The sequence below is a fragment of the Lytechinus pictus genome, unplaced genomic scaffold (assembly GCF_037042905.1).
Source record: "Lytechinus pictus isolate F3 Inbred unplaced genomic scaffold, Lp3.0 scaffold_20, whole genome shotgun sequence".
Taxonomy (NCBI): Eukaryota; Metazoa; Echinodermata; class Echinoidea; order Temnopleuroida; family Toxopneustidae; genus Lytechinus; species Lytechinus pictus.
In genome coordinates, this window is record NW_026974141.1 from 11,913,008 (window position 1) to 11,964,452 (window position 51,445).

Sequence of the window (51,445 nt, forward strand, 5' to 3'; positions counted from 1 at the left end):
CGCATATGGGATGTCATAGTGATGTAAGGCAAGGACTACTCTTCCATGTACTCCAATACATATTATGGCTAAAATGTCATTTTCCCCAAAAGTTTTATTTCAAATGATATTTTTCTTTCATGAGGACATAAAACAATATACTACCTGGGTTATATTTAGATTACTGCCCCAGGGGAATGGGTACCTAGGAGAAAACCACAAATCCCTGATAATAAAGTACATGGCCTATGGGAAAGTTGTCCTTGCCCCTTGTCATAATTTACTTACCTAGTTGCCAATTTGAAATCTACATAGTATTAGTGATCTCAATTTTTAAGCAGCCATAACTTTCTTATAGCTTGTCCGATTTCTTTCAAACTTTCACCATTCTGTTTAATCTATTTTTCTCCTTCCCAACACAACATTTAATGGCCAAGGCTGGATTCCCCTTTAACGTTCAGACTCACAATGGCTAGTTCCGCTGATGTTGAAAGGGAATTAGTATAGGTTAACTCATTTAGAGTATTTATGGTAATAAGTGGTCATTTGCATAGATGAAGTGAATCCCTTGTGCCCGAATACTTCTAATAACCTTGTTTTAAACATATATTGTTATATCAGTTAAATTTAGATCATTCAACATCACACAAAAGCTTAATATATACTAATTTGCATAATTTATGCAATTAAATTATGCACTAAAAATATCACAAACAAATGAAAAGTTTAAGGCAATATATACAAAGAACTAGTTTTCTCATGCACAGTTTCTTTTCCTTTCTACATAATTAAAGCGGTTTCTCTATATAATGTTCAAAGCATTTTGCAGTTTTATGCATAAATTACGGTAATTAGGGATTATTTGCATATTTCAAAAAAATCGTTTGTCCAATGTCTTTCCCAAACCCTAAGACACATTCCTACCATTATTACCACATTTATTGAGTTTTATTCAATCTATATTATCCAGAATCATTTGAAAAAGAGGCACTTTTTATTGAAAATGTGTATAATCTATGCAAATTAGGTAATGAAATGTATGGTTACCGCATTCTTTTTTTTCATTAGTTTTCTTAAGCTACTTCCACAAACGCTTTGCATCGATGTTGACATTTCTATGAAGTAGCTGTTTTTAGTAAATTACTCATTTTAGCCTAATTTATGCTAATTAGGGTTAATTTCCATAGATACAGAGTGTCTCTTTGGATAAAAATTTTCCAATGGGTTCAAGGGATATACTGTCCAAGAGGCACATTTGTACAAAAACATGCAGCTCTCTTTCTTAGGTGATCCCTCCACTGTTTTGGAGATTCTCAGAAACGAGTATATCAATTCCAGTCCGATAAACTGGGCGTTGTGGCGTGCGCCTGTAATCCAAGCTATGCGGGGAAGTTACAAATTGATGCAGAGGTTCGAGCCCTGGTCACGTCTTTCGGATGGTGACGTTAAAGGTCGGTCCCAGACGTAAATAATCATATCTGATTGATACACGTCTGACAAAACTCAAATACACACACACAGTTAGGGATTCAACATCAGGTTGGAGCGGTGGTCATGAATTTTATGTAGAAAAAAGAGAGATTTGAGGAGCAGACTATTATTCACTTCGGAAGGGAGACCAGGTTGATGGGTTAATAGGGTAGCACAGGAAAATTGGTGTGGATCAACAACTGTATACAAGTCCATGTAATATGGGTGGTCGTTCACCCCTTTTTTTGTAGTTAACAAGTTTACTATTAACTGAAACCACGGTCTAACTCTGTGCTAAAATTATGGGAAGCCAAAAGTTAAAAAATTATGTTTATATTGTATATTTCTTATGTTTACAATTTTGTTTCCTTTTGCTTTCATAAGGAAGAAAAGTGCCTCAGTTATCATTCACAGACAATTATGAACAATTTGGGTGTCATATGACTGAGTTAATTAATTGAATGTGTACTGTAGTGTTAGGGATTTGTGCTCCAATTGGCTCTTCATAGTTAAACCACAACTTTAGTTCAGAATTAATATGGGCCGCGGCGCGGCCCGGGCGCGGGCCGGGCATGCAGAGACTGAAGCTTTTGGTCTGAAATCAGAATGGTATACTGCCAGGCGTATGGCTGCCGAAATCGGTCAGAAAAGGGCAACAAATGCAGCTTTTACCGAATTCCCGATCCGCAGAAGAGGCCAGAAATCACTAAAAAATGGGTGGCTGCACTAAAGGTAGAGAAATTCAACAAGCCTTCCTCCAAATTCACGAGGAGTGATGTTGTTTGTAGCGAGCATTTTACCGACGACTGCTTTGAAAAGATCGTGATAGAGTTGCCTGGGAAAGTCCCCCCAAAACGACTGAAATTTGATGCTGTCCCTTCAATTTTCCTCCATCGTGGCCCCGAGCCGAAAGCCCGGGAAAGTACGGAGAAGAGATTGGCAAGGATGGAAGCTCAAAAAGTAAGTATAATGATTTTTTCCCGTTTTGTCGCTTACATGTACCGTAAGGGCACTAGTATTCAACCCGTTTGGAGAGTTTCCTCAAATATATAGAAATATAGAATTTACCTGAATTTCAGACCCGTCTTATTTTCAAGAGCAAATGCTGGTTATTCTTTTTCTGTTATTTTTTTCTTCAACCAGTTGACTGTGTGCGCGGGCGATCGAATTATACGGCGACGGATTTTGGTACTAGTATTCAACCCGTCGGCACTAGTATTCAACCTAGCGATGAAAGATGGCCCTGTCTCTCAATCTGCCCTTGTCCCATCCGACTATGGACTAGACCATTTGAGATGAGACCAAACAGGGAATTAATCAAAGCCAGAGACTTACATAGATCTAGATCTAATTTAGCAATCTAAACCCTTTTGAGATTTGCTATCAATCCTCACTAGGTTGAATACTAGTACCATTCAGTGCAAAAGGCCATCGCCGCATAATTTGATCCTCCGCGCATACAGTCGACAGATTGACAAAGAAAATATCGACAACAGATTACCCTGGAAATAACAAAGGTATGAAATTAAGATAAATTCCCTATTTCTAAATATTTTGGGGAATATGTCCAAATCTTTGAATTATGCCGGGTTGAATACTAGTACCCATACGGTATGTAAATAATGTATCTTTGCACTGTCATGACTGTGTCTGTGGCACAACGTCAACGATCGACTCGCTCCCATGCCATGGCCATGTAATCATGACATGGCATGGCCGGGAGGGCCGAGGGAAAGCCTCGGCATCCTCGCCGATACAGCTGCACGGTGCACCTGTCCCGAGCTGAGGTCTCTGTTATGTTGGGTGTTCCGCTGAACTCCGTTGGCTCCACTCACCAAATACAGAGACCGAAGCGAAGTTCTACTCTAGTTTAAGTTTATTTTTCCCCGTTTTGGTGCATTTCAGGCCAAAACGGAATGATAATCTTTATTTTGGTACAGTTCTTTTTACATATTTTTATGAAATAAAGACAAAAATCGATGTGCCCTGTGACCTGTCGGGGGGATTTGGCATTGTTAACCCCCTGGCTGCACAATACTAATAGTGAGCCGTCTGTGTACATGTACTAGGAGAAATTTAAAGAAAACTCCTCGAAACAGGCAGCCGTCGGTTTCGAGGAGTTTTTTAAACCTTTTTTTAATTGTCTTACAGGGTGCTACATAACTTTTTTGAAGCACTTGCCCAGTTGGGCAAGTAAATTTTCAAATAGTTGGAAAATACTTGCCCGATTATAGATTTCACTTGCCCGAAAAAATCCTTCAAAACAAGTTATACTATAGCCTTATAGTTTTACATAGGCCTACCATACCATTGATGGCTTTAAAAATAAATTTTTCAACATGACTACTGATGTACCTTGTAGTTGTATTTCTCTTTTTTTAATGATTTTTATCTTGAACATCATGACAAAATAAATGGTAAATATGCTCTTTAATTAATTTCCTAATCTCATATATTTTCCATATATTTTGGATGGGACTAGGACACACAATAAAAAAGGGGAAAACACTGAAAATAACCAGAGAAAAAAAATGAAGAGAGGGGGAGAGAATGACAGAAAAAAAAGTAAGAAGAAAGACAGATAGGACGAAGAAATAAAGGAAGGAAGAAAGAAACAAAAATATAAAAAAATAAATAAAGAGAGAGAGAGGATGGCTGCGGGAAGAGAAAGATGGAAAGAAAGAAGGGAAAGGAGGATGGAAAGAAAAAAGAAAGAAAGAAAAAAAATAGAAAAAAATGAGAGGAAGAGAAAGAAAGGAATAAATAAAAGGAAAACAAGAAAGAAAAAAGGTAAACAGAAAGGTAGGAAAAGGGAAAGAAAGAAAACGGGAGAAAGGAAAGAAGGAAGAAAGAAAAGGTATAAGGATAGATGGAAGGAAGGAAAAAAAAGAAAAGAAAGATACAACGAAAGACAGAAAGAAATGAAGGAAGGAATGAAGGAAAGAGAAGAAGGAAGGCAGAAAGAAAAAATAAGGAAGAAAAGGAAGGATGGATGAAGAAAAAGAAAATCAGAAAGAAGGAAGGAAAGAAAAAAAAATAGAAAAAAAACTGAGGGGAAGAGAAAGGAAGGAACGAATAAAAAAAGAAAAAGAAAGAAGAAAGGTAAAAAGAAAGAAAGGATTGATGGAAGGAAGGAAAAGAGAAAGAAAGAAAATGAGAGAAAAGAAAGAAGGAAGATAGGAAGAAAGAAAAGGTATAAGGATAGATGGAAGGAAGGAAAAAAAAGAAAAAAAGAAAAGAAAGATACAACGAAAGACAGAAAGAAATGAAGGAAGGAAGGCAGAAAGAAAAAATAAGGAAGAAAAGAAAGGATGGATGGAAAAAAGAAAGATCAAAAGAATGAAAGACAGAAAGAAGGAAAGAAAGGAAGGAGAAAGAAAGAATGAAAGACAAAAAGAAAGGAAGGAATGAAGGAAAGAAAGAATTAAAGGGATGAAGAAAAGGTAAATAAGGGATGGACGGAAGGAAGACAGTATGAAAGAAGGGAAAAAGAAGGAAGGATTAAAGAAAGAGGTAAACAAAGGTTGGATGGAAGGAAAGAAAAGAATGACATCTGTAGTAACAGAAAAATGAACAAAAGAAGGAAGGAAATTTAAAGAAATAAAGTTAGATTCAAAAGAAGGAAAGATAGGCAGAAAGAAAGAAAATAGAGAGGAAGAAAGCTCAAACTATCCAGTCATAAATAAAGAAGAAAACTTATCAATTTCCTTGGTAAAAAAAAATAGTTACGAAAGAAACCACGTTTATCAACATACACACAAATGCATATGTGGGACTGTCAAACAATGTATTTCAGTGTGTGCGATACAGACGATCATTCGAAACCCGATCTTTTTTAAGCATAACAGAAGTGAAAATTTCTCCTTTTACTGCTTACAAATGACAGAGCTACCCCAATTTATAGGAAATATGGACATTACAAGAATTTTCATTTGGTGAGAAATGTGAATTTTGACAGTTCTGTGGGAGATTTCTTCCAGAGCAAACTTCGTTCGTGCAGTACCGTACACTGTAAATACTTAAAGGAGAATGAAACTCTTGGAGCAAGTTAGCTTTTGTGAAAGCAAAAAAATCAAAGAATAAGATTAAAAAAACTTTGAGTAAAATAGGACTAGCAATAAAAGAGTTATGAGCATTTGAATGTTGAGATCACTAATGCTATGGAGATCCTCCCATTGGCAATGCGACCAAGATCTGTGATGTCACACACGTACAACTCTCCCATTTGGACACTGAAAATATACCCCAAAACATCTCTTTTTTGCTCATTCTAATCATATGACAAACGATTCATCAATGATATAATGTTGTGAAACCTCTTTACTTGTCATCTCATAAAGAGAACACCTCACCTTGCGATAGACTCTATAAAAGTGAGAATATAAGTGAAATAAGTACTAAAGTAATGAGGGAGTTGTACGTGTGTGATATCACAGATCTTGGTCGCATTGCCGATGGGAGGATCTACATGGCACTAGTGATCTCAATATTCAAATGCTCATAACTTTCTTATTATTCATTCAATCTTCCTCAAACTTTCAACAATATGTTTCTTTGATTTTTCTCTTTGATATGGATTCAGCTGGTTTCAAGGGTTTCATTCTCCTTTAACTACATGCATCAGCTGCGTGGACTACTGAGTACTAGGCGCTAGCTAGCTACATGTATATGTAGGTATGCTAGACTGCCATTGATTCTGTGTGTGTGTGTACGTCTCTGAGCTAGGTGTTTATTGCAGAAAACGGCGCAGATTTTGCAATTCGAATTATAAACTTTTTTGAAAGAAGAAATTAATAATATTGCTTTTTTTTGTCTCTTTTTCTTTTCTATATTTTGATGGTGAAATATGGGGAATCTTTCTAAAATATCATTTCCATAGGAGAATTTTGCTTGCCAGATTCGGGCAAGCAGTTTTTGTCTTTGCTTCAAAACACTTGCCCGATTCTAACTTTTACTTGCCCCGGGCAATCGGGCAAGCGCTTATGTCGCACCCTGTCTTAGTCAAAGATGGGCCAGGGCAGGGGCCCGTTTCTCAACATCTGGACAAGTTAGTCATATCTTTATCCACCAACCACGGAGTTAGTTCCTGAACTGTTTCACGAAAGGCTTCCTAACTAGTAGAATACCTTGATATCGATACTATTGGTAAAATAGCAGACGAGATGTTAGACCAAAAGCGTTAGTCTCTGCTCAGCGGCGTAACAGGGGTCGGTGGCCAGGGGGGGCAAGAGCCAAAAATTTCCCGGTCATATCATTGAACAGGCAATGGCGTCATAAGGCAAAAATTTTGAGGGGGCGATATGGCGTATCGGGAAAATGTATATATATATAAGCGAGCGAGCAAAATTTTTTTTACATCTTTATTGCAAAAAATCCAATTTTGTGATAGATTTTGACATAATGTTAAAAAGATGATATCATATATTCACCCTCCTCTCTTTCCTTTTTTCTCTCTTTTTTTGTACGCCACGGTGAACAGGATTTTTGTTATGAACTTATGATTGTGAGCATCAGGGCGAAGCTCTATATGTTTGAGGGGGCCGAGTATGGCGCTTTTGGCAAGAAGTAGCTTGATATAGGTCCCGAGCGAGCGAAGCGAGCGAGATAAAAAATCACCTTTTCATGAGAATCTAACATGAAGATAGATTTTAACGTGATATTCAGAAAAATATAATACACTTTCCTTTCTTTCCTCATTTTGTTTGTTTGTTTGTGGAACCACCCCCGCTACGCCAGTGCTTCAACGTAAAGCTTAATGCAGGAAAGGTCCATATAGGGGCCCGTTATAGACCCCATTGGAGGTTACAGATGAAGAGCCCCTACTGCACGGGGTCTTGACTCTTGGACAGAGCCTTTGGAGATTTAGCAAGTTTATGATAGACTTTCATACGACATTATGCTATATACCATCCATTTTTCTTCCCGCTCGTTATCTCAATCCTCGGCAGCCCGATAGTGTACCCGTTATCTTGTCCCTGTTCTTTATTTTCCAATTTAGATTTTGGCTAATTCCATTCTGCCTTTATTTCCCACTTTTGTTTGCCTTTTTGTCATCTTTAATTTATTTCCCTGTCTTACTAATCATGCTAATGTATTTGTATATCGGGGCGAATTGTTCTTTGTCACTTGTTCTTTTTCCTTCCTTTTCCCGTTATCTTTCCGTTTTCCCTTTTTTATGTTTTTTCTTAGTTTTCTTTTCCCTTTTCCTTTCCCTTTCCCGTTTTTTCTTTCCTTTCCCTTTCCCTTTCTTCCCCCCTTTTTTTCTTTTTCCCGTTTTTTTTTTAATTTTCCCGGTGAGCTCCGCCAGGGGGGGCAGCTTGCCCCCCCTGCCCCCCCCCCCCGCCTGTTACGCCACTGTCTCTGCTACATTATTCCGCTGAACTCCGTTGGCTCCACTCACCAAATACAGAGACCGAAGTTCTAGCGCGATCTGTACAGGGGACTCAATTCAATGGCCATATGTTTATGTACTTAAGTCCGGATAAAACGGGGGAGTGAAGTTGTGCGAAAGCCGAAGTAAGTCGCTGTTTTTCCCCCTTTAAGTTTATTTTTCCCCCCTTTGGTGCATTTCAGGCCAAAACGGAATAATAATCTTTATTTTGGTTCAATTCTTTTTCAATATTTTTATGAAATAAAGACAAAAATCGATGTGCCCCGTCGGGGAGATTTTGCATTGTTCACCCCCTAATGGTGGCTGCACGACAGCGAGCCGTCTGTGTACGAGGAGAAATTAAAAAATAAAAAATGTAGAAAAACTCCTCGAAACAGACGGCTGCCAGCTGTCTAACGAGATGTAGCCTTCGCTGGTAGTGACCAAGAGCATAATTTTCAAAAAGAAAAATTATGACAAAATTAAAAATATTGTGATGAATTGGGAAATAGATCTTTTCAAAATAATATCAAAGGTAAATTATAATATCAGGGGCCACGGAATGGTTTTCAAAGTGGGGGGGGGGGGCTGACCATGCAAAAAATCACAATCATATTGTCATTTCTACGTTTTTGTACACGGTTTAGGAAAAAAGTGGGGGGCTGAAGTCCCCCAGCCCCCCCCCCCCCCCTGCTTCCCTGGCCCCTGATAATGTACAATACATACTTAGACCATGAAGACTGGAACCTTCAATTGCTAAGAAAATTAAATTATGAATAATTCATTTCATGTCCTGCAAAAATCAGATGTGGACCACTCATTCAATGAACAAGGTTATGATATAACCTTGTTCTCAGTTATATCTCCATGTGTGGCAAAATAAGGATGGCAATGTTTGGCTTATTTTCTCTTTTTATTTGGGACAAATGCTTGATTTTTTACACTGACAGTTTCCATTACACCTATTTGTCATACAACTTGGCCCTTAAGTAAATTTGATTCTTTAAATTATTTTTTTCTTAATTAAACATAGAGATAAAAAACTGAAAATTTTCTTGCCATATTATTTTCCACCAATAGAGGGCATACACAAAAATATGCCAAAAATTCAAGTTTTTGAGCGCTCTAGTGAATACAAAAATTATTCCCAAGTTACTAATGAAAAATAAATTGCAACTGTACGGAAATTAGTTATTTTGGTCACAAAAGTGATATTTTAATAATTTTTTTAAGTGTGTGCTGTGTACAGCATTGGCATGCCATAGTCCAACCTGTAGATTCCCCACAGGCAGGGTGGTTGCAGTGAACAAGTGACGTACATTGAGATGGTTATGGCAAGTTCCCCTAAGTCTGCGCAGTCTCCCTTGTCTGCGCACACGCGTATCTGCGCGATTCTAGTAAAAGATACACAATGAACACATGGGCAATTCCATAGGTTGGTGGACATGAGCTCAATGTGTCTTTGTACATATAGCCCATCTGAACCGTAACGTGAGTAACCACTTTATCTGCACCCCTAGTAAAAACCATGTGTTCTTTATTTTTTGAATTATATACAAATTTTTCTCCCTAATAAGTAATCTACTTCTTTGAAATGGATATAATCAACTTTCATAAAAGCCTTGTATGAGGACACATTTCACTTTTCATTTTAAGCATGTCCAAATCATGTAACATGAGTAACTGACACATTTCAAAGATTTGCCAGGAGCATAATGAAATTTCCCAAGTTTTGTTTTTATACAAAGGATAGTCAGACTGCGTACTATGTAGTGATAAAGAGATGTTTAGTTCCTATCAATAATAATGGAGTTACAGCTCCAAGTATGAGTCAAGGTGTCTCCAATTGTAACGTGGGTAACCGCGGAATAGCCCACATGCAATACATAGATATTCTTTTAAAAATCTGACTCAAAATGGTGGAAAAATAATGAATTTCGGGCATTTCATGTGACGGCCTCAAAACGCAGACTTTCTCATCAAAATACCTTAATCGCGTGCAAAGTGAATGGGTGCGCAGACATGGGGTACCATTTTTTTTTAAATTTTAAAATGACTGCCCGAGGTTTTTTTCAAGAAAATCCTATATTTCTTTCATATTTGTATGAGATATTTAGTACACTTACTCATAATAGTATAAGGAACATTATTAACTGAAAGACTTTTTGAAATAAAAAGAAATTCATGTTAAATCTTAAATCAAATTGTTAGGAGCGCAGACTTGGGGACCACCATCATACCCCAGCGATATCAAATTTTGATAGTTTACGAAAGTACATGTAAACCTTAACGGTTTTCCTCGTAAAATGAAGGTAATCATACAATCTTTTATCCTAATTCCAAACATCATAAAAATATATTTTAACATAAACTTTTTAAATCTTTGATACCAAAACATACGATTTGACAAATTCTATGCATAAATTAGAGATAGATCTAGAATTTATCTAAATGTTAATAGGGGTCTGAAAACGACAAATACGAGTCCAGTTATGAATGGCCTGACGTGGTCGAATCTTTATCGATTAAATTATTTTACTATTTCAAAATGAATTGTTTTGTGGCGTTTTACCAACAGTTTTTTTTTTGTATAGTTTCTTTGTATTACAATTATCATTGAATTTGAATGCATTTTTGTGATGTAATTTCAACCTCTTTGATTGATTACGTAAGATTATATATCTAGCATGTCTAGGCCTATTGAAGGCCCCTAATGCAATATTAACCCAAGGTTATCAAACTGGGGGGGTCAATTTGAGCCCCCCTCGAGAAATTTGGTCACTATGCTGTCGCGCGAAATTTTTGACTACACTGCTTGCTGAATTTTTACTTTCAAGTCTTGCGCATCATTTGAGACCAAATTTGCGATGCCTGTGTGCGCGGTTTTCGAAATTACGCAACATTTTGTACGTGCATGTCGGACCCAAACTTGCTCAAAAACGTGATTCCATGTACAAGGTCAATGCAAATTGTGTTTTTCAACCAAAAGTCATAAATGTATGATTATTTTTTACTCTTGTTGGTTCAAATAGATTTATTATATGCTATTAATGATCGCAAAAGAGTCCCGACAAAGTTCATTGGAAAAAACAAAGGTTCGAAAAAACAAAGAAATACAAATAAAAAAACAAAAAATACATAATAAATTATATTTTTTGCAATTTTTGGTGGATATTGTTATAAATGTGAAAATTGATATTCTCACCAAAAATTAGCATTCTACTAGCTTAATAAATAGGCGAAAACATAAAAAAAAAAATTGAGGGCAAATTTCATATGCTTATTTGCATACGGTAATTAATTAATGAAAAAAATGTAAACAATTATTTTTTGTCTTGTAAATTTGATGCAGAAGTACATGAAATTGCTGATAGTACGCTTAATTGCATGTAAAATCAAACGCACCCAAATATGTGGAATTCTACTACACAGTCTGCTTGCGTGAGTGGCTGTATAATAGAAAACATAAAGTTCAACACATCCATACTTCAAATATTTTGAACTTGAAAAAATAAAGCAAATAGGCTAAAACCATGTAATATTACGGTTTTAAGTAGTTTTAGTATAATTCTTAATTGACCATGCAGTGTTCCAACTTACCCCGTATTGGGGTAAGTTGGAACGTTTGCGATGGTCTTGTTCAAGGTGGATTTCTTCAGTAACCATAATAGAGTTAAAAATTTTATGGGGCACATTTGAAGCCCTTAGATATATGCTTCAAGCTGATATATTGATTGTTTCTCGAATAAAATTTATTTGGATTTTACAGCCATTTTTGTCATAAATGTTCCAACTAACCTCGGTCTCCCCAACCACTCGCACTAACGGGCCTAGATTTATACTAACGAAAACTAAGATTGTAGCAGTAAAAATGTTGAGATTTTTATTTATATTATTGTTACAACTGATGTTGTTTTTGTTGTATCACCTCCATGTCCATGTTGTAATAAAATAAGTATATGATCATATTTTAGCATGGTTTTATTTTTCCAGTACTTAGTATAAAGTGCCAAATTTTAGATTGCATATAATTCTTAATGTTATTGGATTTCATATTTAATATCAATACAGGCATTCTAAGCATACTGTCTTGCCGAAGAATTACATTATTACAAATTCTTTACAGTATTCAGATACATAATTTATTTGGCATATTTTTTTTTTTATCATTATGTTATTGTATTTTTTTGAGAGAGGGGGAGGCCATTAACTGAAATGAGGATTTTGATACACACATAAAACCCCTAGATGTTTATGTTCACTGTAGTTGATGCGAGAGCTACAAATATGTGTTAGGGTGACTCTTTTAATGGTCTGCCCCACAGTCCATGTCCGCCCCGTTTCGATTTTATGATACTCTTTACTCAGGAATCCTTTAACAGATCAACTAACGTCATACTTGGATCACGTACATGTGCAGTGTGTGCATAGGGGTGGCAATGCTGTTTTTCTTTGGGGGGGGGGGGTATTTATGTCAGAAGTCAAAAGTCACATGGGTCACTCACTATGCACCAGAAAACATGGAAGTGACAATCTGATTTCATCTGGCTCATATTTGAAAAGTTAAGAAGTCAGTTCTGTAATCTGTTTCTGATTTGACAATGGCACAGGCGTGAATTTTTACTTTTGGTAGTCGAGAATCCATCCAGTTTATATATGTCAAAAATTGTTTGAGAAATCCTGCTTGACCCACTGGCTAAAGACAAAGGGAAAAATAAAATTACCCGTATGTGTACAATTAATACAGAATATGTGAAGCAGAAAAATGGCGACTTGACCCTAAAAGGACTGGGCTTTCTGAGATAGAGGGCCGGAGGGAGGGCCATGATGCGCCCCCCCCCCCCTTATATCTCGGTTGTTGTCCGTGTGATCATGCCGAATGAATTCCATCTCCTAATTACTTTGTACGCAAAGTATAAAAAAAAACATTTTTTGCATGACATTGTCTCCTAAAAAGTGCGAATTCGGTCTCAAAAGTTGCAAAAGACTTCAAAGTCAGGGAATTTTTCAGCGCTATCATTGTGCACTCCGAAAATATTGTGCAAAGCATTGAGGTACATGTAGGCCATCAAGTTTTTTGAGGTAAGATACCTTACTACAATTTTTTTTTCTTTTTTTTTTTTTCTTTTTTTATGTAGGGTCTTTCTTTTCTATTTCTATTAAATCCAATAAGTGGTTTCTTTTTTGCAGTATACAAGGGATCAGCCTAGACAGGCCAAAGGCTTATTGCTGATCCCCCACATCCACTGCTACTTAATGTTATTCACTCCTATCTGTCCACTTTTTTTACAATTGATTTATCGTGCATTTTTTTTTCTTTGTTTCTATTGTGTATATTTGTATGAATATGTTTTTATATTGTATTTGTCATTTGAATGTTTTTATGAGAGATGTGAAATAAATGAAATTGAAATTGAAAAATTGGAAATTGAAATTGATATCATTTAGGGTAACCTGGATGTATCATAATACCAATTATCTATCATGTTATGTTTCAGTATATCCAAACAGTCTTGGCAGCACCAACCAGTGGAAATGATGACCAAACTTTTCAGAGTAACATCCAATCTACACGTACATGCACCTCTGCTTTTGCATCTCCTGCACCGGTAAGAATATTACTCGCACATTTTATTGGGAAAAAATTTTCAGTATAAACTGTACTTATTACTGTTGCAGAAAATTGCATCATTTTTAGTGAACATATTTACACTATTTACAAGAAAAAATACCTTAATTGTTCACAAAATCTTTGTACAGAATTATTTGTTTTCAGGCAGTATTTACCATACGGTACCAAATTAATTATAATCTTCCAGTAGCATTAGTTTTAACAATTTCCTAAATATCTTTCGACTGGGGGTGTTTCTAATATTACTTGGCAGATGATTCCATAGAGTAGGACCAGAAAATGAAATTGATTGTTTTCCCAAATTGGTATTAGTTTTGTCAAGATTAACATTTCGCTTTTCTCTATTTCTCGCATTGTAAGGATGGTCTATGAATGAAAAATGATAAATAAAACTATGTGGCAACCGATTATTAATTAAATCGTGCATAAATACTCCTATCAAATATTGGTATTGTTTGAAAATATCGAGAATATTTAGATCATACCTAGATAGAATGTGAGATGAGACCGAGTGAGTGATTTTTATTAGCCTTTTTCAAATAGTTTTCGCTCAAATCAGTACATAAATTTGGTAAATGGATAGAATATAACGTAAGATTTTATCAGGCGAAAGATTGGATTCTAAGCTTTACAATGGTAGTCACATGCCTTTCGTATATTTGTTATTGCATTGTGAAGCTTCTATAGTTTTCTGTTTCATTTTTCTGGGACGCACTCTGTCTCTGACCTCTGTCCAAGCTTGTAAGGTCAATGAATAGACTGTACATGTACTACATATCTTGTTAGACCGAAAGCTTGCAGTCTATTTCATCATGCCTTTCTTGCTTCACTAGGTAAATTAAATTTTAAGAAACTCTGAACAGATTGTAGCTGCCAGTATCATAAACAATGCAAGGCTCTTAGACTCAATCTCTGGCAATTTTTAATAAATGTTGGAACATATGTGAATTCGGTCTTTATCTATGTTGAAAAAATAAATTATTTAGGCAAGTGAATCTATGTCTATTGAGTTATGCTCAGATTGATAATGAGAGTGAGACCAGTGCATGAAGTCTTAGCTGCAAATCAAATGTAATCTTTAAAAAAAAACTTTGTCTTTTTGTTCCAGTCTCTTTCTTGGAACAGGAAAATATATGTGCCTTCAGTTTGCAAGCAAGCCACCATGTCTCTGCCAGAGATGGATCAGTATCTTTCAGATGTTCAGGTCTATTTCACAGCCAAGGAATGGGCAACGTTCAGCAGTTATGAGAGAATTTGTATCAAGAACATCAAAGAAAACTATGAGATGGTGAACAAAGTTGGTATGTATAGTCGACACTCATTATTTAATAATATTATTTAATAATATTCCATTAAATTTCTGTTTTTCATTTTTATTCTTGCAATAACCTATTAAAGAAATATTTCTTTTTATGTTTTAGGAAAAGAAGTTATTGCCATGATATGGGTATACAACCCAAACAGAAATTAACAAGAAATATCAGAAGAGATTGTTAGTTTGAACAAAATGGTATGATTTCATAATTGTCTACTTATGTAGGCCTACAGCCAGCCTACAGGGGCCACAAAATAATGATTTAGCTCAGAAGGCTATTTTTGTTTTATAAGGACCTATAAGTTTTGTTTTCAATGTTTGATTGCAGCCCGGAGGGTAAAGGTGCTTAGGAGAAAACCATTAACTTCTCGATTGATTACAAGGCAATTTTATGAAAAATATCTCAGAAAGGCATCCTACATGATCAGATTGTGAACTCCAGATTATGAGTGAGATACAGATGAATATTATTAAGAATTGAAAGAATAGCCAAGAGCATTATACTTGGTGAGACGTATGATTTTATGATCGGCTCGGTGATCATGTTTAAAAACGTTTGTAGATGATCTTTAAATAAATAATTCTCAGGCTCACATGGAAATCCTTGTTTCTTCATTGAAAGATGATAAGACCGTGTAGCTCAATCACAAAGGCAACCTGTTTCTTTTATCCATAAGTCTTCTAGATTGCTGTCAAATCTCTGATTATTATTAACCCATGGTTTGTTTGTTTTTCTCGTTGTTTTTTTTAATAGGATTACAGGTCAATCCACCTATGTTTATGCAACGTCAGCAAGAAATAAAACTAGAGATCAAAGAGGAAAATGATAGCGAGGATGAGGAAATGATGTTAGGTACGTTTGTGAATAAAGCTTTCATTTGGGGGTACCGGAGGGTGTTATGGCCCGCTCATTGGGTGATTTCAAGTCCGGTGTTGGCCTGGGTGTTGGTGTTGGCCTGGGCATTGGTGTAGGTGTTGAAATTTGGATTGCTTCCCCTTGCTCCAAAACTTATTCATAGTTTGTAAAACTGATCCAAATCACATTATTGACATCTCAACAACTAGTGATTGACTTTTCGGGACCATCTTCAAATATGTTTGGCGTTATAATCGTGTAAAAATTGACCTAACACCAACACCAAAAGGTCAACACTGAACTTTAATTTACCCATTGCTCCTTCAAGCATTTCTCTTATCCACACTCACCTTTTTTGGTTATTATTTCTTTCAAGTGCTGCACAAAAATTTTTATGCATTTCATACGTTTTGCAAGAATACATGTAGATGAGAAGAAAATGTTGACTTCTTTTTTTTTTCTTTTCATATACCGGGTATTTATTAAAATCCAGAACCTTCCCATGTACCTGTCAATGATGAAAAGCCAGATGACATAAAGGAGAACAACTTACATGAAGAGAGTCCAAATCATGTAAGTACCTGTCAAATAATAAATTATAGCGTACTATATTGAAATCAAAACAATTTAATTTTTCCCATTAGACTCGGTTGATTCCCAGCTTCCCAGAACTGACTTTGGTTCTGACCTAAGGCTTCGGTTCCAAGATGAATCGACTCCAGTGTCACTTAACTCGCTAGTGAATTACCAGATTACACACCATGCTCGATATGTCCATACAGTGAAAGGACCTAATGTAATAATTTGTAATAATAATATAGGATTTGAATAGCGCACGAACTAGGCGGACAAAGAGTTAAAGGGGCCCTGATAATGTTTGAATCATCTATGGACTGGAACAGAACAATGCAAAGTCCTCATGAATTGACTTTTAAATGATATATTGGAGATCAATAGAGTCATCAAAGTCCAATAAATAAAATGAAATCATTGGGAAAATCTAGATAGTATAATCGTCCAACTGTATGTTATCACAACTTGCTTTTTGACTGCAGACTAAGAATAGGATGAATCTGATCATGTGTCAAAGTAACATGGTATATCATGTCATCACTTAGATGTGACAGTTTGTCCGTTTTTCTCTTTATTTAGTTCACTATTAAAGTGGAGACTGAGTATGATGATGATGGGAATCTGCTTAATGCTCATGATATCGGAGGAGAGGGAATCATCGGACTATTTGAATGGAAGGACTATCATGAAGCTATCCAGACACAAACCAATCCAGCATCAGGTGATGAGAGGTCAGGGGATCTCAGGACTCAGTCATGTGATCAGAGGACAGAACAAACTTTGATAGAAGTAGCTGCAGGGGGTGACCAGACTTCCAAGCAATCAGGTGATCTCAGAACCCAGTCAGGTGATCTCAACTCTCAGTCATGTGATCAGAAGACAGAACAAACTTTGATAGAAGTAGCTGCAGGGGGTGACCAGACTTTCAAGCAATCAGGTGATCTCAGAACCCAGTCAGGTGATCTCAACTCTCAGTCATGTGATCAGAAGACAGAACAAACTTTGACAGGGGGTGACCAGACTCCCAAGCAATCAGGTGATCTCAGAACCCAGTCAGGTGATCTCAACTCTCAGTCATGTGATCAGAAGAAAGCACAAACTTTGATAGAAGTGGCTCCAGGGGGCGACCAGACTCCAAAGCAATCCCGCCCACCGTATTCAAAAGTGGAGGGAAGAGATGATGGACAGAATGGAACACTCTCAGGTAAAACAAAAAACCCAATGGCCCGTATTCTAAAGTCGGGTTTAACTTAGACCATGGTCTAACTCTGTGCTAAAATTATGGGAAGCCAAAAGTGTCAAAATTTGTATTAAGTTGTATGTTTCTGTGCTCTTTCCTTATTCATCGATGGTGAAGACAATCATCTATTTTTACTTCCTAGACAATTATGAATGATTTGAGAGCCAAATGAGCTGAAATATGATATCTCTACTGTTAGTGATTTATGTAACAATTGCCTATCCATACTTTAACCACAACTTTAAACCTGAGTTTAAGTTAAACCCGACTTCAGAATACGAACCAATATGTATTTGACCTCTTTCAAGTTACGAATGGGTTATGTTTAACCAGTGAAGAAAGAATCTTCCCTATAAGGTACTCAAATTGTGTACATCCATTTAACCCTTTCCACGCGTACTTCGCACCAATGCACACTCGGTGCCGTGCGAACTTCGCATTTCACACTCAACAAACAATGCATTGTTTCCCTCCCTGAAAATAATTCAGTACAGATGGGTTCATGGTCCAGCGCACACAGAGTTAACTTTGGCCATTAATGTTGTGTTGGGAAGGAGAAAAATAAATTAAAGTGAATGGTGAAAGTTTGAAAGAAATCGGACAAGCAATAAGAAAGTTATAGCTGCTTTAAAATTGAGATCATTAATAGTATGTAGATTTCAAATTGGCAAATGGGTAAGTAAATTATGACAAGAGGCAAGGACAACTTTCTTATAGGCCATGTACTTTATTATCAGGGATTTGTGGTTTTTATCCTAAGTACCCATTCCCCTGGGGCAGTAATCTAGATATAACCCAGGTAGTATATTGTTTTATATCCTCATGAAAGAAAAATATATTTTGAAATAAAACTTTTGGGAAAAATAACATTTTAGCCATAATATGTATTGGAGGACATGGAAGAGTAGTCCTTGCCTTACATCACTATGACATCCCATATGCGGCCAATTTGAAGTCTCCATGGGTATAGTGATTACCAATATTTACACCTTTTAAAAATTCATAACTTTATTGTTGTTTGTCCAATATTGTTCAAACTTTCACCTATCAACTTGTCTGATTTTTCTTTTTCTTATAAAAACAAGGTTTTATTTAGGTTGGATTCCCCTTTAAAGAGGAAGTGAAGTGTGTGTGGTCTCTCATTGATTGTGTGTTATAAACACAGTCTTAAAATAAACATTATCAGATATCTATTAATACTATAGAGAATAAATTGACCTATGATTGTATTTGTATAGAGAAACTAAAATGTTTTGAGAGGAAAAGTAATTGTTTTGCTACTTGGTAGCATAATTATTGAAGTATAAATATATTGAGTAGTTAATTAACATGTTATCATTCAAGTGGGTCTATATCACTAGACTACACTTGCATTATGTGTCAGGAAACTGGCCAGGTATGAGTAGTTGAGGACTCGAGATGCCGCTATTGGTTCATATCTGCTTTAATTCCCATCTCAAGTCTTCTTTAGAGTATCTATTCTTGATAGAGTTGGAAAGTGCCCAAAAATGAGAGAAATAATACATTCTTCCTTGACTATTAAAGGAGAATGAAACCTTTGGAACAAGATAGCTTGTGTGAAAACACAAAAATCAAAGAAACAGATCAACGAAAGTTTGAGAAAAATCGGACAAGTAATGAGAAAGTTATGAGCATTTGAATATTGCGATCACTATTGCTATGGAGATCCTCATATTGGCAATGCGACAAAGATGTGTGATGTCACTTGTGAACATCTCTCTCCATTACTTTAGTATATATTTCACTTAAACTGCAACTTGTATCACATCTATTAGTAGATCATGTGTTATTTCTATAGGAGGGCATGTAATACAGATTTTAATTTTTTTTTAAGAATGCGTAATGGATAAATTGTTTGTATCACAAGAAGAAAAAGCAAAAAGAGAAATTTTGGGAGTATTTTATAGTCCATCAAAGGGAAAGTTGTTCACATGTGACATCACACATCCTTTGGTAATGGGAGATCTCCATAGCATTAGTGATTGCAATATTCAAATGCTCATAACTTTCTCATTATTTGTCTGATTTTTCTCAAACTTTGTTCTGATTCTTTGATTTTTCTGTTTCAACACCAGCCTATTTGTTCCAAAGGTTTCATTCTCCTTTAAAGATCATAATCTAATCTACTCACACCGGTGTGTACATGAAGGACATGTGCCATATTCAGCCACAGTCAACAAAAATCTGTCCATTATTATAAGCACATTTTATCCCAATGGATATTCTAGAAGAAGTTCTAGAATCATTCATTCTTTAAAACTTATGCTTATGGTCTTCTTTTCTCGACATAACCAATGCATCTCTATTTGATTGTCTTCTCTTCCTTTGGTTTTCCACCCCCCTCCATTTCTTTACTTTAAAAATTATAGGGGTGAGGGCAGTTCTCTTGGTTGCTGAACTTTATCCCTTGCCTCCAAGGCTAGTTTATATGTGCAGTCATGGATGATATATCATCCCAGATTGTATGTTGGTTTGGAACAAGTCACTTGGTAATATATCTGCATGCAATTGACGACGTGACTGTCCTCCAAAATTCTTCATTACACTTAAAGGAATGGTCCTTGCTAAAAATATTGAATATGAATAATAAATAGAGTAAAATTCACAGAGCAAAATGCTGAAAAAATAATCAAAATCGGACAAAAAATAACGTTATTGAATTTTATAAGTTTATCAATATTTTGTGAAAACAGTTATATGCACATTGTCATGAATGTTCATTAGGTGGTCTGATGTTGTCACATCCCCACTTTCCTTTTTCTTATGTTATTGCATGAAATCATAAATGTTTAATTATTTCATGCATGTGTAAATGATGTGTCTCCATTATGATGAAATAAGTTGCGGCAGTAAATAACTAATGCACTTTATCAGTTGTCAATCCAATTGTTTTAATTCTTGTTAGACAAATTTTGAATAAACCTAATTTCATATAATGAAATACAAAAGAACAAGTGGGGATATGACATCATCAGCCCACCTAATGAATATTCATAAAGACATGATTAGAACTGTTTCACCGGAATAATGAAAATCTTTGAAATTAAATAACTTTGTTATCCGATTTTGAGCAAATTTTTTTTTTTTTTTTGGGGGGGGGCCCTTCCATGTACCATGTACTTTTTCATTACGTTTGAGTTTTTTAAATAGATACCTTTACATGCCTAATCTCTGAATCATATAAAAATATGACAATATTTCTATCCAAATAGATTCTGGAATCTACCGATGTGAGTTCTGTGGATCATTATATGCTATTCCTCTCATCTTATCAAGACATCTCAAGTACAAACATGGGGTTGATGGTATCGTCTTTCCATCGTATGCATTGCATGAAGGCTTTCTACAGATTGTTGATGGAGAAATACATGGACCTGCCTGTAAATCGAATGACTTTGAACTTGGTGATAAGGAGATTTTGAAAGAAGGAAATGAAGTAAATATGACAGTTGAGTGTAAGTCACGTATAGATTCATATTTTGCATCATGCCAGAAAGTTATTGACAATGAGAAGTTCTTTGTATGTGATCAATGTGGTAAGGCATTTAGTCAATCTTATTATCTCACATTACATAAACAAATCCATACAGGTGAGAAACGGTATGTATGTGATCAATGTGGTAAGGAATTTAGTGAAAAATTTGAGCTAAATATACATATAAAACGAATCCATACAGGGGAGAAGCCGTTTGTATGTGATGAAAGGGGTAGGGCATTTGATCAAGAACATACACTCACAACACATAAACGAATCCATACAGATGTGAATCCCTATATATGTGATCAATGTGATAAGGCATTTTGTCAATATAGAGATCTAACAAGACATAAACAAATCCACACAGGTGAGAAGCCTTATGTTTGTGATCAGTGTGGTAAGGCATTCAATCAATCAAGTTCTCTTAGAAGACATAAACGAGTCCATACAGGTGAAAAGCCCTATGTATGTGATCAGTGTGGTAAGGCATTCAATCAATCAACTGCTCTTAGAAGACATAAACGAGTCCATACAGGTGAGAAGCCCTATGTTTGTGATCAGTGTGGTAAGGGATTTTATCACCATAATAGTCTCACAACACATAAACAAATCCATACAGGTGAGAAGCCGTATGTTTGTGATCAGTGTGGTAAGGCATTCAATCAATCAAGTGCTCTTAGAAGACATAATAAGCAAGTCCATACAGGTGAGAAGCCCTATGTGTGTGATCAATGTGATAAGGCCTTTCGTCAATCTAGTGATCTAACAAGACATAAACAAATCCACACAGGTGAGAAGCCGTATGTTTGTGATCAGTGTGGTAAGGCATTCAATCAATCAAGTGCTCTTAGAAGACATAAACGAGTCCATACAGGTGAGAAGCCCTATGTATGTGATCAGTGTGGTAAGGGATTTTATCACCATAATAGTCTCACAACACATAAACAAATCCATACAGATGTGAATCCCTATGTGTGTGATCAATGTGATAAGGCATTTTGTCAATCTAGTGATCTAACAAGACATAAACAAATCCACACAGGTGAAAATCCGTATGATTGTGATCAGTGTGGTAAGGCATTCAATCAATCAAGTGCTCTAGGAAGACATAAACGAGTCCATACAGGTGAGAAGCCGTATGTTTGTGATCAGTGTGGTAAGGGATTTTATCACCCTAATAGTCTCACAACCCATAAACGAATCCATACAGATGTGAATCCCTATGTGTGTGATCAATGTGATAAGGCATTTAGTCGATCTGATCATCTAGTGACACATAAACAAATCCATACAGGGGAGAAGCCCTATGTATGTGACCAGTGTGGTAAGGCATTCAATCAATCAAGTGCTCTAAGAAGACATAAACGAGTCCATACAGGTGAGAAGCCCTATGTATGTGATCAGTGTGGTAAGGCATTCAATCAAGAACATACTCTCACAACCCATAAACAAATCCATACAGATGCAAATCCCTATGTGTGTGATCAATGTGGTAAGGCATTTAGTCGATGTGATCATCTAGTTACACATAAACAAATCCATACAGGGGAGAAGCCCTATGTATGTGATCAGTGTGGTAAGGCATTCAATCAATCAAGTGCTCTCAGAAGACATAAACGAGTCCATACAGATGAGAAGCCCTATGTATGTGATCAGTGTGATAAGGCATTCAATCAATCAAGTGCTCTCAGAAGACATAAACGAGTCCATACAGATGAGAAGCCCTATGTATGTTATCAGTGTGGTAAGGGATTTTATCAACCTTATAGTCTTACAACACATAAACTATACCATACAATTGCAAATCCCTGTGTGTGATCAATGTGGTAAGGCATTTAGTCGATCTGATCATCTTGTAAGACAAACAATTCCATGTAGGTGAGAAGCCCTATGTATGTGATCAGTGTGGTAAGGGATTTTATCAAACTTATAGTCTCACAACACATATACAAATCCATACAGATATGAATCCCTATGTGTGTGATCAATGTAATAAGGCATTTCGTCATTCTGATCATCTCAGAAGACATAAACGAGCCCATACACGTGAGAAGCCCTTTGTATGTGATCAATGTGGTAAGGCCTTTAATAGATATAGGGATCTCACTAGGCATAAACTAATCCATACAAGTGATAAGCCCTATGTATGTGATCAATGCGGTAAGGCATGTAATAGATTTGACAATCTCAAATTTAATAAACGGGTCCATACAGGTGAGAAGCCGTATGTTTGTGATCAATGTGGTAAGGCATTTCGTCAATCTAGTGATCTAACAAGACATAAACAAATCCACACAGATGCGAATCCCTATGTATGTGATCAATGTGGTAAGGCATTTAGTCGAACTTGTCATCTAGTGACACATAAACAAATCCATACAGGGGAGAAGCCCTTGGTATGTGATCAGTGTGGTAAGGCATTCAATCAATCAAGTGCTCTCAGAAGACATAAACGAGTCCATACAGATGAGAAGACCTATGTATGTGATCAGTGTGGTAAGGGATTTTATAATCCTAATAGTCTCAAGACACATAAACAAATCCATACAGATGTGAATCCCTATGTGTGTGATCAATGTGGTAAGGCATTTAGTCGATCTTGTCATCTAGTGACACATAAACAAATCCACACAGGTGAGAAGCCGTATGTTTGTGATCAGTGTGGTAAGGCATTCAATCAATCAAGTGCTCTCAGAAGACATAAACGAGTCCATACAGATGAGAAGCCCTATGTATGTGATCAGTGTGGTAAGGGATTTTATCAACCTTATAGTCTTACAACACGTAAACGAATCCATACAGTTGCAAATCCCTATGTGTGTGATCAATGTGGTAAGGCATTTAGTCGATCTGATCATCTTGTAAGACAAACAATTCCATGCAGGAGAGAAGCCCTATGTATGTGATCAGTGTGGTAAGGGATTTTATCAAACTTATAGTCTCACAACACATAAACGAATCCATACAGATATGAATCCCTATGTGTGTGATCAATGTAATAAGGCATTTCATCAATCTGATCATCTCAGAAGACATAAACGAGCCCATACACGTGAGAAGCCCTTTGTATGTGATCAATGTGGTAAGGCCTTTAATAGATATAGGGATCTCACTAGGCATAAACTAATCCATACAAGTGATAAGCCCTACATGTATGTATGTGATCAATGCGGTAAGGCATGTAATAGATTTGACAATCTCAAATTTCATAAACGGGTCCATACAGGTGAGAAGCCGTATGTTTGTGATCAATGTGGTAAGGCATTTTATCAACCTTATATTCTCACAACACAAACAAATCCATACAGATGTGAATCCCTATGTGTGTGATCAATGTGATAAGGCATTTCATCAATCTAGTGATCTAATAAGACATTAACGAATCCACACAGGTGAGAAGCCGTATGTTTGTGATCAATGTAGTAAGGCATTTCGTCAATCTAGTGATCTAACAAGACATAAACAAATCCACACAGATGAGAAGCCCTATGTATGTGATCAGTGTGGTAAGGGATTTTATCATCCTAATAGTCTCACGACATATAAACGAATTCATAGAGATGTAAATCCCAATGTTTGTGATCAATGTGGTAAGGCATTTAGTCGATCTTGTCATCTAGTAAGACATAAACAAATCCACAGGTGAGAAGCCCTATGTATGTGATCAATGTGGTAAGGGATTTTATCAACCTTATAGTCTTACAACACATAAACGAATCCATACAGATGTGAATCCCTATGTGTCTGATCAATGTAATAAGGCATTTTGTCAATCTAGTGATCTAACAAGACATAAACAAATCCACACAGGTGAGGAGCCGTATGTTTGTGATCAATGTGGTAAGGGATTTTATCAACCTTATAGTCTCACAACACAAACAAATCCATACAGATGTGAATCCCTATGTGTGTGATCAATGTGGTAAGGCATTTAGTCGATCTGATCATCTAGTGACACATAAACAAATCCATACAGGGGAGAAGCCCTATGTATGTGATCAGTGTGGTAAGGCATTCAATCAATCAAGTGCACTCAGAAGACATAAACGAATCCATACAGTTGCAAATCCCTATGTGTGTGATCAATGTGGTAAGGCATTTGGTCGATCTGATCATCTTGTAAGACAAACAATTCCATGCAGGTGAGAAGCCCTATGTATGTGATCAGTGTGGTAAGGGATTTTATCAAACTTATAGTCTCACAACACATAAACGAATCCATACAGATATGAATCCCTATATGTGTGTGATCAATGTAATAAAGCATTTCGTCATTCTGATCATCTCAGAAGACATAAACGAGCCCATACACGTGAGAAGCCCTTTGTATGTGATCAATGTGGTAAGGCCTTTAATAGATATAGGGATCTCATTAGGCATAAACTAATCCATACAAGTGATAAGCCCTATGTATGTGATCAATGCGGTAAGGCATGTAATAGATTTGACAATCTCAAATTTCATAAACGGGTCCATACAGGTGAGAAGCCGTATGTTTGTGATCAATGTGGTAAGGCATTTCGTCAATCTAGTGCTCCAACAAGACATAAACAAATCCACACAGATGAGAAGCCCTATGTATGTGATTAGTGTGGTAAGGGATTTTATCACCCTAATAGTCTCACGACACATAAACGAATTCATACAGATGTGAATCCCAATGTTTGTGATCAATGTGGTAAGGCATTTAGTCGATCTTGTCATCTAGTAAGACATAAACGAATCCATACAGGGGAGAAGCCCTACATTGTATGTATGTGATCAATGTGGTAAGGCATTTAGTCAATCTTATGATCTTGCAAGACAAAACGAACCCATCGAGGTGGGAAACCCTATGTGTGTGATCAATGTGGTAAGGCATTTAGTCAATCTAGTGATCTAACAAGACATAAACGAATCCATTCAAGGGGAGAAACCCATAATAAAAATATAGAGTATTTCTAAAGCACCAAATCCACATTGATTAAGGGCCAAGGCTCTATATGTACGATCAATGTGGTAAGGCATTTAATCGACCCCACTTTCTCACCAAACAAATCACACAGGTTAGAGTTAAGAATTTCTATATGTGGTTGAGGCTATTTTATGAAAACTCTGTAATAATTATAATATAGCGCATATATCTGTCAATAACATTCAAGGCCCACAATTAACAACTTATGCAATACACAAAATGAAATCAATGAATACACAGAAATTGAACAAATTGACAATAAAACAAATATGCAATATTTTGAAGTTGGCAGTCAAAATAACAAGTAATCCCACAACAATTAAGCAAATTCTTGCTTCATGTGGTGAGTCTTTAATTTGTTGTAGAAGAGCTCTTTCAAATGGCAACATTAATGTCCGATGGGGGTGAATTCCACAAACGGGGACCTGCAACAGATAAAGTATATGTATATGATCAATGTGGGAAGGGAATTTTTAAATCTAGTGACCCCAAAAGACAAACAAATGTATACAAGGGGAGATCAATGTAAGGGATGCTCCGGGCTTAACAAATTCATATCTGAATGAATAGAGTAAAATTCACAAAGCATAATGCTGAAAAGTTCATCAAAATCGAATGACAGTGAAGTGAAATTGGGTGTAAAATAGGCAAATAATGTTTTTCATGAATAAATTTGAATATTTTATTCATAATAAATAATTTTCAAAAAAAGTTATACTGTCTTGTAGTTTATGTGGTAAAGAATGTACGTGCCGAGTTTCGGCGCGAGCGGCGGCTGAGATCAGAAGATGGGGGCATCATGGCCCTCCCCCCCCCCCCCCTCGTCCTCAATACATCTCAAATAGCCCAGTCCTTTTAGGGTTAATCGACCCCAACGTCTCACAAAACGTTAACAAATCCACACAGGTTAGCGTTGAGAAGGCAATTTTCTTGCAATCAATGACCCAGTGTATTTTGGAACCAGATGTGAATAACATATGTTGCGTTTGCTGAGCTGAAAGGGGGCTATGATAGTATGTGTAGGGTGTAGAATTTGTGGCGCACATGGGGTGGGGGTGATGGTTTTGAACATGTCCAAATCTTTTATGCGTGGATATCTTATCAATCATAAAAGATGTCAATGGATACACAGGCTTTTTGGTTTTGTTTTGTGTTGAAATTGTGCTTATTTCATGGATTGTATTGTGGTTGACAATGGGCGTTTTTTAGAGAGAGGTAGTGGTTTGAAGTTATGTTAGGATGCTGAGGATAAGATCAGGTTTCACTGCCGATGTTAATCATTAATTAAAGAGCAGAGAACGTTTGGCTGGAAAAAGGACAGTTGTTGATAAAAAAATTTGGGTGGTGAGAGGATGCATTGCCCATACAGGGAATATATCCTCTCACCTTGTGTTTTTTTAGATTGGAAGTGAATGTTGGGGTAGTTAGTGTACTCACTTTAGTTGGAGATGTTTATGTGTGGATGTGTCCGAAGTCCTACCCTGCCTGCTAAGTGCTAAGTTAGTGGTGGGCGAGGATCGGCCGAGGCAGGTGCGCGCGCCTGCCCAATCGCCTAGCCCTAGCTTAAACAAATTCCAATCTTATCAACTAGAAACTTTCACTACAGGATAATTTTTGACCGCTTTTTCTGGTAGTGATATTAGATTTTCACGATATTAAGTACTTTCTGAGATATACGACCGTCCACGAAATATGGTCACGCGCGAAGTAAGGTCACACGACCATACTTTTCACTTACCCATCACCCTGAATAATACGGCGAACAATTTCAATGATGACCCACATACAGTATGCGATATGCAGTGTGCACATAATTATGTGATGCACTAAATATAGCTGCGTTTTCTTTTCCGAATATTTCCGAATAAAAAACGTGTACGATGATCAAAACGAACAAGATAATTCTCAAATCGGAAAGTACCCGAGAGCAACAAAACCTCTGTACCCGGGGGACGTTGTTTACACTATGAGAAAACCTACTTAAAACAACAACGCCTGAGTATTCATTGAAAATAAAGAATAATAAATTAGTTGCTATTGATACACATTCTTTTGTACGCACATATATCGCCCGACGATGAAACTTAAACCGGCTTTACGAGTTTTCTTGGACAATCATGTTGTGCATCTTTGAAAGGAAGTGGCTCCCCCCGAACGTATTATGGTACAGGGGTCAAAAAAACGTCATCAATCACGTGACATAGAATAAAAAACTGTATTTTCTTTGTAATCAGTTTCAACTTTTTTAATTTCAAGTCAGTGATATGTAAGTTAAACCATTAAGTGTTGTATCCATGTATTTCCCCAAAAAAATGAAAAAATGCCAACATAAAAAACGAGCGTTATTTAGTTACGACAAAGATTCTGTTAACGAAAGTTAATGAAATGTTCCGAAAAAGCTTAAGATGTGAAGAGCGCTGCACACGGCGTTCCAGGAACAAGGCATCTAGTCCAAACAGGTGAGAAGCCACCTTTTTGTGATCGATGTTGTAAATAAGCGCATGAAATCTGCCCTAAATTACTTTTTTATGTATGTTTTTGCCTTTAACTCAATTTATATACACAAGCAGCAATTACCCGTGGCAGCACAGGGGGTAGGAGTCATTTTTCTTTATCAAGGTGTGGGGGCGACATTCTTGTATGTACAGCTAGACTGCCTATTGACACTGAAAGCCAATCAGTTTATTGATGAAATATATTAAACTGATTCATAGCAGACTTCTCTTTCAATATAGATAGGTTCAATTAAGTTAAGCATCTTCGGTTGAACTGGAGGAAGAACTTCAATAATTATTACAGAGTGAAATCCAAATTTAACTATACAATGGAAACATGTATTAGAATACGGTGTACTCAGTAAGCAGTCGATCAAGAGGCAATTATATTGATATAGAAATGTTATCATTACATGTATTTGGTCAGAAATAAATATGTAAGTACATTGCACATGTACCTTACAAAGTACATTAGACTGCGGTTGTTTGTACTTTTTAAACGTTGCTCAATCATAAGTACAGCGGGATGTCAAAAAGAAGTGAAAGTGAGAGAAAGGGGGGGGGTGATAATGAGTGAGACAGAAACAGTGGTGGGAAAATGAGTTAGACAGACAGTGAGGAAAATGACAAACAATGGGAAAATTGAGAGAGGGAGGGAAAAATGAAAGAGACCTACACGGGGAAAATGAATGAGAGACAGACAGAGAGTGGGGAAAATGAGAGAGACAGTGTGAAAATCAGAGAGAGAGAGAGAAGTCATAAAGAATACAAAAGACCGAGAGAGAGAAAAGGTTTAAGATGTTAATTGTGATAAAAAGATAAGATTTCTATGGCTTCCATGGGCTTTTTAAATATATTTTTTTTAAGTAGCCTAAGGCTAGGCTATAGACTTCTAGAGCTATAGAGACTTTTATTAGAGTAACGTTAAAGGACAAGTCCACCCCAACAAAAAGTTGATTTGAATAAAAAGAGAAAAATCCAGCAAGCATAACACTGAAAAATTCATCAAAATCGGATGTATAATAAAGTTATGACTTTTTTTTTTAAGTTTCGCTTGATTTCACAAAACAGTTATATGCACATCCTGGCTAGTATCCAAATGAGGAGACTATGACGTCATACACTCACTTTTTCTTTTGTATTTTATTATATGAAATATTCTAATTTTCTCCTCATTGTCAAGTGATACAACGATTAATTCCTCCCTGGACATGTGGAATCAGCATTATAATGGTTCAGTCAAGTTGGTCCTTGTTGTCAAATCTTTAAAAATGAAATATTGTATAATCAAACAATAAAAAACAAAAGAAAAAGTAAGTGATGGACATCATCGACTGACTCACCTATAGTTGTGCATATCACTGTTTTGTGAAACATATAAAATGACTTATTTTACATCCGATTTTGATGAAAATTTCAGCACTATGCTAGTTTGATTTTTCTCTATTCAAGTCAGCATTTTCCTGGGGTGGATTTGACCTTTAAATTGTTGAATTCGGCTTTATGCAAGGTTGGATATAACATTATTTTGGATGGCTGGATTTTGATTTTTGTCGCTCTTCCAACCTTTCAATCCTTGATTTAATATTTCATTTTTAGAGTGAATGGAGAGGAGCGGAATGAAAGAGAGATGAAGTACATTGTAAGTTCCAGGAGAAACAGTTCTAGGGAGAAATAGGAGAGAAAAAGACATAGCCTGAGGGCGAGGAAGCTGGGTCCCGTATTACACAAAGGGTAGCGATTAATCGTACGCTTGATTTTCACGATTAATCGCATGGGCGGATCCAGGGGGCCCGGACTCCCCTATTGGCGGAGCAAAAACAGGGGAAAGAAAAAGAAGGGAAAAGAGAGGAGAAAAAGAAGAAAAGGGGAAACATTAGGAGGAAGACGAGAAAATAAAATAAGATGAGGGAAGAATTGGAAAATAATTGAAAAAAAAAATTTGCATGTCACTGTATGAAATTTTCGCTCGCGCATCGCGCTCGCATTGCCTTTTATAGGTGATTAACATTTCTTGCTCAATATGGAGGTTAAAATATAAAATGTTGAAATCAATATACTGTATAAAACATATTTAAGCTCGGAAATTGAAAATTTCGATTGATTTACAAATTGATTTTTAAAAGGTGCCCTGCATGTAAAAACTTCTGTTTTATGGTTTGAATCAATATTAACATTTTCTGCTCGCGCTGCACACTCGCAAAATTTGATTTGTCAGGTACCTATTATTTTCCTGTATTCCATTAAGATCTCAAAATATCCCTACTCAGGTCAGATTGACAAAATGTATCAGCTAGTGCTTGCATTTTGATTGGTAAGATATGTATATATTAATATAAATTCCGTAACAAACTACTTAAAATCCCCATTGACAGTTTATCAAAACTTTCGGCTCGCGATTTCAGCTCGCATTGATTGTTGAAATATAACTCAGGCATCTTATTCATTTTAGAAAAGTGCTTTAAATGACTCATTTTAGGCTGTTTTATTAACAGCTTAAATTGACCCTTTTTCAGATCGGAATATCAGTTTTAAGCTCGCGCTCGCCTTATTGATTTTCATGATAAAAAAAGGGTATTTAGAATGCCCAGATTCTAGGTCGTAAAAAGTGATCTGAAATACGCGTTCGCATGTTTATTCAGATACGCAGCTTGTTCTCTATTTAAATCATCCAGTTTCAGATCACAATATCAAAAATCTTCTGCTCGCGCTTTGCGCTCGCATTATTAATGAAGGAAGATTTCCATTATACTTATCCTTTTCATGATTTACAAAACATGAATAGAGTTTCCCATTTTTAGGTGCACATCTCAAATTTTTCACGCTCGCATCCATTGTTTAGTTATATCAGTACTGAACTGAATGATGATCCTAAGCACTGTTTCAAGACATTGAAATTTGTGAGATATTTCCTATTTTTGAGCAAGCGCCATGAGCGCCCAGCTGAGGCGGATACCGGCACTTTACAAGAAGCCATCATCATCATCACGTATTCTTTTCACGATTACAAAAAGTGCTTAGAGTTTCCATTCTTCAGGTAAAAATGTAAAAAATTTCAGCTCGCGCTTCACTCTCGCAATATTTGATTGTTGTAATATGTAACGTCTCCATGGCTTACTGCAAGCAGCAGTTAACAGATCCTTTTTTTTTATCAGATCAAAGCTTCGCGCTCGCAGTAATTATTTAGTTGGATACACATCTTGTTTAGAATCACAAACATATTGCCCAGAATATTCAAATTCTAGGACAAAATACATAAAATTCAAAATAAAGAGCTCGCGCTTCGCGCTCGAATTTCTTTTTTAAACTAAAGTTTAGAGATTATTATATATGTATGTTGATTTATAAGAATAAAGCTTACTATTATAGGAATACCCCTTCAAAAATAGACAAAAATCAACTTCGAGCGGCCGATCGGGTAAAATGTGGCTGAAAAAAAAATCCGCCGCCCCCCCCCCCCCCCTCTCTATTGGCGAAGGCTGGATCCGCCCCTGAATCGTACATTGTAGTCTATGTAATCAATAGTAGAAAAATGTTCTGCGATCATTGCTAACCTTTGTGTTACGGGCCCCAGATCATCATTGCTTGCACATTTTGCTTAAAGAGGAACCCAGCCCAAATAAAACTTGTTATTATAGAGAAAAAAAAAATCAGACAATTCAGTTGATAGGTGAAAGTTTGAACAATATCGGACAAACAATAAGAAAGTCATGAATTTTCAAAAGATGTGAATATTGGTAATCACTTTACCCATGGAGACACTGGCGGATCCAGGGGGGGGGGGGCAAAGCCGGCTCGTGCCCCCCCCCTTTATATTTATCCTTTTCATGATTTACAAAACATGAATAGAGTTTCCCATTTTTAGGTGCACATCTCAATTTTTTCACCCTCGCATCCATTGTTTAGTTATATCAGTACTTGAACTGAATGATGATCCTAAGCACTGTTTCAAGACATTGAAATTTGTGAGATATTTCCTATTTTTGAGCAAGCGCCATGAGCGCCCAGCTCAGTGGCGTAACAGGCGGGGGGGCAGGGGGGGCAAGCTGCCCCCCCCCCCCCTGGCGGAGCTCACCGGGGAAAATAAAAAAAACGGGAAAAAGAAAAAAAAAAGGGGGGAGGGAAGGGAAAGGGAAAGGAAAGAAAAAAGGGGAAAGGGAAAGGAAAAGGGAAAAGAAAACTAAGAAAAAACATATAAAAAGGGAAAAGAAAACTAGGAAAAAACATAAAAAAGGGAAAACGGAAAAATAACGGGAAAAAGAAGGAAAAAAGAACAAGTGAGAAAGAACAATTCGCCCCGATATCAAATACATTAGCATGATTAGTAAGACAGGGAAATAAATTAAAGATGACAAAAAGGCAAACAAAAGCGGGAAATAAAGGCAGAATGGAATTAGCCAAAATCTAAATTGGAAAATAAAGAATAGGGACAAGATAACGTACACTACCGGGCTGCCGAGGATTGAGATAACGAGCGGGAAGAAAAATGGATGGTATATAGCATAATGTCGTATGAAAGTCTATCATAAACTTGCTAAATCTCCAAAGGCTCTGTCCAAGAGTCAAGACCCCGTGCAGTGGGGGCTCTTCATATGTAACCTTTAATGGGTTCTATAACGGGCCCCTATATGGACCCTTCCTGCATCATAAGCTTTACGTTGAAGCACTGGCGTACCGGGGGGTGGTTCAACAGCCAAGGGGAAATAAAAGAAAATGAAGGAGGCAGCGAAATGAGATGAATGAAAAAAAAAAAATGACATGATATTTGCTATAATGATGTAAAAATCTATCACATAATTAGAATTTCATTTTAACAGGCCGTTTTTTTTCTGGCTCGCTTCGCTCGCTGGCGACTTTTTACAATTTTTCCCACATTTGCTATGGTGTGCCCCTCACAATATTTGGATGATTACGATACACAACTGTATTGAATTTATGTGTTGTGTTAAAGCTATATAAATATACACGCAATTTGATTAAAATAAGTGGCCATCTGTAAGGTTTAAAATGGCTTTGATATCAAGAGGTTCCGGGGCTCTGCCACGGACCCCACCCATAAAGCACTGTTATATGGATGAGTTTGGACCATGGCCCCCAAAAGTTCTACAACCAAACAAAAAAAAATGAGGAAAGAAAGGAAAGTGTATTATATTTTCTGAATATCACGTTAAAATCTATCTTCATGTTAGATTCTCATGAAAAGGTGATTTTTATCTCGCTCGCTTCGCTCGCTCGGGACCTATATTAAGCTACTTCTTGCCAGAAGCGCCATACTCGGCCCCCTAGAGCATAACGAGCTTCGCCCTGATGCTCACAATCATAACAAAAATTCCTGTTCTGAATCACCGTGTCGTACAAAAAAGAGAGAAAAAAGGAAAGAGGAGGGTGAAATATGATATCATCTTTTTAACATTATGTCAAAATCTATCACAAAATTTGATTTTTGCAATAAAAATGTCAAAAAATTTTGCTCGCTCGCTTATATATATATATTTGCCCGATACGCCATGTCGCCCCCTCAAAATTTTTGCCTTATGACGCCATTGCCTGTTCCATAATATGACCGGGAAATTTTTGGCTCTTGCCCCCCCTGGCCACCGACCCCTGTTACGCCGCTGGCCCAGCTGAGGCGAATACCGGCACTTTACAAGAAGCCATCATCATCATCACGTATTCTTTTCACGATTACAAAAAGTGCTTAGAATTTCCATTCTTCAGGTAGAAATGTAAAAATTTCAGCTCGTGCTTCACGCTCGCAATATTTGATTGTTGAAATATGTAACGTCTCCATTATGCAAGCAGCAGTTAACAGATCCTTTTTTTATCAGATCAAAGCTTCGCGCTCGCAGTAATGATTTAGTTGGATACACATCTTGTTTAGAATCACAAACATATTGCCCAGAATATTTAAATTCTAGGACAAAATACATAAAATTTAAAATAAATAGCTCGCGCTTCGCGTTCGAATTTCTTTTTAAAATGAGGTTTAAGAGATTATTATATATGTATGTTGATTTATAAGAATAAAGCTTACTATTATAGGAATACCCCTTCAAAAAATAGACAAAAATCAACTTCGAGCGGCCGATCGGGTAAAATGTGGCTGAAAAAAAAATCCACCGCCCCCCCCCCCCCCTCTCTCTATTGGCGAAGGCTGGATCCGCCCCTGAATCGTACAGTGTAGTCTATGTAATCAATAGTAGAAAAATGTTCTGCGATCATTCTGTGGTCATTATTTTTTATTTATGTTATGAAGTAGGCATCACTAGAGCTCTTTATATAAAATAGTGTATGTCATGTGGACAACATGTAAAAAGAATGAATGTATGCTGAAAAAGAACTATGTAAAATAATTTGATATGTTATTGTTTTGTTTATACTTACCGGTATCATACACTTATACTGAGTACCCCTCCCCCCCCCCCTCCCCGAGTCCCCCTGGGTCTTGACCCCTCAATCCTAAGCTTTCTCCCCTTTTTTTTTTTTTTTTCTCTTCCACTTTAACATCCTGCCCAGTTTCCTTTGCTTTTCCCTCGTCACTACACAGGGGCGGATCCAGCCTTCGGCAATAGGGGGGGGGGGGGCCGAAAAAATTTTCACCCACATTTTCCCCGATCGGTCGCTCGAAGTTAATTTTTGTTTGTTTCTTAGAAGGGGTAGTCCTAATATATAGTCACTTCTAAGCTTTATATATATATATATATATATATATATATATATATATGCATATATATATTCATATAATATCATAAGCCTTATTTAAAAAGTGCTCGCGCGAATTTTTTATATGCGTTTTGATCTGATACAAAACGGATCTGTTAACGGCATCTTCTAGCAATGAAGATCTTACATATTTCAACTATCAAATAATGCGAGCGCGAAGCGCGAGCTGAAATTTTGACATTTTTACCTGAAGAATGGAAAATGATAAGTATATAACTAAATAATTGATGCGAGCGCGAAGCGCGAGCTGAAAAATTCGAGATTTAAACCTAAAAATAGGACACTCTATTCATATTTTGTATATCATGAAAAGGATGAGTAATTGGAAATCTTCCTATTTAATGCGAGCAGAATTTGTTTATTTAATTTTAATATACGCGTTTTGATCTGATCGAAAAAGGGATCTGTTAACGGCTGCTTGTTAGCCATGAAGACGTTTAAACTATTTAAACTATCAAATGCGAGCGCGAGCCGCGAGCTGAAAATTTTGACATTTCTACCTGAATAATGGAAATTCTAAGCACTTTTTGTAATCGTGAAAAGGATAAGTATATAACTAAACAATTGATGCGAAGTGCAAGCGGAAAAATTCTGGACACTCTGTTCATGTTTTGTAAATCATGAGTAATTAGAAAGTTTCCTACATTAATAATGCGAGCGTTAAGCGCGAACAGACAATTTTTGATATTTTGCAAAATCTGTTAATATTATGGCCTGAAAACTGGACATTATTTTAAAGCATTTTTGTAATTATGAATAAGATGCATGAGTTGATATCTTTCAACAATCAATGCGAGCGGAAATCGCGAGCCGAAATTTATGTTAAACTGTTATCAAATGGGGATTTTAAATTTAGAATTAATATTGAGATATACATAACTCACCAATCAAAATGCGAGCGTGCAGCGCTAGCTGATAAGTTTTTACACAGCAATCTGACCTGAATGGGGATATTCATTTTTTATGCATGTACTGTAATTATCCTTATACAATCTTAGCCTTTTTTAAAATCTTACTTGCATCTTACTATGTATCTTTGTTTACTTGTTTCTTTATGTATTTTGATATTTTTATATGCTCAATGTATTTTAATGGACTTGAATAAATAAATAAATGAAATAAAATGAAATGGAATACAGGAAAATAATAGGTACCTGACAATCAAATTTTGCGAGCGCAGCGCAAGCAGAAAATTTTAATATTCAGACCATAAAACAGAAAATCGTACATAGCACTTTTTGAAAATCAATTTGTAAATCAAACAAAATAATAAAAGTTCAATTTCCGAGCTGAAATATGTTTTGTTTATTGACTTCAAAATTTGATATTTTAAGCTCCATATTGAGCAAGATATGTAAATCACCTAAAAGGCAATGCGAGCGCAAAGCGCGAGCAAAAATTTTATATCTCGACATGACGGATTTTAGAAATTATTTTCCAAGTCTTCCCCTCATCTTATTTTATTCACTCGCAGTGGCGTAACTACGGGGGGGGGGGCATGGGGGGGCACGTGCCCCCCCCCCCCCCCAATCGGCTGACCAAAAAAAAAAAAAAAAACGGGGAAAAGGAGAAAAAGAGGGAGAAAGGAAGAGGAACGTAGTGGGAAAGAAGAAATTATTATTTATTATAATTGTATATTGTATTATAATCATGTTATGATGTTATGTTATTTTACATAGGAAACATTTTTATCATAACTTTATGAAACATAATTTGCTTAGGGTCCATGACTTCATTGTTCCTGGTGCTCGCATTGTCTGTTTAATGAGATATATAAACCTGTTGTACGAAAACCTCCCGTTTTCAAGTCAATATACACCAAATATATTATTGTTTTATGTAGTGACATATGGTTCTTTTTCATGACTACTTAAAGTGATTGCCCCATGTTAAGGTCTTAATATAAAACATTTCCTGTCCGTGATTACGTTCGCTTCAATGGATTGGTGAGATATGTCTGCTCTCCATGAATTCCTAAAATCAGTCCTTGAAATGTCCCTTTTTCCGATCTAAATATCCAAAATTTTCAGCTCGCGCTTCGCGCTCGCATCATTTGGTTAGTGAAATACCTATGGTCTTAGTGAATTCCTACAAACAAGCCTTAAATTGCCCCTCTTCATGTTTGAAATTCCTATTTTTTTAGCTCGCGCTTCGCGCTCGCAATATTTGATTAGTGAGATGCCTATGTTATTCATGATAACAATGACTACAAGTGTTTCATATGTGTTTAAATGTAATTCTAACAAAATCAGCAAGCGCTTGGCACTCGCATTAGACGACTACATGGTGAGATATGTATACTATTAACAGATTCCTAAAATATAGTCTTTAAGATCTCCCTGTTTGGGATCAATATATACAAAAATTTTCGATTATAAAGTCCCTCTTTAGGTCTGAATATCAACAATTTCCAGCTCGCGCATCGCGCTCGCATTATTTGATTGCTGAGATGCGTATGTTATTCATGATTACAATGACTACATGCAAGTGCTTCCTTAAAATGTCTCTATTAGGTCAGTATACCTGACAACTGAGCGTGCTTCGCGCGCTCACTAAGTGACTCAACATTTTTGCTGGTGCCCCCCCAAAGCCGTGACCCACGGTACGCCACTGCACTGTTCACTCGTCTACCTCCTCTTATGTTTCTCTTTTTTTCTCCTCTCTTTTCCCTTTTTTTTTCTTCTTTCTTTCCCCTTTTTTATTTTTTTTTGCTCCGCCAATAGGGGGGCCCGGGCCCCTCGGCCCCCCTGGATCCGCCTATGACTACATGCTTTCCTCTGCAATATAAATCCCCAGCCCAGTAGTTGCAAAATTTCGTCGAAGGGGGACTTCCTATCCTTTACGATCAGGGGCCCGTTTCTCAACACCGTCATAAGTCTAACTTCTTGACTAAATCGGAGATAGTGAGCTACTTGTCCGCTAACCGTTTCACGAAGCCCTCTTTACCAAGATCGGGTACAACAACCTCACTAAATATTTATGACACCTCCGAACCTGTCATAACTTCTTTCTTAATGACGTATGGCATCACGTGGGTAGACTATGACATGCGAAAGTGCCTAGATATTTTAAAATTATAATCTTACGTAATCAATCATAGAGGTTGAAATTCCATCACAAAACAAGTGGGTTAATGCATTCAATGATAATTGTAATACAAAGAAACTATAAAAACTGTTGGTAAACGCCACAGAACCATTCATTTTGAAATAGTAAAATGATTTAATCGATAAAGATTCTACCACGTCAGGCCATCCATAACTGAACTCGTATTTGCTGTTTTCAGACCCCTATAAACAGTTGGATAAATTCTATCTCTAATTTATGCATATAATTTGTCCAATATCGTATCTTTCGGTATCAATGATTAAAAATATTTCGTTAAACTATATTTTGATGACGTTTGGAATCGTAAAAGTCCGTATAATTATCATCATTTTACAGAGAAAACCGTTATGGTTTACTTTCGTAAACTATTAAAATTGGGTATCCCGGGGGTACCCATCTCAACGTCCACAAGTGATTTTTTAGTTATGAAATGAAGTATTCATAATTTAATTTTCTCTGCAATTGAATGCTCCAGTCTTCATGGTCTAAGTATGTATGATGCATAATTCACCTGTGCTATTATTTTGAAAAGATTTATTTCCCAATTCATCATAATATTTGCAACTTTGTCATAATTATTCTTTTGGAAAATTATGCTCTGTTGTGACTAAGGCTACGTCTCGTCTGCTCTTTTTACCGATAGTATATCGATATCAAGGTATTCTAGTTAGGAAGCCTTTCGAGAAACAGGTTTAGTAAGATTGGAACTAACTCCGTGGTTGGTGGATAAAGATATGACTAACTTGTCCATGTGTTGAGAAACGGGCCCCTGGGTCCTACTCCCTTGTACCGTACCACCGCAAATAGCTTTCCATAACTACCTTAACTTGAAAGAAAAATAAGTCTGTTTCTGGTTGTGATAGAACAATCTCTTATTTATATTCAACCCATCAACGAAAATATTTATGAATTTTTTGTAATGATTTAATTATAATTTTTTTAGATAATCATCATATAATTCTGGTGGGTTAATCAGACTGCAGACTTGTATTTTCTGCAATATTCATCCAGAGCCGAGGTAAGCTCCGAGCTCGCGGGCGCTCCAGCGATGCCGGTAGACGGGGCGCGGCGCCGAGTCTATACCGGGGACCAAAGACCGCGTCCGGCGTATTTTTTTTTACACCACTGCTCCGCCAAAACATTAAAAAAACCCACAGAAACGGCTCGCGCAAAAGTCTAACAAGTTGACCACGCGATACGTAAAAAAAAAATTAGCCTTAAAAAACAAACCTTATTTCAACATATGAATAAGATAATCTTTTAAAAAGCGTTTAGTTTGTTTGGACCTAATTCGCTTGAATTACATATCAATTCCTACATATGCGAAAAAGATTTTATGAACATTTTGTTCGCAATTATGGCACCTGCAGATATTCAGATGCATGAAACAAAGAAATAGGGTTTTTAGCTGCAGACTATCTCTTTTCTTCGTGTAAATTTCAGCACTCGTCCTCTCTCTCTCTCTCTCTTTCTCCAGCATTCTCCTTTCTATATTTGGGCGACAGTGGCCTCTGCATTGTACGGAAGCTTAAAAGTGCCACCGAGATGACGAGATAATTCCTCGTCTTCTCGACTTTTTGGGTCCGATAAAGCGAGAAGGCGTTATCCGGTATCTCGTCTTCTCAGCCTTTTTTTGTCCAATAAGGCGAGACGGTGAAATTCCAAATCTCGTCTTCTCGACTTCTCGGATACGAGAAGATGAGAAAGCGAGATTCCAAATCTCGTCTTCTCAACTTCTCGGGTATGTAAAGATGAGAAGGCGAGATTCCAAATCTCGTCTTCTCAACTTCTCGGGTATGTGAAGATGAGAAGGCGAGATTCCAAATCTCGTCTTCTCGACTTCTCGGGTATGAGAAGATGAGAAAACGATTTTCCAAATCTCGTCTTCTCGACTTCTCGGGTATGTGAAGATGAGAAAGCGAGATTCCAAATCTCGTCTTCCCGTCTTCTCGGGTATGTGAAGGTGAGAAAGCGAGATTCCGAATCTCGTCTTCTCGGGTATGTGAAGATGAGAAAGCGAGATTCCAAATCTCGTCTTCCCGTCTTCTCGGGTATGTGAAGGTGAGAAAGCGAGATTCCGAATCTCATCTTCTCGACTTCTAGGGTATGAGAAGGTGAGAAAGCGAGATTCTAAATCTCGTCTTCTCGACTTCTCGGGTATGTGAAGATGAGAAAGCGAGATTCCGAATCTCGTCTTCTCGACTTCTAGGGTATGAGAAGGTGAGAAAGCGAGATTCTAAATCTCGTATTCTCGACTTCTCGGGTATGAGAAGATGAGAAGGCGAGATTCCAAATCTCGTCTTCTCGACTTCTAGGGTATGAGAAGGTGAGAAGGCGAGATTCCAAATCTCGTCTTCTCGACTTCTAGGGTATGAGAAGGTGAGAAGGCGAGATTCCAAATCTCGTCTTCTCGACTTCTAGGGTATGAGAAGGTGAGAAGGCGAGATTCCAAATCTCGTCTTCTCGACTTTTTCGGTATTAAAAGGTACGGAAGCTTGAGAGTGCCACAATGGTAGCCTGTCGTCATCATGGGTGTCGATCACGGGGGGGGGATGGGGGGATATATCCCCCCCAATATTTCAAGTGGGGGGGATGGCCTGTATTATCATCCCCCCCCCCCCAATAATTTAGGGTAGAAAATTTATGATGATGAAAAAATGTAAAGGTTTGATCATGATGATTATAGTGATGATTAAAGTATGCCATCAATCAGTTTGTTTCCCTCGCAATTTGTGTATATTGTTATTAAATAAAAACATTCTTTTCCAGGACTTTTAAACAGATGGGTGGAGGTTCAAGATTAAAAAGAATGAAATGTTTACGTATATGATATTTTTTAACACATGACATAAAAGGACCCCGACGAAAAACAACTTTTGTTGATAGGGTGTTCCATCCCACCAGTGGTAATATGATCATATTTTTTTTTATACAATTTTTAATAAGTGAAATCAATTAATGGTTTCAGAAAGAATAATCATTCATTTCTCTCTAAAGCGTATCTTCGGATATGAACATCGGATTTTTTTCCATGTTATTCTTGTTATTGTTATGGACTTGAATAACTAAACTTGATTGGCTCTTTCTTATTTTGGCAAAAAGAAATCTCTTTTGAGTTTGGAAAGGGATGACAGTTTTGCATTCTATATGAGCACACTCATGCGGTACGTAAATTTCATTTTAACACATATATTAGCTGATATTACACACTGATGGTTCAAGAAAATGTTGGAGAAATATCATAACATGACAGTTGAGTTTTGATTGTTTTTATGTTTGTTTTTGTTTATTGCACTTATAAAGCATTTAAAACATGTTAAAATCCAGGGTTAAAATCGTCTAAGGAATGACGGTAAGCCCGATTGCGCACGAGAAGCCACACAGTTTGTACTTTGTGCTAGTCTTAATTTGTCCGAATCTGCATTTTATCATCATGCATTAAGAAGAAAAAAGATATCGCCAGTCGGGTTAGATTTAAGAGAGAAGTTGTATACATCATGTCCAATAAACAGATCACTTTGTACATGGTCCAGACAATTTTTGTCATTTTTTCTTTCGTATGAGTTTAGAATAGGCTTACTTGTAACACAAATTGAATATAAAAAAAATATATATAAGTACAGTACACTGCAATAATGAAATAATTTCCAAGAACACAGTGGCGTAACTACGGGGGGGGGGCTTGGGGGCACGTGCCCCCCAATCGGCTGGCCAAAAAAAAACGGGGAAGAGGAGAAAGGAAGAGAAACGTAGTGGGAATGAAGAAATTATTGTTCATTATAATGTTATATTATAATAATGTTATGTTATAATACATAATAAACATTTTTTCATAATTTTATTTTGCTCAGGCCTAGATTTCTTCATTGTTCCCGGTACTCGCATTGTCTGTTTAACGTTTTTAAGTCAATATACACCAAATATATTTCCTCGCACTTCGACTTATTATTGTTTTATGTAGTGACATATGGTTCTTTTTCATGACTACTTAAAGTGATTGCCCCATTTTAAGGTGTTAATATAAAACATTTCCTGTCCGTGTTTACGTTCGCACTAGTAGATTGGTGAGATATGACTGCTCTTCATGAATTCCTAAAAATCAGTCCTTAAAATGTCCCTTTTTCTGATCTGAATATCAAAAATTTCCGATCGCATCATTTGTTTAGTGAAATACGTATCGTATGGTCTTAGTGAATTCTTACAAACAGGCCATAGAATGCCTCTCTTCAGGTCTGAATATCCTAAATTTTCAGCTCGCGCTTCGCGCTCGCAATATTTTATGAGTGAGATGCGTATTATCATGATTACAATGACTACAAAAAGTGCTTCATGTGTTTAGATGTAGCAAAATCAGCAAGCGCTTTGCACTCGCATTAGATGACTATGGTGAGATATGTATACTCTTAATGGATTCCTAAAATATAGTCCTTAACATGTCCTTGTTTGGGGTAAATATTTACAAAAATTTCAGCTCGCGCTTTGCGCTCGCATTGTTTGTTTAGCGAGACAGGTATGTATCATGATTACAAAAATTTGCTTATAATTTCTTTTTTTGGTCTGCATATCAAAAATTTTCAGCTCGCGCTTGGCGAGATACTTTATATTGCCAAGTCGACTTAAATAAGTTACATGTCAACATAGCGATATATCGGGATTCTCGCCGGGACTTGTAAACTTCATATCTCGCCATGTGGACATATCGACTTGACAAGATGGAATATACCGCTATGTCGAAATAATAAGCGTATTAATTACTTAAGCGGCGAAGCGATGGGGGGGGGGGGACCTTTCCCCCCTAAATTTGAGGTGAGGGACGGTCCCCCCTAGATTTTTAGTTGAGAACCTTTTTTTGCTTGTCAATTTGTTTTCTACGTCCCCCCCCCCCTGAATTGAGGTGGACCCCCTAAAATATTTTGCCCCCCCCCCCTAATTTTGGTTGACAACCTTTTTTTTCTTGTCAAAAAATGTTGGTGGTCCTTCTTATAAATTTTGGTTGATTTGCTTGTCAAATTTTTTATCTGTGTCCATCCCAAAATTTCAGGTGGACCCCCCTAAATTGTTTTGCCTTCCGCCGCCAATGATTGATTAAGACATGGCAAGATAAAGTACCACGCCATGTCGTCACGTTGATGGCATTTTCAAGGCTCCGTACTAGGGGTAATTATCCGGGGTAATTGTCTGGAGGGTAAACTTCCGGGGGGGGGGTATCAGTCCCCGGCGGTAAAAATATAAGGATAATATTTTCCTTGAAGTAGTTGTCAGGGGTTGGGTTATTGTTATAGAACCCAGGCGCGGATCCAGGATTTCGTGGGGAGGAAGGGGGGCCAAATTTGACCTGATTTTTGGCGCCCATATATGTACTTTTCGAAAAATGGCGCCCACTCCCTCCCGATCAGGCTAACTTAAGTGCCTTAAATGGATTTTGAATTATCTTATAATCACATTAAAAAAACCAAAGACCACTTTTTCATGTGTTCTTGAAAAGAAAATCCATGAATATATGATGTAATATCAATGGGAGCGCGAAGCACGAGCGATTGGGGGGGGGAGGGGGGTTCAATTTGGTTTAACTTCTAACCAGAGTAGGCCCTACTAGAATATTGTGTAAAACGGGAGCTGTAGTTTCTGTACTGTTGTGTTAGAATACCCTTCAATAATATTAATGATAACCTCTTGGGAATAATGCAATCTCGAAGCAATCGACTAATTCTCCTCATCAGTGGCGTATTAATTCAGCATGGGTGCACGGGGGGGGGTGGGGTGGCGAGGGCACCAAGTTAAAAAAAATAAATGAAATGGGGGGGGGGTAGACGTCAAAGAAAATCTAAGATTTCATTCTTAAAAACAAATTGAGGTATCTCACAAGGTCTAAATAAATAATGAGAACGCGAAGCGCGATCTTTTTTTTTTTTTTTTTAAATAGATTTTTCATGTATTATATCCTGAAAGCCTAAGTCAGGGGCGGACCCAGCTTCCGCCAATAGGTTGAGGGGCCATTTTTTCACCCATATTTTCAAATCATATTATCAAAGTTGATTTTTTTTTTTCTTTGAAGGGGTTGTCCCAGTGCCGTAATGAGCCAACAATTTCGAGGGGGCTCGATATGGTGTATCGCATAAAATTAAAGAGAAGTTGCCAGTGAGCGAAGCGAGCAAGCAAATATGCTGACATTTTTATCACAAAAATACAAGGTTGTGGTAGATTTTGACATAATATTTGGAAAATAATATTATATTTCATCCTAATCCCTTTCCTTTTCTCTCTATTTTTTCTTAGTCTTGATTCTCTCTTTTTATTTTTTTTGGGGGGGCAAAAAGCCCATGTCCTAACAGTCATTTTACTAGCTTTACTTTATAAGCAACATAAATGTGTAATAATCTCTTAAGCCCTATGTAATCTAAAAATGAAATTTAATGTATTTTGTCCTGAAAATTGAACATTTTGGGCAATGTTTGTGAACCTGAACAGGACGCGTATGTAACTAGATAATTACCACGAGCGCGAGCAGAAATGTTAAATATTCGTTCTGGCCTGGTCAAATAGGGTCCTGTTAAGGATGTTTTGCAGTTAGCCATTAAGACTATACATATTTCAACGATTAAATAATGCAAGCGCGAAGCGCGAGCTGAACATTTTTTATATTCCAACCTAAAAAGATTAGATTTCAAATCCCCCAATGGGACATTCGATTCATGTTTGTCAATCATGAAAAAGGATGAGTAATTTTTGGTATCTTCCTACAATAATAATGCGAGTGCAAAGCGCGAGCAGAAAATTTTTGATATTCTAATTCCAAACTGGATAATTTTAGCACGTTTTGAATAAGATCAAGCTTTGTATCTCAAAAACATGCGCGCGCGTGTTTTAGAGTTAGACAGAATCCTGGCAATCTGAATACATTTCATTTTTCACCATAAAAATCAATAATGCAAGCGCAGAGCCCGAGCTGAAAATAATATTTGAAATTCCGATATTAAAAGGAACAATTTAAGCATTGTTTACAGCACTGTGTATATAGGGAAATTTGATAGCACTATATAAATAATGCGAGCGCGAAGCGCGAGCTGATATTTTATTATTTATTTGACCCAGGATCGAGACATTTTAGGCCTAAGGACATTTTGTCATCATGAATGATGACTATCTTCTATTTCTTTTCCTAAAACTTGTTGATATTTATTTCTGAAAAAGGGACAATTATGAATTCATACAAATTTTATTTCATATTTATTAATCTGTTAGGCCTAATGAGTGTGTGAAATTTGTTGACAGTTCATAAGGCCTGAAAACTGGATATTTTAAGTATTTTTGTAATCATGAATAGGATTCATTGGTTGATATAATTTTAGCAAATAATGCGAGCGCAAATTGCGATCCGGATTTTTTTAATAGAATTAATATATAGGTATACATAACTCACCAATCAAAATGCGAGCGCACAGTGCTAGCTCATAGGCCTTTATTATTTTTTTTTACAATCGAGACACCTGAAAAGGTATATTTAGAGAATATTATATGAAATATAAAAAGACAATAGGTAGGCCTACTTGGCAAATAGTGCGAGCGCACAAAATGTTGCAAATGTTGATTCAAACCATAAAACGGACATTTTCCAGAGCACTTAAAAACATAAATTGGTAAATAAAACAAAATAATGAAAGATCGATGTCCGAGCTGAATTATGTTTTGTACATTAATATCCCAACTTGATATTTTAAACTACATATCAGCCTATTTAGCAAGATATGTATCTCATCGAACAGGCAATGCGAGCGCGATGCGTGAGCGAAACTTTAATATAGTGACATTGAATATTAAAAACAAATTGTTTTCCAAGTCTTCTCCTGACCTTATTTTATTAACTCGTCTTCCTCCTTTTATGTTTCGTCTTCTTTTTTCTCCTTTCTTTCCCCCTTTTTTTCTTTCCCCGTTTTTCACAATTTATTTGCTCTGTCAATAGAGGGGAGGTTGCCCTCGGGCGGCCTCGATCCGCCTATGTTAGTAGTTATGATGAACACGATGCATATCTATTAAGAAATGAATGCGACCGCGAAGCGCTAGCTGAAAACTTGTATAATGATGAAATGAAAAATACATTTTCAGTTGTCAGGTTAGAATATCAAATATTTTCAGCTTGTGCTGCTCGTTCGCATAAAAAAAACTGTAAGGTCGGGATGCGTATATGACTAAACAATTTATTGATGCCAGAGCGAAGCGCGAGCTCAATTTTGTATATACTGACTTAGGAAGGACTAAGGTATAATTCCTATTCTAATTGCTTGTCCTTTTTCTCTTCCTTTTTTCTGTTTCTTACCCCTTTTTTGCGCCACCATGGGGGGGGGGGGCAAAATCTTTGCCCCTTGGATCGGCCTATGTATGTTGACTTGAAAACCACTAACACTTACATGTGGGATTGAAGCAGAGGATGCATACCTCATTAATCAATTATTGCGAGCGCGTAGCGCGAGCTGAATTTGATAATAACTCTTTTTTGTGACCCTGAACAGGGTATCTATCTCGCTAAACAGACTTAAAACTCGAAAACATTGTTTTTTCTGTTATCGTTAAAACGGGATATTTTAATTCAGCCGCATTAATTTAAGTTTTTTGGGCAGGACATATATTTTACTATAAACAGGCAATACGAGCAATGTTGCGCCCCCGGTCGAAAATGAATTTGCGTGAAGCCCTCTAAGTTCAAGGTACATTTGGCGCCCTCGGTTGAACATAAACTTGGCGCCCCCATGTGAAATATAACTTTGCCCTCCCTCCCCCTCTCTGAAACATGTATTTGTCGCATTATGGTCAAAATTCAAATTAACGCTCCCATAGTTCGAACATTAATTCGGTGCCCCGCTAGATCGAACATCAATTCGGCGCCCCATAGTTCGAACGTCATTTTGGCGCCATCAAATCGACGTCCAGGGGAGCGTTTCATGAAAGGACTTGTCGGACGTTTTATCCGACAAGTCCCCTTTTATCCGACAGTTACCATAGAATAAGTGACTCTCAAAATCAAAATTAAGGAAAGATATCAGATCTGACAATTTGTCGGACAAAAATGTTGATGAAACGCTCCCCAGGTCAACATCTCCCTTTTCCGTTTCCCATCTCCCTTTCTTTCTTTTTTTTCTTTCTCTTATCCTCATTCCCCTTCCTTCCTTTCTCTTTCTTTCTCTCTTTCGTTCCCCCTCTTCTTTCCCCCCTTTTCTTCTCTTTTCCCCCATCTTTTCTTTCCCCCTTTTCTTCTCTTTTTCTGTCTTTTCTTTCCCTCTTTTCCTCTCTCTTTTCTCGTTTTTCCTCTCTTCCCCCCTTACTCTCTCTTTTTTTCTTCTCTTTTCCTCTCTTCCTCTCTCTCTTTCTGTTCTTATCTTTCTTCCCATCTTCCTCTCTCTTTAAATATTATTCTCTTCCTTCCTCTTTTTTTCTTCTTCTTTTCCCCCTTTTCGTTATTCTTTTCTTTTCTTTCTTTTCCCTCTTCAACTTTTCTCTCTTTCCCCCTTTACTTCTCCCTTTCTTTTTCTTGCCTTTCCCCCTTTTTTCTCTTTTTATTTTTTTCTTCTCTCCCTCCCCTTCCTCCTTCTCCCTCTTTCTTCTCTTTCTTTCCCCTCTTCCTCTCTCTCTCTCTCTTTCTTCTTATCTTTCTTCCCATCTTCCTCTATTTAAAAATTCTTCTCTTCCTTCCTCTTTTTATCTTCCTTTTCCTTTCTTCTTTCTTTTCTTCTCTTCTTTTTCCCTCCTCTTTTTTTTTCTTCTTTCCCCTTTTCTTCTCCCTTTTTTTATTCTCTTCTTCTCTTACTTTCTCCTTCTCACTCTCTCTTCTATTCTCTTCTTTTCCCATCTTCCTCTCTCTTTTTTTATTCTCTCTCTTTTCCCCTCTTCCCCCCTCTTTTTTGAGCTGGGGTGGGGGGGGTGAGGCAGTTCCCCCTCGGCCCCCCATGGATCCGCACCTGATAGAACCCCATGGCCTCGTATCATTTGACCTTTGGACCTCTCGATGACATTTGATATATCTGATCATAATTTTACACACACTGCGGACTATCGGACCCGCGGTCTATCGGACCCGCGGACTATCGGACCCGCGGTCTATAGGACCCGCGGTCTAACGGACCCGCGGTCTATCGGACCCGCGGTCTAACGGACCCGCGGTCTATCGGGATGTCCCCAGAACACGAGCCCTCTCGCCTCTGTAAAAAGCTTAAGAGTGCCACCGAGATGACGAGATAATTCAATGTCTTTTCGACTTTTTTGGTCCGAGAAGGCGAGAAGGCGTGATCCGGCATCTCGTCTTCTAAGCCTTTTTTGGTCCAATAAGGCGAGAAGGTGAAATTCCAAATCACGTTTTCCCGACTTCTCGGGTACGAGAAGGGGAGAAGGCGACATTTGGAATCTCGTCTTCCCGACTTCTCGGGTACGAGAAGGGGAGAAGGCGACATTCCAATTCTCGTCTTCCCGACTTCTCGGGTACGAGAAGGGGAGAAGGCGACATTCCGAATATCGTCTTCCCGACTTCTCGGGTACGAGAAGGTGAGAAGGCGAGATTTGTAATCTCGCTTTCTCATCTGCTCATACCCGAGAAGTCGAGAAGACGAGGTTTGGAATCTCGCTTTCTCACCTCCACATACCCGAGAAGTCGAGAAGACGAGATTTGGAATCTCGCTTTCTCATTTCCTCATACCCGATAAGTCGAGAAGACGAGGTTTGGAATCTCGCTTTCTCACCTTCACATACCCGAGAAGTCGAGAAGACGAGATTTGGAATCTCGCTTTCTCATCTTCACATACCCGAGAAGTCGAGAAGACGAGATTTAGAATCTCGCCTTCTCATCTGCTCATACCCGAGAAGTCGAGAAGACGAGATTTGGAATCTCGCTTTCTCACCTTCACATACCCGAGAAGTCGAGAAGACGAGATTTGGAATCTCGCTTTCTCACCTTCACATACCCGAGAAGTCGAGAAGACGAGATTTAGAATCTCGCTTTCTCATCTTCACATAGCCGAGAAGTCGGGAAGACGAGATTTGGAATCTCGCTTTATCGCCTTCTCGTATCCGAGAAGTCGAGAAGACGAGATTTGGAATTTCACCGTCTCGCCTTATTGGACAAAAAAAGGCTGAGAAGATGAGATACCGGATCACGCCTTCTCGCTTTATCGGACCCAAAAAGTCGAGAAGACGAGGAATTATCTCGTCATCTCGGTGGCACTTTTAAGCTTTCGTAGCATTGCTCTCTTGCGATTTACCAACTCAAGACCTGCATTTGTTGTTAAATAGGCTTATTTTGTCGTTGAATTTTGTCTGTATTTACGGTATTGATATGCGAACGTTTGCTTTTCTCTAGCTGTTTATAAAGCACATATACAGGGACTGCTTCTGCAGTTATATGCGCTATCATGGCTATAGAAATACGATTTTATATTATCATTATTATGGGGCAGATAAGATGTGTGTGTGTGTGTGGGAGGGGGGGGGGGCTCCCCCCCCCCCCCACCGCTTCCCCTGTCTCTACCCTCCATTCTTTCTTTCTTTCTCAAATTTTTCTTAACAGGAAAGATAACCCAACCCCCCCCCCCCCCCCCCAAAAAAAAAAAAAAAAAAAAATCAACAGGACAAGAAAAATCAGATTGACAGAACTAAAAAGTTTGAGGGAAATCAGACAATAAGAAAGTTATGAAATTTTAATGAAATGAAAATCACTGGGCAATAACCAACTTGCTGACATCATACGTGCACTACTAACCATTTATTTTATCTGCTAGTATATCATTACTATGAAATTTTACTGTTTCGAAATTTCGATTTCCTCAACACTTTTACCAGGATATCTCGATGATAGATATGTTTTTTTTTTCATGTTTCCATTACTACAGACTTTATATTAATTAATGATTCAATATTTATAATTGAGTGATTTAAGGTATAAGTATAGACAAGCTCAATATTTTGAGTTCATTAGATATTTTAAGAAGGCCTACGTACATAACAATATGAAAAGGTTAACTTGAAGTTCTGAATAAATTATGTGATTGGTCAAATGATGAATTTTTACAGTATGAATACAAATAAATGGTTAGTGGTACATCCATGACTTCATAAAATCAGCAATTTGTCTTGTGATTTTTTAGTTTTTCATGATAAAAATTTCATAATTTTCTTTTAGTTGTGCAATTTTCCTCAAACGTTTTGTTTTATTCATCTGGTTTTTCTGCTTGGATAGACTTTCTTTTTCAGCATTATCCCCTCTTGCTTAAGGCCCAATTCTTCTAAATCTTTTCTCCAAAATCAATCTCCTTGTACTTCATCCTACCCTTTCATTCTTTCTCACTCCTCTCCCTTTTCCCCTCTCTATTCATCTATCTCAGTCTTTTATCACAGCTACTACTGAACTTTGTCCAACAGGTGCGTACTACCAAGCATTGCTGCAAATGTATACTCTGTGATTTTGAAGAGTATTTCAGGTTGGGAAAACCTCAGAACAAGTCAATACCAGAAGGTCTATTAGGAAAAATACTACAAAAACGTGCCCTCACACATTCTTTCAGCACTTTGCTCAGCATCACTCTTCATCACTAGACAATATCTTCAAATATTCATTTTCAATACAAAATCACATTGGAATACAGCGGATTAAAAAACGTTGTTTCCTCTTTATTTGAAATGCATTCAGAAAGATATCTGATATCAGCTCTGTTACAAACTCAAATAGTTTTCGGAACCCTTTTACGTAATATCAACAATAACCTTTAGACAATAATGTGGTAACAGGATGACTTTAGATGGTTTTGGATATATGTTCAACTTCATACAAATAAGAACGTAACCCTATTCCCTTTGGGTTTTTTTAATCACTTTGAAAAAGACTATACCAAAATTATTCACAAAAAACACAATTCATAAAATGATACAATACTATGTTCATTGACAATTAATGACATTTGACCTTAATCATGCAACCTAAGACTTGTCAGTGATACTTGATTACCCCTACAGTGCGTATTTAAAAAAAACGGGACAGATTTGAAAAGTCTATAAAATTTTTGTTTCAAATTATGATCTCTATATTTTGGTGTCAATAGGTGCTCTGAAGTCTTATACTTCAATTGCCATTAAAATGATTTAGTTTTGTTCATGCTTGAGCGTAATGTTTTTGGAATGTTTTTTTTCTGGAGCTAAAAATGAGGCTTGCGCCAAAATGGCATGAAATGATAAATATGATGGTTGGACTTCTTGC

At 37.1% G+C, this 51,445-nt stretch overlaps 2 protein-coding genes and 2 pseudogenes across 2 annotated transcripts; all 4 read left to right on the forward strand.

Moving 5' to 3' along the window:
- Positions 1-1,978: 1,978 nt before the first annotated feature.
- LOC129282884 (zinc finger protein 107-like) lies at positions 1,979-22,813 on the forward strand. The gene is made up of 7 exons (XM_064114903.1): positions 1,979-2,409; positions 13,318-13,428; positions 14,560-14,752; positions 15,521-15,619; positions 16,116-16,195; positions 16,775-17,399; positions 20,669-22,813. Exons 1-7 carry the CDS (start codon positions 2,056-2,058, stop codon positions 22,750-22,752), a joined length of 3,546 nt encoding a protein of 1,181 aa, XP_063970973.1. The 5' UTR covers positions 1,979-2,055; the 3' UTR covers positions 22,753-22,813.
- Positions 22,814-22,898: 85 nt separating this feature from the next.
- Positions 22,899-28,857, forward strand: LOC135157850 (zinc finger protein 724-like). The gene has a single exon (XM_064114904.1). The coding sequence runs from the start codon at positions 22,899-22,901 to the stop codon at positions 23,838-23,840; it is 942 nt and encodes a 313-aa protein (XP_063970974.1). The 3' UTR covers positions 23,841-28,857.
- LOC135157803 (zinc finger protein 681-like) lies at positions 23,905-25,080 on the forward strand (annotated as a pseudogene).
- On the forward strand, positions 25,094-25,878 carry LOC135157804 (zinc finger protein 681-like; annotated as a pseudogene).
- Positions 28,858-51,445: the final 22,588 nt, after the last annotated feature.

What these genes read in the sequence shown, in the direction of transcription:
- LOC129282884 (XM_064114903.1), top strand. Translation starts at nt 2,056, where the DNA reads ATGGTATACTGCCAGGCGTATGGCTGCCGAAATCGGTCAGAAAAGGGC. An exon ending in CTTTTGCATCTCCTGCACCG is followed by an intron (nt 13,429 to 14,559) that starts GTAAGAATATTA and finishes TTTTTGTTCCAG; the next exon opens with TCTCTTTCTTGGAACAGGAA. An exon ending in TGAGATGGTGAACAAAGTTG is followed by an intron (nt 14,753 to 15,520) that starts GTATGTATAGTC and finishes TTTTTTTAATAG; the next exon opens with GATTACAGGTCAATCCACCT.
- LOC135157850 (XM_064114904.1), top strand. Translation starts at nt 22,899, where the DNA reads ATGAATCCCTATGTGTGTGATCAATGTAATAAGGCATTTCGTCATTCT.